Source organism: Blennius ocellaris (genome assembly GCF_963422515.1).
Source record: "Blennius ocellaris genome assembly, chromosome: 18".
NCBI classification, from domain to species: domain Eukaryota; kingdom Metazoa; phylum Chordata; class Actinopteri; order Blenniiformes; family Blenniidae; genus Blennius; species Blennius ocellaris.
In genome coordinates, this window is record NC_137667.1 from 5,175,381 (window position 1) to 5,247,059 (window position 71,679).

At 43.3% G+C, this 71,679-nt stretch overlaps 3 protein-coding genes across 4 annotated transcripts; all 3 read right to left on the reverse strand.

The window, feature by feature from the left end:
* Window positions 1–5,136: 5,136 nt before the first annotated feature.
* Window positions 5,137–10,633, reverse strand: trmt6 (tRNA methyltransferase 6 non-catalytic subunit). Its single transcript, XM_080514474.1, has 12 exons — window positions 10,365–10,633; window positions 10,092–10,222; window positions 9,827–9,936; window positions 8,790–8,881; window positions 8,602–8,685; window positions 8,376–8,500; window positions 8,069–8,239; window positions 7,721–7,863; window positions 7,511–7,596; window positions 6,771–6,873; window positions 6,476–6,562; window positions 5,137–5,720 (listed from the first exon to the last, which is right to left on the reverse strand). The coding sequence occupies exons 1-12, from the start codon at window positions 10,469–10,471 to the stop codon at window positions 5,559–5,561; spliced, it is 1,401 nt and encodes a 466-aa protein (XP_080370600.1). The 5' UTR covers window positions 10,472–10,633; the 3' UTR covers window positions 5,137–5,558.
* A 1,688-nt stretch (window positions 10,634–12,321) lies between these two features.
* fermt1 (FERM domain containing kindlin 1) lies at window positions 12,322–20,707 on the reverse strand (the record flags this gene model as incomplete). The annotated part of the gene is made up of 15 exons (XM_080513599.1): window positions 12,322–12,737; window positions 12,834–12,975; window positions 13,063–13,187; window positions 13,290–13,514; window positions 14,070–14,176; window positions 14,462–14,586; window positions 15,226–15,275; window positions 15,467–15,598; window positions 16,952–17,059; window positions 17,176–17,278; window positions 17,372–17,555; window positions 18,686–18,826; window positions 18,933–19,068; window positions 19,610–19,707; window positions 20,557–20,707. 15 exons carry the CDS (start codon window positions 20,705–20,707, stop codon window positions 12,564–12,566), a joined length of 2,001 nt encoding a protein of 666 aa, XP_080369725.1. The 3' UTR covers window positions 12,322–12,563.
* Window positions 20,708–45,366: 24,659 nt separating this feature from the next.
* On the reverse strand, window positions 45,367–51,393 carry bmp2b (bone morphogenetic protein 2b). 2 transcript variants are annotated; one of them, XM_080513805.1, is made up of 3 exons: window positions 50,982–51,393; window positions 49,660–49,969; window positions 45,367–46,612 (listed from the first exon to the last, which is right to left on the reverse strand). In XM_080513805.1, exons 2-3 carry the CDS (start codon window positions 49,841–49,843, stop codon window positions 45,711–45,713), a joined length of 1,086 nt encoding a protein of 361 aa, XP_080369931.1. In that variant the 5' UTR covers window positions 49,844–49,969; window positions 50,982–51,393; the 3' UTR covers window positions 45,367–45,710. The 2 variants fall into 2 exon arrangements, with proteins under 2 accessions (XP_080369931.1, XP_080369930.1); XM_080513804.1 differs by having other exon boundaries at window positions 49,660–50,027.
* Window positions 51,394–71,679: the final 20,286 nt, after the last annotated feature.

The following is a 71,679-nucleotide window of genomic DNA, read 5'->3' on the forward strand; positions in this document are numbered from 1 at the left end:
TGCTCCAGCTCCCTGTTAAGTTGGATGAAGCAGTGTGGATACTTGGTACATTGTGAACTACCAAAAATCGGTGTATCCTTGTCTCTTGAGTATTAAGCACTATAATTATTGACTAGGTCATTAAATATTTTTGCTCACAATGATAAAGCCTTGCCAGTTTCAATGGGTGAAAATGGATTATATTAGATGAAGTCTTAATGACTTATTAGGGAGGAATTTTGACTTCTTTCTATAGCAGCCTACATAAGCCCTTTAAGCAAATATCAGAGGTGGCGCAACACTGCAGCGAAGACTGAGGAGAAATTACATAACTCCAGACTAACTCTGTTCTTTAAAATAGAAGAAAAAAAAGAACTTCCTTCTCGTGGGAAAAAAAAAAACTTCACAACATTTCCACACCAGCGATGCAAGAAAATGTTTTGCAACCTGGAATACATCAAATTATATTAATTAATGAGTGTATATTAATTAACACCACAAAGTTGTGTGCATCACAGGTGCTGTTGCAGAGGAGCCACGACAACAACACGACGCACACCAGCTCGTTAATTGTAACCTCGCGTAAACCCCCGTTCAACCCGTCACCTGAATGCACCGTGGCACTAACGTGTCATTTACACTTTCGCCAACCTCGAAATGTCGCGCATCAAAATTTGGCCGAAGTGACTTTCTCGGCGGGTCTAATGAGTCGTGACACTGATGGAGCCTTAAGGCTTCCTCCCACGCTCCTGCAGCCCACTCCTCGCAGTATTTGAGGCGCTCCTCGGCTCCGCCACTCAGTCAGTCAGTCAGCAGCTCTCCTGCAGCGGCGGAGACGGACGGACGGACGCTGCGCTCGCGCAGCTTATTTCTTTCACCCCTACATTCGTCCTGGACATTCTGCTTTCAGCGGAGATGAGACGGGTCCTGGTGGTTGTCGTCGTCGTCGCGGCTCTCCTGACAGGTTGGTGGTGTTCGGTGTCTCTGTTAGAAGTTGGTGATGAGTTCAGCACCATGGACAGAGGCGCGTCCAAGCTGCGCGTTTTAACCAGTTTTCTTCTCTCCTGTAGAGAGTCTCGCGCTTCCAGTTTTCAAAGAAGGGCAGAGAGAAGACGTGGTAAGCTTTTTTTTCTTTCTTTCTTTCTTAATTTGTTTGTTTTTTTTCTTCCTCGTGCAATTTGATTTCTTTGTGATCAAATAAGGGAGAGCTGCAGATTAAGTTAAGTCGTATGTTGCAGGTGGCTCGATGTTTGGTTGAAGTTCTGTCCAAAGCGCTCTCCAAGCCGGACTCTCGGCTGGACCAGGAATGCAAAGACATCCTCCAAGCAGGTTTGAAGCAGGGGGAATCTCTCACATTTTCCATAAGTGACCAGTATGGAGATGGGAGATAAACAAGGCAGACTGTAGCTTCACCATGCAGCCTTCAGATCATGCAGACTTTAAACATTCTCCACAAATGCACAATCCCATGTCCACAATGATATCCTCGGGATTTTGCTGGTTCTCCAACATATAGTGCAATGTAACTTAGAGTAAATGTGGCCGGAATTCTTCAGGCGAATGTCATTTTGATTTAAAGGCTGCAATCACATGACAAACCCAGCACATCTGCCCTCAAGGGCTCCTCCAAGTAAATCTTCTGATATTCTTTTTGCTCTTTCACAGGGGTTAAACATGCCCCATTGGACAAGAAGAATGAGGAGGGAATAGCAGCTAATGAAGAGGTGGCGAAAGGTCACGTTGAGAATCCAGAGGCAAAGGTCGCAGATGTGAAAGACATTGAGGCACTCCTGAAATCTGTGGAGGAAAAAAGGGAAGTCCCCGAGGACGAGCGCAGCCAGGAGTCCTGGAGTCTGGGTGACGAGAAAGACAAGAGGCATGAGAGTGAAGTGGAAACAGAGCGGGAGAAGAGGAGCAGTTGGAGGCCGGGCAGATACCACCAGAGGAAGCACAAACGAGGAGAGGAGGAAGAGGACTACGAGCGGAGTCAGGAGAGTTGGGGACTTGAGGAAAAGAGATCCCCCGGAGAAGAAGAAGAAGAAGTAGAAGAAGATAGCGAAGAAAGGGAGAAGAGGAGCTGGAGGCCTGGAAGATACCACCAAAGGAAGCACAAGCGAGACGAGGAATCTCTGGGAGAGGAGCCAGAGGAGGAACGGAGCCAAGAGTCCTGGGACGTAGACAAAAAAAGTGACGGCGAGAGGTACAAGCGCATTTGGAAGCCAACGCATCGGTATCATCACAAGAAAGGGCTCCGCAAACGCAGCGACGAACCATCGGAGGGCGAGGAATACGAAGACCGCAGCCAGGAATCTTGGGGTCTTGACAAGAGGGACTGGAGAGCGGGACGGTACCACCAGAGGAGGCACAAACGGGACGAGGAGCTGTCGGAGGAGGCCAGGGATGACCCCGAAGAAGAACGCAGCCAGGAGTCTTGGGGTCTCGACAAGAGGGACTGGAGGGCCGGCAGGCACCACCAGAGGAGACACAAACGGGACGAGGAGCTCTCAGAGGAAGCCAGAGATTATCCAGACGAGGAACGCAGCCAGGAGTACTGGGATTTCGACACCGGGAGGGAAAAGAGGGACTGGAGGGCCGGCAGGCACCACCAGAGGAGACACAAGCGCGACGAGGAGCTGTCAGAAGAAGTCAGAGAGGACCCCGACGAAGAACGCAGCCAAGAGTATTGGGATTTTGATACCGGGAGAGACAAGAGAGACTGGCGGGCCGGCAGGTTCCACCAGAGGAGACACAAGCGCGACGAAGAGCTCTCAGAAGAATCCAGGGATGACCCCTACGAACGCAGCCAGGAATACTGGGATTTCGACACCGGCAGAGATAAGAGAGACTGGAGGGCCGGCCGGCACCACCAGAGGAGACACAAGCGTGACGAGGAGATCGCCGAGGAAGAGAGAGAGGAACCGGAAGGGGATCGCAGCCAGGAGTACTGGGGCTTCGACAAAAGGCACGAAAAGGGAGAGGGAGACATAGAAAAGCGCATATGGAAGCCGACACACCGTTACCACCATAAAAAGAAACTTCACAAGCGGGCTGGAGGATCATCAGAGGAGGAAGAACAGAGGGTCGACTCGGCGGAATCTCCGGAGGAGGCAAACAACAGAGATGAAGCTCTGAGGTACACGTGTTTTTCATCACGTCTACCAACTTTTGCCGTTTCATTCTGCAGGCGCGTCGTCTGTACCCTCAGGCAGGAAGACAATGCCAAAGGCTTTAGTGATCTCACACAACTGGGATAAAAAAGAAAAAGGAACAAAAGAAATGTGCACATTAATGTGGTACATGTGCTCGCATGAAAACATCTAAATGGGACTTTTTTTTCTTCTTCTCAGCTATCTGGCGGAAAAACGTAATCCCTGGATATTCCGAAGCTTCTATCACCCTGCGTGGTATAAGAGAGACTCCGATGAACACGCTGCAACAAACAAGGTTTTTTTTTTTTTTTTTTTGAGGGTGGGGGGGGGGGGGGGGGGATCTAATTCATTTCAGTTGCATTGATGTATAACTACCGAGTCGACTTGTAGTTTTATACTCTTTAGCATATTAGAGTTCTTTATCAGTTTTATTTATTGTGCTATTCTCTCGTTGATCAGATGGGTGATCTGGCCAAGCTGCTGAGCTACAAGATTAACCAGCTGGACAACCACTCTACTCAAGGGGAGGCAAAGAGGAATGCACAAGAGAGACCACTCACTCCACTGGAGGTAAAAAAAAAAACTAAACCGTAACAATAAATAATTCGAGGAAACATTTTCAGCCGTCTTAATCAAACCTCTGATTCAGACAATTCAATCCTTATAGACATTACAGTGAATTCTGGTCACTTTAATATTTTCAAAAGTCCCATTTTGTGCTCTCGTAGAGGGAAACAGTTGCTTTTGCAGCCACTTAATTGATCTGTATCTTTCAGTTGACCTAGTAAAGCCATGAAACACATCACACCCCTCCACCACGGTGTTTCACTGGGGGAAAAGAGCAGCCATCCTCATTATGGAAATCTCCACTATGCGAGGAGATGGCAGGATTTAGCCCTCAGAACCACAAAGCAGTCAGTGAATATATGCATCTCTGCAAATGCACATCGAGAACCGTCTCTGGGGAGCGTGTCCAAAACGCATGATGTGGAGGGGGGGAAAAAACACACAATATAGTATATTCACGAGCAGCAACACTCAAAGAATCAACCAATTCTTTGTGCTCATCAGTCCTTTAAAGCGCCTGTTTGTCTGCCATTTTGTCCATTTGTTTTCTCCAGACCAGGATTTGCAGTAATCACAGTGAAGAACCTCATGATTGTAGCCTCCCAGAGCGCTCAAAGACATAATATGCCCATTAAAAAACAGAACTGCAGCCTGCAGAGGCCTCCCGAATATGTCACATCCTTTGAAGCAGAAAAACAAATTAGGGAGGCGGAGACAAAGTGATTTATTAGTTCTACAGCGGTGCAACTCTAATGATAAGGGAATATTAAACCTAAGCGACCAATTATTGAAATTTTAAAGCAAACACGGGGGGCAAAAAAGCCTATTCATGAGGAATTAATCCTCATTTATACTTTTGAATGTGAAAAAAAAATTGTCTAAACAGTTCCTTCATAGATATTCATGTTGAGAATTTATATGCAATGTTTTGCAGGAGAAAGAGCTGGAGAGTCTCGCAGCGATGGACGTGGAGCTGCAGAAGATCGCAGCCAAATTGCATGAGAACGCCGCATAAATCCAGCCATTCAACACTTGATGTCTTTCTGTGGGTTTGCCAATCTAATGTGCTGACAAGTGTTAAAACGCGGCAACAAAAATACGATTTAAAAAAAAGAAAAACAGCAAACCTGGAGCCTTGCCAAAGCATTGTATTGACTGGTTTCTCATTGTAGTTGTGATAGCTTGGTGTCTTTATTACATTAATCCGCATGGGAATGGCTTGGATGTTTACATATAGTCAAAAATGTGAAAAATACTTATATATGGGAGATTATCCAAATGTGTTCTGAAGAGTTTGTTCTGTTTGCACTTAATAAAAAGGAATTTTTCTGGGACCAAATAATCTTTTTTGTTTGTTTGTTTGCTTCACATCCAGAAAAGTAGTCACACATCAGAGTTTGACTTGTTTTAATTCTAAACAGATTCATCCTACAATGGAGCTGCACTTCATACTGGATAAACAAATAAAATGGCACTTTAACCAGGAGTTAAAAAAAAAAAAAAAACTAAATTAGAACTCAAGAAGCTGAGAGCATTAAAAAATATTTTATATCGGGTAAATTGTCAAGCCCTCTCAGTACACAATGACTTCACCGGCTCCTTACCTGGAACATTTAGTGAGCTCAGACAGCCTCCTCCTCGGCATTACGCCTTAATCTCCACTGATGGGAGTACGGCAGAGAAAATACTCTGATGAATACAAACCAGACACACTGTCTCTCTCACTCCAGATGTGTCAAATCAGTTCAGCAGAACGAGAAGACGACGCTGAGAGAGGGGAGGGGAGAAAAGAAAAAAAAAAAAAGGTTCCCCTACAGGCTGCTGGTCATGTGCCCTTAACAGATTTGATACTTCTGCATTTGTTTATCCTTCTGTATTGTTCAACTTCAGTTTCTTTGGTGCTGGTTCCTGGGTTTGCTGGAGGGTCGTTGGCTTGGAGTCGTCTGTGGCGACTGTGATCCCTGAGAGGAGGTAGCCCCCGCCGCCGCTCATCAGTAGCACGGGATGTGTCCTGTTGGGCAAAACCTGGCGAGTCCAGCAGAAACACAGTCAGATGATATTAACTCTGTGCGTTATAGCCAGAGGAAGTAACACGTTGGAGGGGAGAGAGTACACAAACATGCCAACCCCACTGCGGCGGCTTAGTAGACAATTCTCAGGCATTAGAAAAAAACTAATTCATAAGGAATGATGCAACAATTTAAACAAATGTTCCTAATCAGTGTAAAAACACACTTTATAAATGAAAGTAGTGTTTTGCTAAGGGAAACTGCAACAGAGACTTTACCATTACCTGTACTGTTTGTGATTATTATAGTACAATTTTACACAAATATCTGCACGTGTACTCCTCACATTCCTGAAACTGGCTCGTGAAAAGCTTTGATATAAGCTGAAAGACGACCTGCGTCATGACGATTAAGTTGGCGTGTCCACGCATATAATTTAATTATGTGCATGTACATAGGACTACCACCGCTAGAAACAGCTGAAATGCTTTAAAAAACAACTGGAAGACATTCCACAAACTGTGATTTTTACTATTACCAAAGTACAGAAATCAAATCACAAGAATCTATACTTCTATAAATGTAAAGAGTATGCTACTTGATTTCAACATTTTCCAATCACACAATTTCACAGAGAAACAGATTGAAAATGATGAGGAAAAAAGTGGAATTAAAGCAGACATGACAATGTGGTTAGCTTATTAAAGTTAAAGGGGGAAAAAAAAAAAAAAAAGAAGCCAAACACAAGTGACCTGGACGCTGAACACCTACCTGGTAATGTCTCATCCAGGTGTCTGTGAGTCGGAGGTTCACTGTGCCGCCTTCTTCTCTGAGTTTTGTGTAACACTCGATAAGAGCCTGCAGAACGAGGCGACAGAGATGAATGGATGGGCGACGTGCGCCGACAGCCATCATTCCAGCAACACGAGCATGACAGAGGTAATGATTGCAGGGATGCGAACGGTCCCGTGACTCTTTGGTCGTGACAACAATGTATTTATGGAAGACAACTTATTTTCCTCACAGCAATAGGGTGACGACAGTGGCTCTCGTGAATATATCTCACCTCTTTGTACTGGGAATAAACGACAAAGGGCCTGGACGGGGAGAGGAATTTGATCAGGCCCAGCAGGACTGGAGACGGGTGGAAGCGGCTCGCGATGACCAACCTGCAACGAGACAAAGGGATGATCAAGCAGACCTGTCTGATATGATATACGCTCAACAACACAACTCTATAATTGGAAACGTGGAGGTGCGCGCCGTCGTAAACCTGCCCGTCACGGCGGCGTGCGACATGTTTACGGCCTTTCCGCGGACGACGTCCACGCCGCATTTCACAGAGCTGGACGAGAGTCGGCACATTAGGCTGATTTAGGGCAATATTGGAAACTGTGCTGTGTGGTCGTGTTTATGATATGGCCGCTATGATGTGGAGGAGAAATCAATGGGATAACAAGATCAATGGGCTCAGATGTCACCTCCACAACAACTCGCCCATCAATCAGAAAGAGGCCGTCAGGTTTTCGGTGTTATACGACGGGAAACTGCAAAGCAATCAATTTGTTCACCTTGTGAAGGCACCTACACTAATCACCACGTGAGCGCGCGGGAAGGCAAACCATTTATTAGGGACTTTTTATGGACGCAGTTAACGGCGCATTAACCGTTCGTAAATTTTTCATCCGGGTTGTAATTGCTTTTGTTTACTACGGGTGTGAAATATGGAACTGGTGAATGCCGCGAAACCGAACATCATGTCAGAGGCAGGTGTGGAGGGGGAGGAGTAGAAACGGCGACACCGACCCGTCTGCGTTCTTGCCCTCCAGCAGGGCCGCCGCGGCCGCCAGCCGCTTCCGCTTTTCTTCCAGCTTCACTTTTTTTTCTTGAGCCTATCAGACAAACACAGAGCAAACCATGAGACCGCCTGAAAGGTGTTTTACGAATAAATCTCGGCTGCAAAGAGAGTTTGTAACAAAAGGTGTCGCTTTTGTGTTTCAATACGAGTCAACGTACTTTGGCTTCTTTGCGTTTCTCCTTCTCCTGTGCCTCCTGGTCCTGGCCGGCGTCGTCACCATCGGCGTTTGTTTCCATGTTCTGCTCCTCTGTCTCCGGCTGGTTTGGCTCCTCCTCTGCAGCCACGTTCAACTGCTTCTCATCTGCGATGACAAAATCCCAATCAAATAAATGTGAATTTTTTAAATGGTAATTGTTTAATTTCCTCATTTCGTAGAATACTTGGCATTAACGTTCGTGTTGCTATAACCCAAGATGTCTTGGCGGTTTTCGTTAGGGAACCCAATCTGTAGCTGCGGCATCTCTTCGCTGTAACCATCTTCACTGCTTAGAAAAGTCGAGTCCTACCGGCAGTGGGGTCTTTGGCAGCGGCCTCCAGGGTCCCTGCCAGCAGAGCGCTGACGTGGCAGATGGGAAACTCATGCAGCGTGTCGAGAAAATGTGCGGGGAAGCCAAAGCTCTCCACACCCGCCCGAACAGGGCCGCCTCCTGGGTACATTTGGACCACGGAGCCATAGCCTGGATGGGAAGGAAAGGAGGAGTGATTAACAAAAGTGCGGGGGTGGGAAAAAAAACCCAACAAAGGCTTTGTTGAGAAAACGCAGAACGAGACCACATGCTTCGACAAAGCTTCAGTCCACCAAACGTAACTCGCCTCCCATCCTCTCCATGACGGCTCCCAGTACGAGTCCGGCGCAGGTTTCGAACACCAGAATCTTGCTGCCGGCGTGAATGTTCGCCAGGGCCAACATCTGGGCCAGCGTGTCGTACCGCATGTGGCTGCGTCGCACGGGAACATCAAACTTCATGACGTCAACCGCCGGCTTTAAATAAATAAGACAACGTTCACAACGTGGAGCCGACCCGGCCTGCTGACTCACCAGATCTTCCCCGGTTCCCGACCGTGGTACATCATCGCCAGGATGCGACACGACGGCTTTAAAACCGCCACCGTGTTTTCATACCTGCAAATGCGCGAGATTGGGAACCGCTGATGAGGCTAATTGCGGCACGCTGCATTGATTCCAGCCGAGAACAGATTGCGAGTGTATCTTTAGAAGTGACTCACTTCTTCTTCTTCTTCTTGATGTACTTATCCTGAGCATAGCCGGTCTTATCTCTGAACGTGGAGCTGTTCTCGATAAGCTGCTCGATGATTTCCTGAGGATGAAAAAACACATCCTGTATCAAGTCTCACTTATGTTATAGTCCAACAATTAATTGATTGTTTGGAGGATAGCGCTCCCTCGAAAAGACATGAAGCGGCAGGCGGATCTCTTAACTTCCGCCATCTTCTGTCTCATCACAGCTTTAACAATAGATTAGAAGTTATTGCCATAATCAAAATCAGCAGTAAAAGTGTCTATTAGATTGTTCCCTTTTTACAAGAGACGTCACAGTGAATTACTGCAACCTGCATTGTAGACAGGTTTTACACGAGAGACCCTTCACGCTGCAATTTGAACACTCAAGGTCAAGACTCAACTCAAAGCTGCAATGAGGGAATAATCAAAATCCACCATCATTTTCCTAAAAGGTATTAATGGGGAGAGTATTCCAACTGTGATTCAAATTCATTTAAATGCTGAGATAATAGCTTTGATAAACCAACTAAGCCTGCAGTAAACAAATAGTTATATCATAAGTTCAGGTTATTTTATGAATTAAGTGTTTAGCCTTTAAAAAGCCAGAAAACAATATAAGCTTGGGATACAGCTTAGATCAAGAGTGTCAAAGATACGGCTCATGGACCAATCCTGGCAAACCACTGGGAAAATAGTAAAACTTTCAAAGAAAACTATAGATTTCTTTGAAGATCGAACCTGAACAAGTTTGTAGAATAAATAGGTGCCCCAGGAATGATACAATATTTGAATTTATAAAGCAGCTATTACAAGATTTTGCCTATGAAAATCCAAAATGACTATAACAGTTGCCATATTGCTTTGGCGTAGCTGTTTATATGTGCAAAAAAAATACCCCATTTGGAAAACAAGTGTTTATGACAATAGTCAAATAATCCATGCTACAAACTTGATGTTTACACAGAGCAAACATTATGGCAAGTGGCAGTGCTGTGATATGTGTGAAAAGTTGCTGATGTACCTGACCCTTCAGACCTTGCTCTTTGAGCGTCTCTATGTCATCTCTGGTAAGTTTCTGGGATTTGCCATCATCAACAATATTCCTGTTGTCTGTACCGGCCTCCTTTGAATCTGAGGGAAACATACAGAAGACAGTGATCATCACAAATCTTTGGCCCCTCATTCATGCAGTTGCCATGTAACAGATGTTAATGACTAATTGGAATGAAGCAAGTGATTATGACAAGTATGTTTCCTATAATAGTGGTATTTATACACACACACACCAGAGGGACCCTCTGTGTTTTGGGGTTTTCGTGGTTGTAAAATGCCTCCAGAGGCAATTTCAAATGTGGTGCCATACAAGTGTCCCACTGCACCGTCCAGGAAGAACCACTGCTTCTCAAAGATGATCTTTCTGGGGTGGGGGGGACAAGCAGAAACACTAATTAATGAACAGCATCTATTTAGGGTGCAGTGATCTGTGAACATTCTGTGACCCTTACAAATGAGCAAGTAGAATTACAATAGTAGTAGTATTTACACAATTTGACACATACTTCCTTTGCACAATCTGCACAGCCTTGAAGATGTCTCCACGTTTTAACACAATATAATCGCCTTCTTTGATTCTGTACTCCTCATCGTCGTCTCCGTTGTCCGCCATAATCAAGACGATCTGTCAGCTCCCCGGTCAGGCGAAGGCTCGCAGCCTCTTTCAGCGGATCGCGCAGTGGTCGGAAAGAAGGCACGGGTCAAAAAAGGCACTGAATTACCCTGAAGTCGAAGCAAAGTGCTGTAAATTGTTATTTCCACGTGTTAGCATTCATTTCCCTAGCCAACCGGCTAGCAAGGAGCGACATGCGTCACTTGACGCGCTGTGATTGGCTGGATGAGGCAGCGGTGGTCATATCAGCCAATAGGAGCGAAGTGTGAAGATTACGACGTGAAACGTCGCCCTCGATGAAACATCGCAACTCGCTTCCATTGGCTGATACGAGCATCGATGCTTCATGACAGCCAATAGGAGCGAAATGCGGTGTTTCGTCGCCTCTTAAAGTTAGAGGTGATCTCCGTAGTAATGCCTGAACATACACGTTAAATATGTAAAGGAAAATATTTATCTATTTGCGAAATACTCAATACTGAAACTATGGATGATCAAAAGCATATTTTCGACGAATTGAAATACACGATACTTATTAAGTAGCCCAAGTCAGAAGGACAGAATGATACATTTGTGTGTGTTGTTCCATGTTATGTAGATATATATATATATAGAGAGAGAGATCAGTAATGTCATTATGTTACCCATATGATGAAAATAATCTAAATCTAAAGATTATCCCAATCTAAATAGTAAAAAAAAAAGAGAAGCTGGATGGGTCAAAATATCCAACAGTATAAAATTAATGGTCAAAGCATTGTTATAACAAATAAATATTCCACCAAGACAAATGTCCCTACATTCCCTGCATGTTTGTACATTGTGGAAAAATGTGTTCCAGTTTCTGGTGGATGCAGTGCATTGGTATACGCTCATCCAACATTTACTCACTGATTAAGATGCAATGTTGGGAACACACATTCATTTTGTTGAAATATAATAGTGGATGTAAACACTTATCATGTCACAATATAATATGTGGTGACAGCCACTGGGTCAGATTTACAATACAATAAAAGTTATGGTAAACATTTTTGCTGTTTCAGCAGTCTCCATGTGCTACACTTGAAGCACATCAAGCCTTAGGTATATGTGGATTCAGTATCGTGGAAGATATTGGAAGATGATCTGGAAAGGCACAAAATGTTGTGCCGCTTTTGAAATACAGAATATAATTGTTACATACAGATTGAACTGTCAAAACCCCCCTTTGATATTAATATTTCATACAAAATAATATGTAAATATAATCTTTTCATGGTACTGCTGCCATCCCATCAGGTAGTAAATGCGCACCAATGTTTGAACCCTCTTCTTCAAGCATTCTTCTTGCCTTTATGCAATATCATAATGTCTTTATGAACCCACTCATGAATGATGTGCCAGCTCCACCTGCCCACCATGAGAGCACAGCAGTGTAGCAGTGAGGTGGCTGAGGGAGCAACAGAGAGCGTCCTACACCACACAGGAAAAACAAAAAACAAAAACAAAAGGAATACAATTACGTAACTCAGGGAACTTCTGAGAAACTTCTAAGCTTTAACCACATTAAAGAGGATCAACCCACACGTTTGCATTTACGAGAACCCTAAGTCAAACTATGAAAATGAAAATGAAATTTGGCATTCCAGTTATCAGGGGTGGCACAGTGCTGCAGTGGTTGGCTCCGTCGTCACAAATAGTGAAACAAGTTGTAAAATATAAAAACATCCTTTAATTTTCACAATTTCTGTTCCAAAAAAAAAAAAGACTTCTTCCCCTTTAAAAAAAAAAAAAAGGCTGTGCTCCGACGACAATCATCCAAGTTTAGTGAAAAAGACAAATCTTGACTGCACATTTCTATAAACACAATTATTCTTCGAGTGCAGATTTGACCGCTTTTAGCCATTTACAGCTGGATACACAATGACAAGTAGACCGGTGACATTGTTCTGGGAGGGATTTCTATGAATGACATTTTCTCTGGCGGTGATGCTGTCAGTGTTTCTAGTGTGCACCTCTACAGCCGACGGCTGGTGCTTTCACACTGTAACATGCACGTTCAATGAACGACAGAAGCGACTTAGGGCTCAGCGTGTCTGGATGTCGTCGCTCATTCTTGGCCTCCGGTGAGTTTATGAAACAGTTCTTCGTCTAGCGTTTCATTCTGGTCTTTAGACCGCGTGGAGAGGAAGATGTAACCGCCGATGAACTCGTGGACCACCTTGCAGTCGCAGCTCACACAGCAAAAGGCTATTGTCACATTCTGGTCAAACTCTATGGTCACCTGAAATCACACGCAAGATGTTATTCATTCAAGTATCTGCAGTCAACCTGTCTGATGTCTTCGATGGTTGAAAAGAGAGCCGCAGCGTTCGTCCACCTGTCTTATCTCCCAGTTGACGTTCCACTGCTTCATGTTGGCGAACCGCCACGTGGTGACCGGCAGGCCAGAGGACATGTCGATGCGAATCAGGCGGTTGTATGAAATCCCCAGCATCTCATCCTTCTTGCTCCCTTTGAATCTAAAACACAAATTTGGAGAGCACTTCTAAACTGACCATTCATCAACAAGCCTTTAGGCATTCAGAAAATCTCACTGCATGTTGTACCTGACAATGTAGTAGTTGATTCCAAACTCTGGAAGTGACTGCCAGGCCTGGATGAAGCGCATCTTGGCCTCCATTAGTGAGAGCCTTGCTATGTTCTGATGGGCCTCCAGAATGCGGGCGGTCAGCTTGGTGCAGCAAGCAAAAGTGCAAATTCAGCAATAACATTCAGTCACAATTTCAGTGTGACGCCACAGAACAAATATCCAGCGGGCAGAAATCAAACCAACCTGCTTGGTCTTGTGCTTCTTGGCATAGCGGGGCGAAACAAAACATTCAGCGTTCATATCCATGGCATCCAGGTCAGGAGCTGCCTGACCAGGAGGGGGCGCCAGGCTCTTCATCTGCAGGAAGGACTGAATGTTCCTCACTTCTGACTTGTAGGAGCTGTAGGCCATCGTCTTGCCTTTGGAGGCGAGGATGCACGCAGCTTTCCACTTGGCGTACTGCGTTTCCTGCGACCAGAAGACGGGGTTAAAGAACAGGCGAACGTAAGATACTTGATTACAAGTACAGATACGGTCTGAGAGTACAGAATTGAAACCGCAATGAATTTTTAAGCCATCCGGAACTTTTCGAGGTGGGTGGGGTGTGGGTGTCACAATCACAAGCATGTGAATGTGTCCGTGTTGTTACTGTAATACTGTGTCAGAGACGATACACCAGCTTAATCAGAGACACAGATCATGATTCAGCTTGACTCAGTGTATTGAGCCAGAAACCAAATTATTTTGTAAACGAAAAACAGGAAATAACCTGACTTTGATAACTATTGCCTTCAACTCCTTTGTTCTTTCACGGTAAAGACTTAATCACCATCAAAGTGGTTAAAACAAGTAATGAGCCAGTTTTTAAGAACATAAGGAGGAGAAAGCCAAGATAATGTTTGGATATTAAAGAACCACATCCTCTAAAATGTTGCTCTGATACAATGATGAATTACAAAATGCTTCATTACTTGCCAAGCTGAGTAAAATGTAGAGGTTATGACAGAAAAGTGCACATCTTACGTTGTCACATCGAATGTACACCTCATTCATCCCGTCGGCCACGGGAAGCAGGAGCTTGATGCCGAACTTCTTGTCTGTGACATTGACATCAGGGACGACCTCACAACCTGTTGAATCAGGAAGGGAGAGTCATTTATTTACCAACATAGGAGCCACATGGCCAATATTTTATCTTTGCTATTTGCTATGTTCTTTTCTGTGTGGAGCTATGCGACAAGATTTTCCCTCTGCGATTTATAAAAGATTTCTATTGTATTCTAGTCGAGTTACTTAGTAATTTTCACATTTCTTCCTGCTTCTCTGAAACCAAAACCACGCTGAATGAAAAAAAACTGAAACAAGGTTTAAATAGTAGCACAAAAAGAACATTTCTTTTTGTATTTTACACTGACCTCGGAGGTGAAACTGTTCTATCGGTTCTGCAACGGAGGCCTCTTTGTTCTTGTAGTAAGAAATGGTGGTGTCCTTAAATACAAACCAGTACTCTTTGTACGGCCGCAGCGTCAATCTCTTGGGCCTGGTTCGAGACAGAGACGACTGTGAGCTCAAACAACAACAGATGTGACACGTTCAAAAAAGCTCTCCAGAAATGTTTTGATGGTTTATCAGACGGCCAACAGACCTATTCTAGGACAATAGTTAAAGTCAGACACGCACTCAATAATATTCATCTCCCAGTGTTATGCAGTGTTTAAATAAAAGTCGAAGTATTTTCCAGCATGTAACTAATCCCATTCATTAAGTGCACTATTGCTAGGAGCAGTGCGGCTGCAGGCAGTGAGCTTTTCAACCTGGGATATAGTGATGACACTAAGGGGACTGTGAAACACACAGCAGCAGGATCTTCTTCTTTGCGAGTTAAAATCCGGAATATTAACTGCTCTGGGTGGCGGCAACAATAAAGCACTTATGAGGCGCAGGGAGCATTGAGAGCAACAATTGCTGGTATCAAACCACCTAGATAGGAGAGAGAAATACACAGGAAACTGTACATGCAGCTGTATGTAACCAGGAAACACCTAAGAAATTTGGGAAAGCTGCATTGTTGAGTATGCATGTATTGTATGCCCGTGCATCAATGAACGGTAAATGGCAAAAGACGAAGACACTTTTTTCTCTTTCTGATACAGTAGAATATGTGTGAATGTGGGTTTACCTAAACAGCCGGAGGGAATCAGCCAGTTCTGGAATGTCTGTAATGTCTTCCTGGAGGCAAGACAAACAACGGTCAATTATCCTGCGTCTCTCTCTGTGACATCACCGTGTTAAGACATGCAATCAGCGAAGGCCTAGTTATCAACTACGGTCTAAAAACAGGTGTTTGTCCATAACGGCGCTGAGATCCGGAGGATTTGGGTTGACATTCATTCCAGAGTGGCTTGAACAATTGCGATTACCAGAATTCTGTCTGTGTGTCCGCCTTCCAGAGTCACCTCCAGGTTGGACAGAGCGGCCTCCACTTCATCGATTTCTGGTTCATTGGAGTTGTCCAGCGGTTCACTCGACAGTGTCAGTTTACAAATGTGATACTGAAAGGGTGAAAAAAAAAAGAAGTTTTTTTTAATTTTCTCTCCATTAGAAGACCCCACCAGCAATGACTGAACTGTTTATTTTTCAAGTTTAAAAAAAATAAATAAATAGTACAAACAGTTATGAAGCTCTCCGACATGACTTAAGAGGTTATGCAAGGCTGGCATGAGTCAGAGGCAGACATGAGGGCAGTCCTGTGTGCCAGCCGTTGCAGCATCGTGTCAGTGAGCGAAACACTCCTTCTGAATCACTCCGTTTTCTGAATCACAGTGCAAACAGTTGCAAAGTAACAGCCGAGGACCCAGCCAATGGGATGAAATGTAGAAAAAGGAAAGACTGTGCCTAATACGTTTGGCAATGTGGGCTTTGTCAGAGCGAACGTGTTTGCCGATGGCGCCATTATTCATACCGTTTTGTGACTTTTGTGACTCCTTCTCTCTTTTATGAGTGCTCCTGCACCTCTCCCTTCGATCCTCCTCCTCCTCCTGTGGGGTTTTCCCATGCCCTGACATGTCCTCATGTGGACTTATACACTAAAACCCTTCTTCCCTATTCTGAGATTCAAGACACAGGCAAACTCATTTGAAATCCGCCGACATCGCATTACGGTACGCTGGAAAAATTGTTGTTTATGTTCAAAAAACCGCAGGAGCTGGTATTTACCTCAACTGAAACAATGCGTGTAAGTGTAACACTTAATAGAGTCAAAATTATAATTTTGGAACTTACTTAAGTGCTTAATTAGATATTTTTTAGAGTGTCTGTATCTTTGTATCTCCTGTGTGTTTATTTTTCAAAGGCTTTTTAATTTGACTCTCTATATTTGAGCATATTTATATATTATTTTGTCTACTTTACATTCTTAAAACTGGCTTCTCATTTCCCTCAACATTGATGGAGTATTAATCACCGTTAAAGGCAAATACCGGTGCAGCTGACAGTCACAGTTATTCATACGGAAGCAGCAGAAAGTAATACATTGAGGAGTGATTGCTAATGATTAAACTGACGTATCCATGCTGACAAATGTAGAATTTCAATGAAAAAGTATAAACTGTACTTTTAGCGTCGTCTGCTTTACACAAGTAAATACAAGTATCTGTATTTTTCAGGAGTTTACAGGTTGTGTTCATGGGTCCATAATCACTTTCTCACCTTAATGACGAGCTGGTCAAAGGATTTGAACCAGCAACCTAAAAAGCTTGCCACTCTCTGCACGAGGCCATCAAGTGGAAGTGACAATGAAATAAGACACTAATCTAGCTAATTATAATTCACTGATTGCATTGTTGGATATATCGCCCCCCCCAAAAAAACAACAACAAAGAAACAGAAAAAGTATTTGCTTTCACCTGTAAAGAAGCAAACATTAGCATTTCTTCCTCAGTGCAGTCTATCTCTTCTAACAGGATGGACCAGCGAGCTTGTTCATATAGCTGAGTTATCCTGACGGCGTCGTACTGAAACACAAAGACACAAAGACATATACATATTAGCGTTCTGTTCATTGGCTATATATGGGGGCTTTCCGGCAAACAGCGTGGATATTTTTGGGATGCACTCTCAGCTTTCTTACTTTCGGATTGAGGTCGAAGAAGACGTTGTATTTAAAACGGAGCAGAAGCTTTTCCTCGTCTTGGATATCCTGCTCCATAAGGGAACGAGAAGAGTCCAGCCACCTGTCAGTCATGACAACAATCGATTTACATGAGCTGCACGTGCAATTAGCAGTCCAATTATGTAATGTAACCCTGACAGATTTAAGTTTCTACCCGGAACTGTTGGCTGCTTTGTCCGTCAGTGACAGTGGCTGGTACATCTTCGCGAGCTCAGCTGGGGGCAAGTTTGGCTGAGATTCTGCGAGGGGGTTTTCTCCGAACCAAAGGCTGGTGGCAGATAATGGCATCCCATTCTCCGGGTCATAGGTGGCTGTCATGGTCTTGCTGTACATGGGGCCTATGAATAAGAATAGACAACAGTTATTATCATCGCATTGCAGAGACTTCTAATTGAAGTCGACATGAGTGAGTTGAAAAAGAAAAAAATAGCAGCCAGAAACTGCAAACAAAGAAGGAACAATTTGACCAAATGCTTGCAAAAAAACACCAAGAAGAGGAAACTCAAAAGGGAACATATTTGAATCGACTTTAAAGGAGGGAGAAATGAGAGGATTTAATTATAGTGATTTCGTGTTGGTGTGGGATCTGAGCTCGGAAACGGAGGAATGGGAGAGTGGGTGCTCCCGAATAACACGGCAGCGTGCTGAACTCTTCTTGCAGATCCCGCAGTTTAAAACTGTAGCCTCTTGCCTCTCATATGTACAGTAGGTTGAGGCATTCAAAGTTATTCGCTCACATATAATATCATGAAAAGTACAGTAAAATACCAACCAAAGCATGAAGACTCATTATGGAAAGTTAACCGAGCTTCAGTATGTATTCTGGTTGAGAAGCTACTGCAGAATTTATAGAATCATAATAGGATTAAGTTTCCGTGGAAGAGATAGCGTCTGTTGCAAGGAAACGACTACAACCGTTGCATAGTAATGTGTACATGCCTTCTTCTTCACTGCACGGCCTGCTTTAAAGACACATACTGCGAAGTAACACCAGCAACTCTCAAAAGCTCCAATTTTGATTTCTCAGACTTTTGAGTGTTTTGTCCACATGTCTGCCATAAACACACGATATCTTGATTCGTTGAAAAAGAAAACAATTTTGGAATGAATTCACTAAAATTGTCCATCATCTGACAGTAAAATCACATACATCCATTTCAATAAATACAATATTCCTTTCCATCCTCTTGAGTAGATTTAAATCATACCATCCATCAAACTTCAATCATGTTTTATCCACCTCACGGTCAAAGGAGGCTGGAGTTTTAGAATCACTAATAACTAGCTAACTAACCTTAAATGTATCATGTTATAGGAGACCAGAGTGTCCCACCCCCCAAAACACACACACACACACACACACACACACACACACAGACACACAGAGAAACACAAGTAGAATAAGCACAATACAAGCAGAAAGTCCCAGGCCAAAGCGAAGACAATACATGAGTATTAAATAAAGTACCTGTTCCTCCTGCTCCCCCCCCACTAAGTAAGTCAATCTCCCACAAGTCATCTTGTGGCGAGTTTTTATCTTTCTTCTTCTTCTTCTTGGAGGGATCATCCGGAGGCTTCAGCAGGGACAGCTCCTCTGATCGCCGGATGTCTGAGGAGGACCAAAGAGAAAGAGAGAGAGAAAAAAAACTGAGCCATCAAGCATATTGGGAGAGATTAAGTTTGTCTTTTTCAGTTTTCAGAACAGAGCCACTCACTGAGGATTCTGCAGATTTCTGCCACTGCTTTGAAGACCACACTGGAGAAGCTGACTGTTAGTTTGATGGTTTTCATATTAGGGAGCTGCAGCAGCAGCGGTTTGTGCTGAGGTGTGTAACGCAGGTCAGCATCAGCCTGTGGAGCAAAACGTATCAATTATATGACCTTCAGATCAGAAATAGATACTGATGGGCTCCATGTTTATTTTTTCTGTCTTTTGGTTGGATTCAAGGACAATTCCCCCCCCTTTTCCACACTTCCTAGTAATAAATAGAGCCAACTGTGAAAAGGTGTTTTAGACTATGTTGATAATGTAGATCGCTTTCATTTTAACTGTATGTCTTCTGGGGCTTGATCAGTGTAACATGTGTTATAATATTGGATGGATTCAACTGCTCAACACAAGTTAATAAAAATGACATATCGGTCTGTGAGTGTTGGGATATACATGCGTATGCAGTTTCCAGGGGAGCCTGTATTATATTTCTCCATACGCCAAAGAGCTTGAAGCCCACTATACCAAATCTTTTTTTTTTCTTTTTTAATCATGCATTGACTGAAGGAAACCTTCTCATGGGAATTCAAGTCGTTTTCTAATTTCTCTGCGATATTTTTCTTGGGCAAGCGTTGAATTGTTTTGGGGGTTAAGTGATCAATCATCATGAACCCGCATTACCTGAATCCCATACTTGTCCAAGGTCCAGTGAGTCTTCAGCAGCCAGCACTTCCTTTGCTCCCACCACAGAGCGTGGTCTGACCAATCCTGAGGAGCCTCTGCGGTCAAACGGAGGAATTCAAACCATCATTACCACCATATAACAATCACAATTCCAGTCTCATTGAAAAGGGTGCTCTGCATTTAACCCATCGCGAAGAAGCAGTGGGCAGCCACGGTGCAGCTCTCGGGGAGCATTCAGGAGTTATGGGGCCCTACAGTGATGATCCATTGGCTGAGCAAGACGCTTGATTCCAGAAAGCTCCCAGGGTGTTGCACAACGGCATCATGCTAAATGCAGAAGACACATTTTCATAGCACTACATTTTATATGCCGCCAATGAGGAAATGTAAATGCAGGTCAATTTTAAAGGGTGTTGGTCGTTGGTCGTTGGTCCTGGCTGTGAAGCTGCAGCTAAACCCTCGAGCAACACAAATACTACCAGTACCCTCTGTTGTATAGGCGGTGTGGTTTAATGAAACTACCTGACATCATATTATGGTGCTGGGCTGAAATCAGTCTGTTGATGACAAGTCTGTTAGTCATCTATTATGTCTCATGCTCTTTAAACCACCTTCACATCGGTTACGTTAGCTCCTCCGTATTTAATGGTGATTGTAAAGAGATGTAACTTGGGATTACGGCTGAACTTTGGCCCCCGGGGCTACACAAGCCGACGCAGTGTGACGAAACAATGGCAGAGTGGTGTAGAGAAATGCAGGGCAAACAAGGGTGTGGTGGCTTCACTTAACAGAGCCGCTGTGGGAGCCGGAGAAGTCGGCTCTAAAACAAAGTCCAGCAAAGGTACACTTTGACCACATTAGCCAAGGACAGTGCCAGCAGTGTGGTGAAGGCCATTCCTTCAGGCAACAATGCATCCGTCTTTTAACTCATCCCGGACACTCACTGATTTTCTCCACTAGTTTGAGCATAAGTCCTCCGATGTGCAAGTCTCCTTTCACCCTCAGTTTAAACTTCATGGACTCGTCTCCTTCTTTTTGATCGATCTGCACGGACAGCTCCCATGATGTCTCCCCGTACTCGGCGGCCGTGATCATGTCTCTGCCCTGAGAAGACAGAGGGGAGATAGTGCAGTTTATAAGCAGAAGGAACAGTGTTTTGGATAACACCACCACAGAGACACCACAAGGCTTAAAAAAAAAGAAAAAAAAAAGAAGAAAGAAAGAAAGCACGTCTGGCAAAGGGAATTTGCGAAAATAATGTTACGCTTCTGTGTTTGAAACATCTGCGATGAAAACATGAGAGTGGATGAAGTGTGTCTCAACATTCTGATTGACTTGGCCGTGAGTTAACAAACACAGACCTCTTCGCAATTCTGTTATAAGTGGCCACATATGGAACATATTTGAATCCTGCTCCTGCTGCAGTGTCTCCGCACTGATGCCGCAGCCCCCGAAGGACTTCTTTCAGCCAATACATTCATATCAAGAAATGCACAGACAGGACGATGTAGTGGCTACTGCCGGCAAGAAAAAGAGATGAGACTGCAGATCATCCCGACTACACACAATGGACACAAACACAATGGTGCAGTCCTGCACATAACGCCGGGCTCGATGATTGGTTGATTTCAAATGATACAGAGTGAACGGATGAGAGACTTGGAGCAGGTAGGAAAGGGGAGACGAGCGGAGGAGGAGCAGGGAGGGGGCAGCTGAGGAATGTATGACGAGCAGGGACACGAATCCCGCACAGGAAGGACCATGCAAAAACAGCAATCTACACACACTGCACCAATCTCCCTTCATTTCAGACCCAAACTTTTGCAAACGCAGAGTCACACAATGTCTGACACACACTGGTCCAGACCAGAGGGATTATCTGAAGTACTTGTTTGATTTGTCCCGGGCCGCCCAGTGGATGTGTGTTTTGTGTGAAACCGAGTGGCCAGGAGGCTTGGTTTAATGAACACACTCTGCTTTTCTTTGTGCTGCTCCCTCCCTGCACTGCATGCAGCTGTAGGGTATGCTTAAAAGTTTCAGCATGCATGCCTGCTGAGGGAAGACCTGTTGAGATGCGTTGGAGCGTGATAAATTTACTCCTACAATTTTACTGTAGGGGCAAAAAAAAAAAATAATACCAATACGTGATAGTGGGCGTAATGGTATGATCTAGTGCTTGTCAACATTGTGAAAACAAGCTATAAACTAAAGTTTTTCCAGACAAAATATGTCATAAATTTAAAAAGGCCCTGCCCACACAAGCTAAAAATCACTACTCATTTCCTCTGATGCAAATACACACTGTTTAAAACGAGCATTTATCATACGTTATAGGTGAACTCGTTCATATTGAGGCAAATTGCAGTACAAAGAAAAAAAATTCTCAGAATTCTTTTTTTTTTTTAACCATAAATGTTAAGTTTTGGTTTTTCCACAACACAAATGTAAAATACAAGTTCTTACATTTACCCTCTTACAACACAAATGGATAAAGTAGTTACAATGAACATATTGGTAAAATTATTCATACTGAGGAAAATTGTCTCCAGTAAAGGAAATAAAAATAATGATTATCTTTTAGAGACACAACACAGAGGTGGAATAAAGTTCCAGCTTAACCATTAACTTGATCTAAAATAGGCCAAGTGCGATAATCCAAATCATGACATAACGTTTCATCTCATTAATGGTTCAGTAATCAAATTCAGCTTTAAGTTTAAAAAATGATGTGAAGTCATTCTTACCTAAATTCCAAGTTTTGTTCCGGTGGGATATTCCTAGAACATCAGAGTGAAGTGGAGTGAACCAGGTCGAGGCTCCTCTGGGAATAAACCCCGCCCAGCTGACAGGTAGACGGGAGGTGGAGACCACTGGAGGAACAACACTCAGCATGTGAGTGTGTCCACAGGCCTTATTACTGTCGAGTTATCGACACTTATTGGGTCTTTTCGGGTCAGATGATCCGTGAAAATCTACTGATTACACTCGATGGCGATACAAAGTAGCCTAAGGCCTCTTTTACAAGACAACGTTTCAGGTGAAAACACCAAATCCGTTAACAAAAAAAAAAAGGAGCGCGTTTAACACTGCAGGATGTAGATGGTATGCTCGGACACCGGAGGGCGCTGTTGTTAGATTTCGCAATGAAACTACACAGACGTTTGTGCGTGGAGAAGATTGAGAGAACCCGACATCCATAAGGACTGATGACGCTTGGGATGCTATCAGGGGTGAGTCTCAACTATATAACTACTGATATGGAGGATAAAACTGGAATACCGACCGTGAGTCATGCCACTACCGGTCCGCCTTTTTTGTTTACATTGGATGAGTTAGGAAGGGTAGAAATATGCGCATGCGCAGCAAGAGCGCTCCAGCGCGTCCTCTCCTGCAGGTTTTAGCGCTCTCCCAGTTGCAACACACCTGATTGCAATGAGGGGCTCATTAGTGGGCTTTTTCACAACCTTGGTGATGACGTCATCATTAGACCCAGGTATGCTACAGCAGGGAGGGAACTAAAACATTCAGCGGGGGGGCTCGAGGACCGGAGTTGGAGACTCCTGGCTCAGAAGGGCTTTCCCTCACCATCCCAAATCTCAAAACAAAACTGAAAGCTTCATATTTAGATTAGTGGAATTTGTAAATTAGTGAAAGGTTTTGAAAGTTTAGTTTCATTTGCAAGTCTATATGTCTACAAAGTGTCTGAAACCCCAAACTTAACTTTTTTTCTTTTTAAACGTTGCGTGAAATACTGTTATTGTGACAAATATTGCAGTATACGGCACTTAAAATTGTACTTGTTAACAGGTGCAATGATTGAACATAATTACCAATTCTATAACCACTGTGATGTTTGGAAATCAAAATCTTGTATAAACCACCAGCTCACTGCATTTGCATGATATAGCTGCACCTTCACCGCTGTATTTTCACTGATTTTTCTCTAGTTAAACTGTTTATTACAGAGAGCAGCTCAACGTTAAACTGCACCCAGCTGGAAAAAATAACTGCATCAACCAGCATACGGTGGTCAGCAGAGTGGACCCTCTAAAAATTCAAAATCCTAAGACACTAAATGTATATGTGGGTTTGAGCTTGACCGATTATGCATATTTCAAATGTTGCTTTGAATGTCAGAATATATATTTATCTCTATCTGATGTCAACCTATGTAAACACACAAATATAATCAAACACCAAGTGATCGTTAGCTGTTTTCACGTCAATAAAGGAGAAAAGGTCTGCGTGACAATGCCACTTGTGGCTTGTATGCCCCTGTTTTAACGGACTTAAAGCGACAGACTCAAAACATGATGGATACTGAATCACCTCAGAAGAACCAGCCCACATTTCTCAATGCCCACATCCTCCTCACTGAGTAACTCGAGATGAATCACCAGAGTTTATCTTCTCCACATAATTATGTTGCCAGCTTATGAAAGTACAACAACACATCAGTAACACTCACGGGTTGCATTTTCTGCCATTTTTTTGGTTTTTTTTTTTTTTTTTGAACGGATGGTGTTACAGTGACAAACCAGGCTGCCAGGCTGTGTTATGGTCAGTTTTGCTGCTTGACAAATGTAGTGTGTGTGTGTGTGTGTGTGTGTGTGTGTGTGTGTGTGTGTGTGTGTGTGTGTGTGTGTGTGACATTGGCTGTTTCTGTCCTGTGTTTTCAGCATGAAGTGAACTCATGTGCGAAGCCTGCCACCCGCTGGTTTCTACTGGCAAGATCACAAGCTGTGTTTTTTTTTTTTCTCTTGGCTGTTACATGGTAACAACGTAGAACCGGCACTTAGTGGAGAGCATACCTTCGCCAACGCCACTGACCCTCAAAGCAACGAGATCAACGACTAAAAACTCAATCGATCAAAAATGGAAGCACTAAATTGGTTGAAATAATTATTTAATGGGTAAACCATTGAGCATAAAGTGACCAAATCCAACCTTGACACAGTAGATTTACTTAATGTGATGCACCATATTTGTCACACAAAGGTTGGAGACAAACTAAGATATATGACATCACAATAGAAGTTTGATGTTTGCAAATTTTGTTTTGAAACATTTTTGCAAATAAACCAAAATACAGAACAAAGCACTATATAAACAAGTTCACACAAACATATGAAGTCTGGTAGTGGTTTACACTTTTACCTCCTATGTCTCTGGTTCAAGCCCAGTTTGGCTTTGGTGACTTTTGTGTCTAATTTGCACGTTTTCTCTGTGTATGGGTGTTAATAGAGAAGTGAATGAATGATAAGAAAACTCTGTCACGATCACGAGAAACAGCTCGGCAATATATTTCCTTACTGTGGCAGTTTTACACTTCTGTAGTTCCGAGTCTGCTTTTCAATTATGCATTTATTTATTTTTAAGTAAAGTGATTGGATATACAAGACAGTGCGGAGTGCATGGAAAATATTACACTGAAATAAATTCTATTCGACATCAAGACATTAATCTCTTCATCAGTGTTGAGGTGATGCTTTCAAACATTCAAGTCAGTCCAGTTTTGCTTTGTTTTTTTGTGAGTAATTTTGTAACTGCATTCAAAAACTATTAAATAAGTCCAAATGTATTAATGGGAGTAACTTGAGAATGAGACTGCAGCAAATGATTGGACAGCAGTGTTGCTGCCACATAGTGGCGCTCTCAGACCACAGCAGACTTGTAAGTCAGAGCTCTCCAAAGCTTGAGGAGACAGTTTGGTGAAGAAGGTGCTTCGTTTGGAAACCGGGGTGTGGTTGGCGGTCAGCCTGCAGTTATTTACATCTGTATTTTATGGCATGAACCAAGTAATAAATGTCTTGGAAAGCACAGAGTCAACTTTGTATTAATATTAAAATGGATTTAAATCACATCCTTCCTCTTTTTTTAATTTTGCTGCGGAAAAATAGGAACCAAATGTCAGTTGTTGAGGTTGTCACAGTGTAAATCAGTTTGACTGACCACAATAGTTCAAGTCAAGTTGTTTTTAGTCGATCTGAATAGAAGCTGTATTAAACGCAGCCTTCGCTTTCCCGGACTGTGATTAATTACAACGTCATGGCAAGTGTGGGCTGTTATCTCCTGTTTTGATAAAATTATATATTTCTTGGATCAAATTGACCCGATATTTTTTCTTTTTCTCTCCTTCTATCCAGGGAGGACTGGCGTACAAATCAGCTTCAGAGTGGGTGAGCAGTCAAGAATACCTCAGAATAGCACATCCCTGCCAAGACACAGGCCTAATTGGTAACACCGGTTGAAGGCCACTTTCTCTCACCATTTGATCATTCCGACCACACCCTGCGGATTCGGTTGAACAAACTTGCCTGTGAGTCCATCTAAGCTATCTGTTCCAGCTGAGTGTTTAGAGCTGGCGCACGAGGCCGTCTTGTGTAAGAGGGGGGGAAATGTAAATTCCATGACAAAAAACAAACAAATAAACCCGAAGCCTCATAAACTGTGTCACTGGTGTTAGGACACATGGAAAATAACATAATTTGGAGCTGTCAGGGTTGGACACCGTGTCCATGTCATCATGACACCTGTGGCTCTTGTGGCGACTGGGTACACAGAGTCCAGGCCGAAGGAGAGGACAAACCTCGGCGTTACTGCAGCGCCTGGGAGAATGATAAAACGCAGCCTATCGAGCGATGAAGAGAAAGAGGAGGAAAAGTTTTGGAGTGTGGTTTTAGACACAATAAATTACATCTACTGCCTGAAGCTGGTCTGAACCTACTTGGAAGCTGGTGGGAAACAACATCTGTAGAAACCTTCGTCGGCTTTCTGTATTTATGGAAAGAGAAACCTCCCGGTGACCTGGGAACACACTTACCCAATTAGCAGCCTTGCCGACGGATCAAATGGAAGTGAAAACATTCACTGCCGTGACGGAGACGCATCACAATGCTCCATTCATGCCGCCGAGCCCTGCGCTTTGGGGGCGAGGTGGGGGTGCTCTTTAGGCATGTAGTGGGGAGGTGGGATAGGTGAGAGGCGGCATTGAAATGCAACGAGAAACTCGACTTACCTCACCGCCCGCTCTGACATTTTCAGCGGCGGCCCCCGTCGTGATTTAAGACAAATGCGGGGGTAAACACCGTTCAGATGTGTTGTTTCCATGAGGTTACAGACCACCGCATCCCGTTCACTGCAGCCTGTCTGATCCGGTACAACCGCAGGTTTCATCCTGTGGGACCAGGGCCGAGGGGTTCAGGAGCCCTGAGAAACACCATGAGACGGTGAGCCCCTTGAAAGCCCCGGGTCTGGGTGAAAAAAGGTCATGCAACTTTATGGCCTGCGAAGTGTTACGGGGCTGATTTGTTTTCTTTATCCAAAGCCGTTATGAACATGTCATGCCCGCTTCTTACTTAATTTTAGTGTAACGTGATTTATTTTCAGCCGGCAGAGCCCCATAGCCATCATAAAATTCCACGCCAGCTCCAATGCAAGCCCCCCCCCCCCAAAAAAAAAGAAAATTTCAAGAAACTCACCTGGCAGTTTGTCTGTTTTGCAAATGTCAGAAGAATTTCACTAACAGTTATGATGAGCCTGAAGACAACCGAGGCGTGCTTGACTAAATATGTGTTATATAAGCAGCCCTTGACTAAATATAAACTCTATGTATGTATAAAAAAGTGTCTGTATTTACCTAAATATCACCAACCTCACCTCAGTTGGACTGTTTAATCCTTGCATGGCACTGAGAGCGCCATATAAAAACTCTTTTAATCCACAAAATTAATTGTTTATTTATTCGAATGGAGCCAAACATGTTTCAGTAAATGATGTCCCACGTCCTGGATTTTTGACCACTGAACCTTTACATATTCTAGAGTAAGAAAAAGGTGTTTTTTTAGAAGCCAATTAAAGATAAAATGAACAGGGTTGTGCCTGTTGAGTTACATTTGAATTCCCTTGGGAAACAGCCAAGACTGATATTCTTTCTCTCCCTGCATGGAAACATCTGATAGAAATAAAACCTCTCATGGTGTCAGGTCAGATAGCCATAAATACAGGTTGTCAGTGCAGTGTGACCCTCGCATCCAGAAGAAAGATTGCTCTGAACTGTGGTTTGGAACAGGATATCGTATGTTTAAATACTGCACTTCTTTCTGAAAAGTTGCTACTGTAAAACAACTTCAATCACAGGGTATCGCTTTGCCTGTCACACGCAGTATTTCATCCTTTTGCTGCCGTGACATATAAAATGAGCACATACGTATGGATCATTGATGATCACAGGCAGATGCTATTACGGGCAGACAGATGACATTTTGTTTTCGGATATTAAACCTGATGAGTCTGCTGTCCTTTCCTTTGCTGCTGAATACTGTCTTTACTTCTTTGTCAGTTTCAACAGGTGTTCATGAAGGGTTTTTTTTTCTCGCAGTTGACATTTATACAGGGTTTGAGTCACTGAGTGGGAGTGAAGGTGAATTGATGAACATTTCTTAAATGATCTCCTTCTCAATGTCATTACAGCGACTTTACTATTAAATTGCACAAAAGAAGTCAAATAATTATATTTAACATCAAAGAAATGCATCATTGCAAATTGCCACGCTTTTGGCAGTGAATATTATTCTATTAAAGACTGATGCAGATGACAACGTAGCTCGGAGCCACTGAAAACCTTTTGAAAACAACACCCAAGGTGAAAATTTCCAAATGAAACTAGTTCCATGCTAAGCTTTCGACATTGTTCTTGTCATTATTGAATATTGCAGAATCATTTTGAGTGTGGAGCACACAATGATGATTGTTTCTAGCATTTGCTGAAGATTAAAAACCTTTTTTTTTTTTTTGTTTTCTTTCTATGCTGAGGACTTTGGGTGATCTCTGGTCCCATGTGCACCGAAGCACTCGGATGTCGTCCAGCCGGTCGTCTGCTGCAGCGCCGCATGGAAGAACCAACCGTTGACACTGGCCTTGAATCTGACTGATCTCACAGGTACGGCGTAAGAGGAAGCGGGGCGTTGTGTTCCTTTCCTCACCGCATCAATTTGCCAACTGGTTGTGAATGGGTGCCATTTTGAAACATGCAAATATAGGTAGCCTCTGCCTGTATCAGCTGATGCAGGTCAGTGTTGATTTTGGCCGGGCCTTAAAGAACCAAGGGGAGAAAGACGTACTGAGAGTTAGAAAAGGTCGCATAAACTCTAGCGGGATTACTTTACCAACACTTTCCATGGCTGAGATCCCTTGAATGGATCCATTGTGGGGTGGGTCTTTGCTTGCGGAAAGCAAACCCTGTCAGGATCCAGTTCATTAGCACCTAGTTTACTGTTTGAAGTTAGTTATTTATCCGGTGTCTAAAGGGGAACCCCGTTCAGACATTTGCAAGTGTGTGCGTGGGTCGCGTGTTGGTGTGTGCGTTCATGCGCAGACTTGTAGTATACACTTGTACAAACGTAGAAAACGCATAGGATCTACAGGGGGTTTCCAGAGCAAATGGCTCAAGAGCAAATAAAACTTTCCATGGCGCAGTAAAATGTATAGGGACCGAACGGGAGGCACACTGGTGCCGCTCTGAAGGTGGGAAACAACCCTGAGAATTTGTTAAAAAAATACATACATAAGCTCTTGATGTATTTATGTTCCGACAGTCACTGACCTTTACTCTGTAAATACGAGCATGAGAAGTCACAAATCTCAAACGAAGCACATGTGTATGACATTGTTAAGATTTCTTTAGGCATATTTGTCCAAAAAAAAAGAAGAATCACTATCTGAGTTATGAAAAGTAATTTTTGTTTGTAAACCCTTGCTAAAACCATGTTTACTTGAGGAATATCATTTTAGCAGCAGTAGTCAATCTTGGTTTTTATTTATTTTTTTACTGTGTTTCTTGCTGTCATGTGAGAGTGGCCGTGTGTGTTTTCGCTGCTTGTTTCTTTTGTGATCTGTTTGTTCTTTGGAAGGCATCCCTGAGCGTCTGGTCAGACAAAAGTGCCGCGTTGAGCAAAACCTCCACTCCACTTTTATGGTCTGTGTGGGCCGTCCTATTTGTACATGCTTAGAGCAAATTAGACCAGCAGCTGCGCATGGCTGTGCTATTCCATGTTGGCTTTTTCTAAGATAAAAATACGCGACGGTAAACCTCGCAACTTGGTTCCAGAAATATTCAGACCGTTCCTTCTGGAACTAACACCTCGCCTTGTTTACTATCAGCGCTTCCCTCTTTCTGCCTCAAACAGAGGCAGACAAGCGTTCGAGAAGATTGTGATGAATTGTGGGGAGTGCAGAAGAGGAGACATGAAGGGTGGGAGGCAGAAAGAGGGAGAGGGACCACCTATGCAGATGTTTTCCACATGTAAAGGAAAACAAGCTGCAGCAAGATGAGTACGAAAAGACGAAAGAGAGCAAGCTGCACCTGTTGTGGGATGACGATCTGGCCACAGGTGACATCAATTGTTTGCGTGTCATGCTGTTTTCATCGTTGGGAACTTTATGCGCAGATTTGAAGAAAATATATTTTGTAAATTTAAGGAAAAATATCTTGCGTGGATTTTAATTCATTCTGATGAAAATGTTAGTTATTTAGAAACAATAGTGCAAAAGGTGCAAATAATTGTCAGTTTCTGTAAATGATGAACTGCGATAATAATTTGCTTCTATATAGTTATTAATAAAAAATAAATAAATTTCTCAGAATATAAAAGAGTTATGCACAAGTTTATTGAAACATGCAACCAACCCTGAATGGATTGTCCTCGTATTAAAGCCTTGCAACAACTTTGGGCTTCATTGTAGTGTCGGTTGTTTTTGTTTGCCCTCTGCGTTCCAAATTGTTAGCGTGAGTATCTGTCATGAAAAGTAAGAAGGCCAACACAGCTTTCATTAAAACTAACATTATACATGTTGAAATGAATCAAACCCATTGTGAGGTCCCTTGTGTCTCCCGATATGTGGCGCATCGTGAAATCACCTGGTCTTCTCTAATATTCTGTATAAATATTGCACACCTGCCGATCAGTCACGTCTCTGTTCGTGTCATGGGACAGTCAGGAAAAGTTGTAGGTAAATATAATTTCTGACAGTGTGACAGGAATAAGGAATAGTCCTCGCGTCGGAATTGAGTTCTTAAGCTAATCATCCATGATTATAGCCTTGGAAGCCAAAATACACTCCAGCTGAAAGAGGTTGTTTTCATCAGCATGCTGCAGCAGAACGACTGGCTGACAGTGTTACCTATTCTCCCGAGGGCTCTCACTCTCCTTCTGCCTCTATTTGACTGGCCTGCAACGGGTCTTGAAGCCCCCTGGGACGGTCCTGGAAGACCTGGACAACATTGGCAGCAGGCAGCTTAGCGGTGTCATTTCGCCGCGGTGAGCTGGACAAAAGCATCTCTTGTTGTCGCAGGCTGTTTGTGGTACTGCTTTCCCAGCCCTGTGGAAAGGAAAGGACAGCCAATGACCAATGCCAAACAAACCTGCTCCAGCTCACCTGTGCAGTGAATGTGGAACCGAGTGACCCAGATCTGGATGGAAACCATTGCAAATATTTCCCAGCAAGGTCTGTGGAAGAAACATTTAACAGGGCCTCTCAGCAGGGACTTTAACTAACTGTAAATGACTTTGACTCCCTCAAGTTTGTGTCATCTGTTCCTAAGAAGTAGTAAACAGTCATTTTACCATCAAACCATCCAACTTGGAGCTCAGTGTGGTGAAAGATGTGAACTTGAGTTAAAAAAAAAAAAAAAAAAAAAAAACTTCAGAAGATTGTGTTTTTGTTTTTTATTGCCCTTTTGCTTGCTGAGGGAGTTTGTTAAACACCAGAGCGAAAAATGAGTTTGATTAGAAGCAGAACTATTGTTGATGAGCAGCGGATCTGTTTATTGCCGTGTCTGTGCAGAGCCGGTGGCAGGGCAAACCTCTATGCCCAAACTACAGCTCAGTTTAGAAGCATAAGCCATGCTGCAAATATTTGGCTTGGCTGCAGAAATTGAATTATATTGGCACAGAAAGCTTAGGAATAAAAAACAGCAACCTTGGGAACAATTATGCAAAGTGAAACGCGGTTAAACCAAGTGCTACTGGTTTTCCATTCCATCCAAAAAGAAAAAAAATACAGCTGCTTGAGCAGAGTTTATCCACCTTGATAAACAAGTTAAAGCATTTGTATTTGTCATACCAGATGCATCTATAGATTTGTTGTTTTTATAGTAGTGAACAGTTTCTCAGCTATACAAGTTAATGCACCGAGTGGTCCATTGCAACCATGGGTGACATTCCAGACCGGGGGTGTCGAACATGAGGCTCGTGGACCAAAACCGGCCTGCAAGGGGCTCCAGTATGGCCCACCAAACCACCAAGGAAATTGTATGAATTTTAACGAAAATATAGATTTTTTTTAAACAACTTTCTTACATAATTTCAAAGATGCCCCAGTCAACTTACAACTAGATTATGCATGCATGGCCAAAGGTTGACTCTCAAACGTATTGGAAAAATTATTAAGTAGATTGCCACTCTCTATCGTTGAGTTAGTTATTTTTCCAAATGTGCTGTGTTGAATTCTATATTGGCAGTGACATTGTTGACTCCTTTTATCAAGCTGGAAAGCTCCTTTCTGCACCCACTTGACAGTATGCACACATAAAAAATAGCTATCTAAATCACAATAAAGTTGAAATGTACTTGTTCTTATGATAGCGCATCCCCCTATAAAAATCACTCCATGTCTGTAATAGCCTAATAAGCTCTTTCGGAATTGCTGTGAACTTCAGTCCCTTAGTACATTGGATTGTTCCAGTTACAAATTGCGTTAATGGCGTTCACTCAGCAGCCATTGAAGTCACACCTGCAGAACACAGGAAACACACGCACGCACGCACGTGCGTGCGCGCACACACACACACACACACACACTGAAGTGGCTAGCCAGCCACCTAGCTCACCATCATGCAAACCTTTAAGCCAGCTTTGTTTGCTCACAGCTGAGGCTCAAAAGAAAGGCAGGACCAGTGTAGAAAAAGGGCCAGCTTTGACAATTTTCACACAAAGAGAGCACTGTTGGCTAACAGTGAGCAGCCTGTTTCTGGGAGGTTTGCACTGTTCCTGGGGCCCATTTCATGGAACAGTTAGCAAGGCCAAAGGCAACCCCGTGGACTGGAGTGATAGTTACGGCCTTTGGGGCCAAACCTGGCGTTGGCCCTGAAGCTCTCCCCTCTATCCCCCACCCAGCTCTGAGGCCTTCATACAAAGCTGACTGGGAACGCCGGTTGCTGCAGGTGTCCTCTCATAAAGGCAAACATCACATGGGCTGGTGGACTGACTGTTGGCACGTTTGTTGTTGTTTATTTTTCCTCACCACGACTGTTAGAAAATTGGGTACCTTGTAGCGAGTAAAGGATTATTAATAGTAAGTGTGATTTTCGTATTTTCATATTGTCACATATGATATACGGCCTGTGAATAAGCTGTGTGTTTTCACCCCGGTTTAATGATGTTGATGGATATTGGTGTATGGATTTAATAAGAATGTGGTTTGCCTCAGTGGTCACAAGTGTCAAGGCAAGTGCGGTTACCTTATTTCAGTTGAAGGAAAACAGTCCAAGTAATTATTAATGGACAGATTAACATTAGAATATAACCCAAACCTCAGCTTGAATGGCTGCTACTATCCATCACTCTCAACTGGGCTGAAGCCAGATTGTTAATTTCTGTCTACCTCCTAACCACAGTATCAGTGCTTCCTCCAGCTGTTACTATAACTGCACTAGCTATTAAAAAAAAACAAAAAAAACCCAACCTCTTCCCTTATTTGATTCAGCTGTAATGGGATGGAAAGCCTAGATATACAGCTTTTGTGGTGGAAAGAGGAAGAAAACATGCAAGTAAAGACGAGAGAGAAAGAGATTAATTTCCAAGCTTCTCTCCTCTCGACCACAGAGTGGGCATAAAGAGCCCAGCACCTTATTGATGTCAACCCGAGCTGTGCCTATCCTCTAGTTTTCAGTTTGGTTTGGACAGAACAGGCGGCCTGGCCTACAGGAGTTGGGAGGACAGAGCCCAGGCTTTCCCACATCACTCAAGGGCCGCTGATAGGCGGTCGCACGGGCCGATAATGACAGGGGGAGAGATTTAGTATTAAAGTCTCCTCTGCTGCCTCCTCTGCTCCTGTCTGACGTCAGACTGTTAAATACGGGGATGAGAGCATGGCATGGCCTATGGGGAAGGGAGTTAGACCTGTCTTAAGTATAGAGCTTTGTGTGAGAGAAGCCTGGCTGGGTTCCCCTGGACTGTTTCTAAGGACTCAAACTGTATACAGCACGGGGGAATTGCAGATCACAGTCAATCATTAAAGGGATTTCCATTTGCCATAAATATGAATTCAGGCAAGGTAAATGGTGATAAGATTTAAGGCGGATAAACTTTCGTTTAATGTAATGACTCATTCAAGCGTGGCTTGAATTCACTGGGTGGATTTTGGGTTACACACGCAATGATAGAGGCCAAAACAACCAGTAAAATATTCTCAGTCGTTTCTTTAGTTGTTGGGAAGCCCTGGATTGCCTTTTTTTCCTGTGTTTTAACCACTATCCCACATACAATATAGAGGGTTTTTCCCTTGTTATTTGTAGAGCATTATAGTATTTGAGTTCATGACTAATGAAGTTAGAAAGCCAGGGAAAGGAAAACTAGATGACTGGAGGCTGGTTTTCAAAAATGTCATATACTCACAACTAAAAGACCTCGTTGTCTGTGCCAGTTTGCAACTGAACCATACAACCAATACCCAAAGCAGCGCGGCAACATAAAAGCAGCCGGACGCTGCACCTGCATCCACAGATCATAACACCATTGTGGCATTTAAAGGAAAGGCCTCAGTCGAACACACCCCCTGACCTTCTCTAGCTAACATAAACTAATTAGGGTGGCTCTGAAAGGAATGGCCTGCCATTGGATTAATCAGCCTATACAGATCTGGACCATGCAGCTCTGCTCCAGCCTGCTCTCCCCACTAGAACCTCATTATCTCACGTTTTCAAAGGAGTGCCGTGGCAAATAGAAGGGGCTGAAGGGATGGAGCAACTGAGGAGGTGGTGCTGCAGGAAGGGGCTTCCACAGTTCCTCTCTTCTCACATTGGACTCAGAAAGGAAATGTCAAGCGTGAAGCTCCGAGAGTGGTCAGTACTGCTCAGTCCAGCAGGCAGCACAGAGGGGGCCTTTGTCCACCATCACTTAGCGCCAATTACAGCCCGTCAAAATAGTTTTTCTGCTGTGGGGCGACGTGTTAATGGGCCCGGCGTTGGGTGTGAGGAGCGACCTTGTCCACACACACCAACCAGGGGTCAAGGGTTAATAGGGCCCCTCTGATGTGGCGGATGAGATTTTGGCAACCTTTAGCTGGCAGGGGAAAGCCAGGACAAAGCCTGTAGAATGTGATACAATTAGGCGGACAGCTCGCCATCCTGAATGGAGTTAGAAGCGAGTTGGCTTAGTTAGCTCAGAGCAGATGGGCTGCCATATGCTAGCCAAACAGGTGCCTTGGAAGGTCAAATTCACTCACAAATGTGAAAGAGGACCCAGGTGAGGAGACAAACAACTGCCAAATCCAATGCCTTAACTTGTAGTGAGCAGCAATTAAAAATCCCGTTGAACAAATGACAGCTCTTCTGGATACAAAGAAGATCCCTTTGTACTTGTCAAAAGGTCAGAGACCATCTCATCTTCTGCCACATTTCCCATCCCTGTCCTGAGCCCATGAAGCTGGAGCTTGTCTGAAACGGCGAACCTGGCCAGCAAGTCTGTAGATCACCTTCAGCCAAACCTGAAAACAGTCTCCTCTTTAACATGAGAAAGTGACCCTGGCACAATTGGTGTCTGACCGATACAGTACTTCCTGAGTTATAATCAGCAATTATCTGATGCAAAATGAGTGGAAAAGAGACCTGGCAAAATTAAATGTTCGTAGCACTAAATTGTGCTACGTGTTTGGTCTGGGCTTGAGAGCACAAAGCCAGACCTCCCTTTACACCATAAGTGTGGGAACCACACAAATGCCGAACAACCCATGGGCCCTTAGAGGGCTCATAACATCCTGCCAGGGAGAGTTGGAGATTTTTGAAAAAATACCCTGCACCACAGTGAGCAAATCCAACCACATGCAAGCCTGTGGGAACCGGCGGACGACATCTATCCACATATAAATACTCTGAAAATACTTTCTGGACTTCTGGGTGTACAGTACGTCCCCCCTTACCCAATCCTCTTGGAAATAGAAGTGATCTGGCCCCCAGCTTCATCATGTTAATGTTGAAATAAAGGAGGTGATTGAACTCAGCCTCCAAATTGGATTTGTTTAATCGGCATCAAGTTTGAACATCCTGAGTAAACACAAGCGTGTGCAGATGCCGGAAACGCCACGGCTGGAAACGTAAATGCCCATGGTTGACTTTGGCTGCAAATCAGAAGAGCTGAAGGGGGAACGAGGCTTGAAACACAGCCTGGAGAACTCCCATTGTTGCTCGAGGGTCAACTGCTACTTCTTCAGTGTAGAAATGTGAACAGGGAAATTCTGTGGACCTTTTATGGGTGACATGGTAAAGAATAGTTTTTGCATAACAGCAACATCCCCACAAAGGACAGTCACTCCTCCTTATCCCTGATATCACATGAAATCTATCGAAACTGCAAAGACATTTCCATCTTGTTCAGACTCAAAGTCTCTGGGAACAGAATTTTCAACCTCTTTCACAGCAAATTGTACTTGGCCACATGATGTGGAAGTAAAATTGAATAAACACAAACATCATTAAAAGTTAATGTGTTCCAGTTAAACAACCCCATTGGTTAGACTCATTTCCTTAATGGCTCTGTGGCCATATTTCACTCTTGTATTAAGTCACAAATCATTAGCAAACAATGTGGTTTCTTTTTTCCCCTTGTTTGCCTCAGAGATAAGTGAGAATATAGCTTAGCCTTGATAGGATTTATTTGCCTTACAGCAAAGGCTGCACCCCTTTGAGCCCAACTCATTAGAGAGTGTGTTTTGGGGAAGGGGGGGGAGAAGTGAAGGTCACTAAAGGTTAATTCCAATTGCAGTGCCTCCTTGAAGCAGCATGACAACATGTCTCCTCCGCTCACAGATTGGATGAGTTCTTGGTTATCATGCTGGCTTGATGACTATGTGTGCAAGAGCCCCATACATGTGTGCATATATACGTATATATATATATACTGTATATATATATAATTTTATTTTTTTTATTGGGATTATAATGGTTTCAATTGGTATTCTGGTTCTGGCTATCACAACAAAGGCAATTTCAATAAAACTAATTTTAAATCTAATTTGGACGTTTTGACAGTTTTATGTGATTTATCACATCAAGTGTCTGGGATGGGATGATATGTGATTGCGCTGTCCTTGTTCTTACTGTTGACTTTTATTGTTTTCATCAGCCCAGGCTGGGGCTTTATGACTTATCAAAGTGTGCACCTTGATCTTGAGGAAAGAAAAATACGGCAAAAGGCTCGAATGAAAGAAAGGAGATGAAGGGGACAAAAGGGGGACCACAGAGTGGTGAAGTCATAACAGCAAAAAAAGGCAGAAAGTATTTGAAAGAAGAGAAAGAATGTGAGACGGAATGAAAAATAAGAATGAAAGGGAGAAAAAAGAAAACAAAGACAGGCGAGAAAGAGCAAGATGTGGGCCATTCATAAGCAGACTTCTACAAGGGATCTCGGGCCAGCACACCTGCTACTATTCACTTCAGAGGAAATAGACACTCTGTGGAAGAGAGGCTTTTGGCCTCGGGACAAAACCGCTGCAGCGCCAAATTAGAAACAGGAAGGACTGTGGGTAAGGCTCAGATTAAAAACGCACTCCCCACATGGACTCAATATACTGCAGCCCTGATCCCGCTCTGGAAACCCAAAACCCAACAGCACTATTTTATGTCCCAGTCAACAGAACGCCTGCTGTTTGCACAGTGACAGTATGGAGATTTAGTCCAATGTCCACCCTTGAATGTTAGTAAACTGCGGCCTTCTAAATGCTGCCCATTCGAATGAGGAAAAGACATTTCTAGGTATACTATAGAAGTATACATGGCATACTAAGATAGTATTGATTATTGCAGATGAAGACTACATAATTCTGCAATGGTGATGGTATGGTTTTCTTATTACTCCAGTCATGAGGAATTCGTGTGGGTGCCAGAGAAAACGAAAAAAGTCGACTTCCATCCTCCTTTTTTCTCATACTGACGTTTTTACCATCAGGATCAGCGCTGGATGATACGATGCGCACTAACACACACAAAAAGGAAGTACAGAGCACTTAGGTTCCTACCAACAACTATTATAATAGGTAATGTTGTCAACAGATAGTTTATGACAATTAATGACCCATAACAAATTCTCGAAAGTAGAGAAACTTGCGAGAGGTCTGGGAATGTACCAGGAAGGGAAATGAATATTGATATATGCCTGCTGCCTTCCTCTTGCAACCCTTGACCTCAAATGGGTTTCTCCTCTGCTTACGGGAGCTGTAAGGCATTTCCTGCTCATTCATGTACATACACATTCAAACTGAAGGACGAAAAAAAAAAAAAAAAAAAACCCCAAAGGTTGGTTTTGAAAAAAAGAGAAAAAAAATATTTCTTTTAGCCCAGGATAAGGGAAAAAACTATTCACTCATTCTTGTACAATATTTCCATTTACTCATATGTCCAAGTAGTGCATTCCCCTCCATCTATCATTTTCACTGTGGTCATTGATGGTAGAAGGGCCTACTGTAATTATTCCTACAGATATTGAGGACATCTAGAGGTTGTTTCTGCGCACTGGAAAACAGAACTACTCATTTCTCATAAAGGTCAAGTGTTCATGACTTGAACATTCTTGCAAACACTTACAATACACACACACACACACACACACACACGCGCACGCATGCACACAAACACACAAACACACATACGTGGTCAAACAAAACAAAGTCTGTCTTACAAAAAAAAATGACATTAATCCAGTTTCAATTCAACAGTCTGTTGCTCTATTATTATCTCGCCTGTCTGATAGATGTGCTTCTTTCTGAAAAGCTTTTGCCTCGGAGAAGAGGTCATCGCTAAAAACCTATGAAGGGCGACATTCACTACGGGTCCTCCGACCGATGTCTGAGCCAGGCACGCCGATGGACGTACACACAAAAACACACACATGCATGCATGCGCACGTTTCATGCCAGATGGGGAGTCTGCTAGGTTGTATGTCTCCAAAAAGGAAAACCTGCCATGACATCAGCCAGGGGAGCGCAGGTGCAGGGCCGGGACAGGAAGTGAGTCAGAGGAAGCTTGGTGAGGCAGACTTTGCCGTGCCAGTGACAGGCTGTGGGAGAGCGGGGCGCAGGACTGTGAATTACACCTCGTAGCTGAGCTGGCCCACGTCCCGAGCTCATTACATGAGCAGGCATCTCTTGTATTCTTGTACAGTGGATGTTTGATGCTTTCAAAATAACTGACTGTCATTGACGTCTCCCCCCCCCCCCAATTTTAAATCGGACAAGAGGTACCAAACGTATCCAGTTATTCATATTTATTGATTATCAAGCAATTCCCTAAAAAGCATAGCAAAGGCTTCTCCTTGAGAAAAAGCTGTGTTGCAACAGCAATGGAAGTAATAAAGCTTTGAAAGTTGGTGGAAAAAAAAAAATCCCACAGGTGTCTTAGCTTAAGATAATTACTTACCAACCATGTGCGTGTTACATCCTGAGTTCATACATCATCTGAAATCTGAGGAATACTGGATAGCTATCATAATATTGAGGGAAAAAGTCCCTAAACAAAGTAAGAAGTTCTGATAAAAGACTTTGAAGTGTTTTCCCTTCAGAGATACAGCAGTGAAAACACGCCGGTGCGTACAGTTTGTTTTCTGCTCGAGAAAGAATTCAACACAACCAAAAGCCTCAACAAAACCAGATGAGAAGTTCCTGTGAGTCAACAAGCCTGCATGGCAAGTGATTTACAGAACTTTGGTCAATGTTTTACGCTGGTTGTTGTTTTTTTTCTCTCGGGGCGGTTTCATTTTCATCATCAGCACAAGTGGCACAGAGTCGGGGGAGTGTGGGACGGAGGTCACTTCACCACTGGTGCCGGTCACAGGCAAAATGTTGACTTTATACCTGGTATGAGCGAGCGCTGCAGGACTAGTGAGTCACACATAGCACCTTGATCATATGTGTTTTGCAGGAAGCCGAGTTGTGTGAAATCACCTCAAATCACAGTATGCTGCCGTCTGTTTGATCCTGTGTGAATGATTCCCGAGACCGTGAAAAGAGGGAGCTTTGTTCCAGCATTTTGCAGGAACCTTATTTTCAACGATGCAGACGAGAACCGAGACGGCATCATGAGGAAGCAATCTCATCATGTTTATAATCTGAAAGTATGAATTAAATTGTATAGTCTTGTATTATACAGTCAGACATGAAACCATTTTGATTTTATTCGCCCTCAACTCATTTTAGTTAACCGGACACATGCAGCCAAGTTTGACTTTGAGTGGGACAAAACTTTAATTCTGGTGAAAAGTAGTAAAAGTATGTTGAATTATTATAATTTTTTTATTATTACACCTGAAAAAGATTTACATTTTCAAAGGAAAATAAGTATTATTATATGCCATATATTATATACCATGTTTAACTAAGAGCTTTATTGTGAAATAGAATGAAATCATAAAAAAAGGTGTCATTGTGGCACTTATTTTCTTTTAGATCTAGTCTTTTTTTTCTCTTTCCTAATCTGATGTGAATTTTTCCTCTTTAATTTTTCAAAAATCCACTTCTCAACAATCATGATATCAGCCGCCTTCAGCATTACAGTATCCAAAAGTTTTGTTTGCAATTTTAAAACTTTGACAGGTCATTCTGCTGGCCAGATGGACTCATCAAGTGTGTTGGTTTTGGCCCACAGGCTGAATATTCGACATCTCTGCTTTATATGCAATACTTAAAAGTTTTGTCTGAGCATTTAAAAATCTGCGTTGCTCCTGCGGTGAAACGTGCAACAGTTGTCCTGCATGGACAGATGGACTGATAGATGTATGGTTAGATGGAGGAGATGGTGCGTGCGCCCCTGACAATGGCAGTCCAGTGGTTTATACAAAGCTTATTACTCTAATGAGAAAAGTGTGGGGGAATGGGTTTGTCCCATACCACCCAGGGAAGGAGAGTCTGTTTCCCCACTGGTGCACTGCATCTGGAAGCAGCCTCCTGGTAATCTGCACTAAGTACAAAAGGTTCAGCACCAGCTTGTTCTCATAGACCACCAAGTGAGGCCCTGAACTCCATAACAGGTCTCTTTTCATAGCTGGGGATCAACTGATGCTGGGTGGACTGGATTCCAGGCCTGGAGCTCCTCAAGGTGCCTCAATGGAACCCTGAATCTTGTGACTGTTGCTTTAGCGTTACTGTCATTTTCAACTATTTTCAACTGTCTATTTTAAGCTTTTGAGTTTTCAGCTTTCTCTTCATTGCGAGACCCCGATGTGAACATCTCAATTTTCAAGTCATGTGCATAGCCATGCACGAGATTTACTACATCTGAGATTGACATTTATTTAACGGGCATGCTGGAGATGTCATGTCGCTCCTGTTGATTGATCCCTTCACTTCCTGTTACAAAGATGGAGGCTGCTTGTGTAACCGCACAGCCCCTTTCAAGCTCCGTGTGTAGGAAGACGCCCTTAAGGCAGGGTCCCAGGATCAGTCAGGTTTACCCGTTACCCCAAACCCTAAATGTAACCATCAGAGGAGAAAACACAATACTGACCTCAGATCAGTGTCTGGAGGCAAATTCATCCTTGAGCCTGTTCAGCCATATGTGGCCCATATGGAAGTCCTTCCTGTATCCTCTGGAAATGTGTTAGCCCACAAAGTGCAAGGTACACTTCTTGAACTCCATTCTTTCTTAATCATAGAGTTAAAAAGAGTTATCAATGTTTTTCTCTCGCTGCATTGAATTGCATTTCCTTAAATATCAGCAGAGGGAGAACGAGAAAGCAGGATAAAGTGAAGGCGGCATAGTTTATCTGCATAGATTGTGTGAGTTTAATGAGTCATTTTTCTTTCTACTGCCCCCTATCCTTATTTGTAAGCCCTTCTCCATTCTGTAGGATTTCATTGCCTTGTTCTCGGGAGTATCCTACTGGCAGACAGGCTTTTAACTCTGAACTATACGCAGCTTAACTGCAAGATTATTCTGCTGTGAGTATAAGGCTATATAATGGTCTATTCCACAGAGTCCCAGCCAGAGGTAATGATTTCAGCATGTCACTCCAGGCCAACTCCACTGTAATTGCATGCATGATTAGCTCTTACAGTAATGGCAGTAGCAGAACATAGTTCAGGAGCAAGGTAGCAATAGTCTTTAGTAATGCTGTAGTAATTTCTTACATGCCTTTTATATTCAGAGTGTACCAACATTTAAGAAGTCAAAAGCAGTTCATCTGTGGAACATGCTCACAGATGAGCTTGACTCCGTGTGTGCTTGTTCCTGCAGACATGTGCAGAATGAAAAGCAAAAGATTGTATATATGTGAAAGTACGATCATCTGTGTAGTCGTTCTGGAAAAGTAATTTCCATATTTGTGCTGCTCCTGAATCTGTGGACGCCCGTCTGTTTGATGTGTTCAGAGCTGCAGCACAGATGCCACAGTCTTCGCTATGCTGGACGTCATCTCGTTGGCTGTTCTCGGAATACAGAAAAAAAACACCATGTGCACCATCTCTAAAATTAGTGTGCGCAGCACATGAAGAAGAAAAGATCCAAACTTAGAAAAAAAAGACTCTAAAGTGGCCGCTGTCTCTCTTCACTTCTCTAAATTTTCATGTCCCACTTTGGCACCGGGCCAGTCGAGATCTCATGAGCCCTCTGTTTCATCAAAGGTACACGGCACACCACATACTTTCCAATTCTGGGCCAGCCAGAAATCTGGAAATCTGATTTTTATAACCCTTACGATTTGGTTTGTTTGGAGCTGCAGATAGTTTTGGTGTGGTTTGCTGTGCACCAAACAAAATGAATGAGCCCTGCCACGCTAGTAGGTCCCAGCTTCCAGTGTTATGCTCATCAGTTTTGCGGCTGCTCTGTTGTGTGTTTGTGTGTAAACAAATACAGCAAAGGACACCTTAAACTGATTCGCCAGATGTTCGCGGAGAAGGAAGAAGAAAATCTGTTTTGCGAGCGCTACTTTGGAGAAGTCTGTGCAGCAGGTGAAGAGAACCTCGCCAAGAGTGCATATCTCGCAATTGTGCTTTTATAACTTAATCGTGAAATTCGTAGTTACACTGAGACAGTTTTTGAGATCTTCATCGGCTACTTCTTGCTTTGAAAGTGACCGCTTTGTGTCTGAGTCGGAGAGAAAGACTGGATTCTCAAACAGAAACAGGTTCTTCGTTCCAACCAGTGGCTGACCACACTTGAAGCGGCTCGTCTGTGATGACGTGATGAGCCTGGAAGTCAGTCAGCGAGGGCAGAGATAATAGGCCCTTATTACTTTGACCCCTGACCCCTCTTCTTAGTGAGAAGTTTAGAATTGGTCCCTCAGGAGCTGTCTGATACTAACATGGCTCTAAAATGGGAACCCCCCAGAAGCCGGAGGAACAGTGGCCAACTCACAGCACAGCCAGAGCCCAATTCAGCAGGGACGGGGCGCAGAAGGGGAGTTTCAGGAGTGCCGCCCATGTGTCACCCACCCCGGGAGCAGTATTTCCACCCAACCCAATGAAAGGTTTATGGACTTGGACTATAAAGGCATTAAATCTAACACTCTTTTTTTTTTTTTTTTTCAACACAGAATTCTCCACAAGTTGCACTCCTAACTATTACTTCTGGAACTTGTAGCTAAAGTCTTTTTTTTTGTGGGGGGGGGGGGTGATTCAGGTTTTCGGTGTTGATTTTTATCAAGTGTTCATTAAGTGTGCCAGCAAAGTGACTTCCTCCCCAAGTCCATTAAAATGGTGCCACTACTGGCAGAGTTCTGCATAGCTCATGTGTAGGGTTGTGGTGCACTGGGATCCACAGAGGAAAAATTGACACCAGATGGGACTGAGGGGAATTGGGGGGGGGGGGGGGGGGGGGGTGTATAATAACATATACAGGAGATTGAAAATGAAGTCTGGTGTGTGTGTGTGTGTGTGTGTGTGTGTGTGTGTGTGTGTGTGTGTGTGTGTGCGTGATTATCAGAAGGTGTAATTAAATTAAATAGTTGCATCCTCCATACTCCTAAATGAACTTCCATAAAGAATAGAATGGAGATAATAGATGTGATCTGTGGCTTTTTTTTTTTTTTTTTTTTTAAGTGACATTTGAGTGTTTTTACAGCCCCCGAATAAAGTCTCATGGCTTCTTCTAAATGTTTTGATTTACACTTCCTATATAAGTAACAAGTGTATCTTTGTTCAACGCACATTTGTTTTTGAAGTGAAAAAGCCCACCAGGAAACCCTTGAATAGATGATTGAAAAAACAACCACGTCGGTTTTCCATGCAAGCAAATGCATGTGTCTGAGATTGAAAACCAACATTCCACGGTCCCAATGTGCGCTCACATAAAAACATTCTATTTAGAGCATTTTGAGCTGCCTTGTGATCCCTCCAAACCCTTTTCTAATGCAAACATGGCAGAAAACGCAGTCGCTCAAACTCCGCAAAACTCTCCTTCTCCGTCTCCCTCCCTCCCTCTCTCTCTCATTATCTGATCTGTTATTGTGGCGACACTATAAATTCTCATCTATGCATTCATAGCTTTCAGTTTTAGTCAGTTCGCTTTCATCTCGATGCCGCATTGTTCTCCTTTATACTGTTATGTTCGCAGTATAAAGGCGTCGACTCAAGTTTCTCATACGTCAAACTCTTCCCGCAGCATGCGTTTATGTTTCACCTCCGATGGCCTTTTGAGGATGAACCACTGTTCTCAAGATGTTTTGGGAGTTAGTTAGAGCATTGTTTCTCTTGAGAGGTTTCTTTTGCTGAGATTTCTGTGAAGGTGTATTTTTTTTTTTTTAAGTGTTGATACACATTAGAGATTCATGACTCAGAGATGACAAAGGAAGGCGGCCAAACTCCGAAGTAGGAAGAATCTGTCTGAGCCTGTGCTGTATGTGGACAGGTGCAGCTCTGTGTATGTTTGTCTTTATTAATTAAAGTGCCAGTTGGCTCTTTTCTTGCTGAGGGCCTCTTGGTTTGTCAATCTGCCACAGTTTGCAATCTTTTAGTCTCAAATCTCCTTGTAAATAAACCTTGTGCCCTGTCAGACCTTTCCACAGAAGCTCTGCAGTTTAGCTTTTTTTTTTTTTTTTTTTTCTCATCCAATATTATTGGTAGGGAACTAAATAAACACCAGGGCCTTTGGAAGAGTCTTCCCAGGGATCTCTTGCAGTGACATGTAATGCCTAAAAACATGCTCTGCTGCTTTTCTAATCCTCCCGTGGGAGTCTATCACATTGGTGAGCTTGTAAATTGTCCGGTGACCCCACGCCGACCTACAGTTCATTACACCCAGTCTTGTCACTTTGCTCTCTAAACTTGTATTGTTGTTGGTTTCCAATTACATTTTACACAAATAGTCCAGTGCTTGGTTTGCAATCAGTGTAGTGCAGCCGTCTTGTCGTGTTGTTTTCTGTCAGAGTTTAGAAAATCGTATTCACGTCACCGCCACCGCCACCGCCAAACCTCCCTTTTAACCGAGACATACATCAGCAGCGGCTGGTTTTGGAAAACTAGAGTCACCACGGGGTTGTTTTTTTTTCACGATAAATACCCATTATTTATTTACAAATAAAGTGGTTATAATAGAAATAAATACAAAATAAAAATCTGAGCATTATACTTCATGTGGTATTGCACCCATTTCAAAATGTACATCAGAAATACATTTTCAAAACCAGTAAAGGAATATTCCTTTGATTAAAATATTTATTTTTCCCAACTTTTACGTAGACATAAATATATTCATATATAGTTTTTTTTTTCTTCTTCCACAATAGCTCTATTTTGTGTTTCTTTTGTATAAATAAATGTCTTCATTGGGAAACCGGTGTGTCCATTATTAACCTCTGATCTCTTTCAGTCTCTTCAGTTGCTTTCTGTTGCAGAGGTCTCATCGGCAGCCGCATCCCTCCACCACCATGTCTTGGTAGTTTTTCAGAATGACTTTTTCGTATTCATCCAGGTAGAGCAAAGAAATGGGGCTGAGGTCAGTGGGCACACAACAGGCTCTGGGGATGTTCGAGTTGACAGAGTTGACAAGCGTCTGCACAATAGCATGGTTGGTGGAATTGAGGTGGTCTGCCAGAGGGAAAGGACATTCCCCTTGGCAGTAAAAGGCATGGTAGCCCGGGGGCGCCACTATCCACTCGTTCCACCCCACGTCACTGAAGTCCACGTACAAGGCGTGCCTCTTGCAGCTTGCCTTGTGCGGTTGCTTCCTGCGCTGTTTGCGGGGCGCCGCCTGCCTTTTTTCCCGCGTGTGGAGCACCGAGTCCCCACGGCCATCGTGGCCGTAAGTCACTAGCAGGGGTCGCGCCTGAGGCCACGAGTCCTGGTCCTGGTGCAGGGACCGGCTCACCCTGACATGCCTACTACGTCTTTGGGCATGTCCGCCATCCTTCTCCCGTTCCCCTGGGTGATGCACCTCCACCATGAAGCCACGATTGTGGCCTTTCCCAGATGTCCACTGAGATACAGCAGGACTGACGTCGAAGCTTTCCCAGCGACTCAAAGAGTCCTGCACCAACCGAGTGTCCAGCAAGCGCACCAGAGGCTCTGCGCCATGAGTCCCAGGAACTCTGAAAATCTCATAAATGTTGATACGATGGAAGCCCCCGGCCGCAGCACTGTCACGAGTGCTGCTGTTGTTGGGGATTGCGGCTCCCATGACCTGATTCCTGTAAATGCGCAGCTCTGCAGAGGAGATGAGCTCCTCATTTGGGATGGAAGTGAGGTTGAAGTAGAACTGCTGGGTGGTTTTTCCTTTCAGGCTGGCCAGGGCCTCCATAGACTCTAAGGGGGAGAGAAGAGACACAATCATTAGGTGCGAAGATGCAAAAAGCATCAAACAGAAAACCTTCACAAGATAAATGAATAAAAAAGAAGATTCATGGCTTGTGCCTTAATAGCCCGAATTATCGCTTTGCCTACTGAATATAAAGAATCTGCTGTCTTGCTCATGTTATCTGATGAGCAGCCAGTCAAGCTTATAATGTGTGGTTGTGCCCCATTCCCATACAAACTGTATCGTATCGTCACACACACACACACACACACACACACACACACACACACACACACACACACGCCGTCTATTTCGTGTAATCGCAAGGACCAATGATCATTATGGTGCAATGATGATATCAGTGTCATGTTAATACATTTTCCTGGGCAAACGTAGTATGGTGAAAACAGTTTGGTTGTATTTATTTACATAAGGTTTCTTCATTATTAATGACATGACAAAAGTTTTATCATGAGTTGAAAATTCAGCAACGTACGGTGCAGTAATATTGAAATAGAAAATATCACAAAAGTCTAAGCATTCATGCCGAGTATTAAAGTGTATAACATAACTTGCCAGCTGGAAATTTTGCAATGTAAATTTTTATACTTTGTTTTGGTATATAAACAGAAGATACTGAGGATATTTATTATAGTTAGAAAGCTGAGCATTGTGCTATTGATGTTTTATTATTAACTGGCAGCTTGAAAGAGCTTTCCTGTGTTTCCATGTATATACACTTAAGTTCATTGGTATCCCCCTCTATAATGTACAGTAAATGACAGAAGTCTCAGTAAAAGCAGCAATTTTCTTTGAGGCGGCCCCACTTTGAACTCTTACTTATGAAGATCATAGATGATGTATAGACACACGTTTTTAATCTGTTTGGTGCAGCAAAGTAAACACAAACTTTGAAGTCCTTGCTTTTTCAAAGGAGGCGTTTAGGAAATTCCACCATCTCATCCTAAACCTCCCTACAGAGGCACAAAGACCTCAATTAGGCCCATCACTCCTCATTTGATGTGGGAAAACCCCGTATCTCTCGTTCGCTCTCCTCTGTCCCCAATCTCTCTTTCTTTCCCTCCTCAGCCCCCTAAATCCCATTCTCCCTCTGTTCTCTTAGCCCAAAAGCCTCTTTTCTTTCTGACTCCTTCTCTTGTCACTCTTTCCCAGTTTCTTCCCTCTCTCTCTCTCTGTCTCTGTCTCTCTCAGTCCTTTAAGTAAAGACTATGTGAACAAGTCGAGGCTTGTCAAAAACGTGTGAACCACAGATATGAGTGTATCAACATTCCTAATTTCTTTTTGTGCTGCATGCCAAAACAAAAGATAAAGGCTAATGTTAGGTCATTCATCAGGGATCCGTCTCTGGCAGCCACTTCCTGTGTAATAGTGGAAATGTTCTATTTGGCATGGAAAATGGTTATTTTTGAAAACTGATAGCAGTGAAACTAATTATCTGAGTGAAATGAATATCAGCCGGCAGATGTGATGAATGACGGAGCCGTTTGCTTTGATGTGCTGCACTTACATCTGTAGATACACGCTTATTATACAGAGTGGCCATCAATTGTGTGTCTCTTGACATAGGAGGACTCGCAGCCGCTGCCGCTCGGCCAGGACGGGACGAAAGAGCCAAGGTGGACGTATGTAAACACAGTCTGAACACATTGGTAATGGCTAGTGGTGTCAAGGTGTGTTGGCCTGGTGCGGAGGTTTCCAGCAGTGAGCTGGGAGCAGTCACTCAGCCCAGCTGCCCCGGCCGGGCTTGTTTGTAGTGTGTCAGTGTAGCCACTTGGTGTCATTGCACGAGGCCTCTGGAGAGCACCCAAGCAACCACTCAACCACCCCTCTGACTCACCCCTGATGGAAACTTCCCCCAGTCAAACACTTAGGACTCTGTATGAGGACTCTGTGTAGAGCCCCTATGGACTCAGTCACTTGTATGCTGTAAAAACTGGCACATGGAATATAGGAAGTTGAATGATAAATACAGAGCCGCTATATGTTTGAGAGTAAATCACTTTTTAAATATATCAATTATTCAAAAGCTATAATCAGGTGCACCTGGCTGCTGCTTAGTTGTTAAACTTGGCATATAAATAAACCATCCTAAAGTTTATATTTAATTTCTTCTTTTCTTTTGAGGGGGGGGGTCATTTTTTAAATGGTTTAACGTCATCATCAAAGTTGTATAAACAACGCCTATACATTTCTATCCGCTGCAGTTTATCCAGTCTACCACCCTTTATTGTATTAAAAGTATTCATCTTTGTGGCATATGTTGTTATGGAAATAAAATATAGTTGAACTGAAACACTATAAATACGACAATCAGCGCGTGTCCACCATATAAACTAAGTGAGCAATTACGGTGTTATTGGAACGTGCGTAATGACGCGCAGCGTGGAGATAGGGGCGATTTGGAAAGAATAAGTCACACGACTCCTCCTCTCACCCCCGTTACCAAGGAATAATTTCAGCCTCGTAAAAAGAAAGAAAAAAAAAGACTCCGAATTCAGTCTGACACGATGACTTTGTCATAATGCGTGCTAGTATAATGTCATGTCGTGTGTTACTGAAGTAACATGGTGATGACTATCACCTGCGCAAAAGGCACACCGCCCTTTTTTCTCCTCCTGTGGTGCGTGTCTGGAAAAACTGTTTTCAGTGGCCACGCAAACACCATCAATTATTAAGAAACAAATTACCCCAGGGATACCACCGCCCCTTCATGTTTTTGAAACCCGTGACAGCTGCGCCGGGGGCATGTTTGGTTAACGGTTGCATCACGGCGCAGATGAGAATCCATCTAATTGTACCGGGAGACGCTTGTTTGTAAACCGTGTCACTGAGTTTGAAGCAATTGCAAACTTATTAAAGAGTTACAAATAGCTGAGACGCGTGTCACCTGTAAGTGACTAAAGCTCCATAAAACGGCGAGGACTCTGAAGTTCAGTCTTGACGCACTGAGTCATGTTTAAATATAGGTTTGGGTTGTCTGAGAGGGCCGAGGCGCTCTCCGGCTGACAGGTAAAGGTATGTCACTAATACATACCTTCATGGTGAAAGCTTCTAATCGTGTTGGCCTTGCTGGCGGCTCTCTCTGCGTGTTTCCCCATGCTCTTGGGTCTTTTAGTGCTGTGGTCTCCGTTCGCTGAGTGCATGCGGTAAAGGTCCACCATGTACTGCGGCACCACAGCCTGCTTGCTCGGGGTCGGCCTGCGGCCCAGTCCAAACATATTGAGAAGCCGAAGCTCAAACTCGTTGAGGAAGCTGTCCGAGTGCTCCGGGGTCTGCTTCCCGGACTCGCTGTACTTCCTCCGGCCGACCTCGGGGATAAGTCCCGTAGCACCTTCCAGCAACACCTGAGCGAGCAGCAGTACCATGAGAGAGCGGACCACGGCGACCATGATCAGTCAGTCCCTGCGGAGAAAGTTTGGGTTCTGTCAATACACTGACTCCAAGGTATTGACATGAGGTGGACGCAGCAGGGGCTTCACTGCAGCATCACCCAACTTGTGTGAGGGTGTGTGTGAGTCTGTGTGTGTGAAAGAGAGAGACCCCCCCCCCACCCCCATGTAGTCCGGATGACTGAGGGACAGCAGGTTAAAAAGGGAAGACACCTTGCCTCTTTGAAGAAAAAACAAAAACCCCACAGGCAATAACTGATGTTAAATATCAAGGCGAAGGAAATTATGAAAGGGCTGAATGAAGAAGAGGAAGAAGAAGAAGAAAAAAAGTGTCAAGGAAAAGATCAATTAAAGGATTTTGGGTGGGATGCAGACCTATAGTCTCCAATTAAAAAGAGATAAGACATTTTGTTGGTAGTGATGTAAAAAACGCAGAGAAAGAAATATGAAACCCGAAAGATCACAAGAAGGATTAAGGAACGTTGCGAGGGGGAGAAAAAAAAAAGAGTTAAATGCAGAGCAGCAGCAAAAGGCAGTCAGACGGTGCTGCGAGCGTCTGTTTGCAGAGGCTTTGACCGTCATGTATAATCATAAGGGATAGAGTTACTTCAAGAGGCTCGCAGGTGTTAGATCTGACGTGCGTACCAGGGCCAGATGTAGCCCGGGACAGTACATCATGAACATCAAAAACACTAAATATCATCTGAGTAACACAGCCTTCAAGTTAAACCACTTTAAATGTCATTTCTTTTCGGTGCGTTTCAGCGTAACTCTTAACTTTTACGCACACACCCTATAATCAAAGTGGTTACAAAAAAAAAAAAGAAAGAAGAAGACGGAATTCAATTCGTTAAGTTAAAATGTTCCTTTTGGAGCAAGTTGTTTTACAGATACAGGTATCAGTTAGTGTTTAATTTATTTGAATCCTTAAATATTTTAATAAAGAATCCATCCTTTTTCGTTTTACCTGACGAGGAAGCGCTGTGTCCGGTCGTCGTTCCACCTTTGGGCTCCGATAAATTCCACATTAATTCGTGTTTAATCCACGCTGCTTCTCCTTGGGGGACCAAAGACAGCCCATACCCTTCTCCGATCGCCTCTCGCACATATTCTCACCAGCTGCAAATCGGGTTAGGTCTTGGTCAGCACGGAAAAAAAAAGGAAAAAAAAGTATGTTAAGTCTATGAGGAAGCGGGTTCGCGTAGGCATAACCGGTCAAACTTTAAAAAGTCTTGACTGGACATCTTAAAGAGGGGGGAGAAAAAAAAAAGGCTTCCTGACGCAAACGTTGACTGCCGCTGGCTTTTTTTTTTGGAGAAATGAGCGCACTTGGAAGAGTCGCTCCTTCCTGAGGACGCTGTTGCTGCGAGTGTGGAGCGCGTCGCCTCTCCTCCGTGCGCCACGCTGTAGTGCTTCAATTGATTGGTGCCTTCTCTTCCCCCCGCGACTCTTTTTGTCGTACGGTGATGTCACCGAGGGGCTGTCAATCAAATGTCTTGCGAGAAAGCGCCTCCCGCGGACCTCGACTCCTGAAGACGCCAAACTTTTTTTCTTTCTTTTTTTTTCTATGACAAACAATGTCAAATAAACACACTTTTCAGGCACCTTCCCCCCCACGGTGTTGATTAGATTTGACCAAAGACCCCAGGAGACCCCCGGAACAAGATTTGTTATTATGGCTTGTACCTTTGTGATTTACAATGTAGAAGATTTCGACCATTCAACTGTTTACTACGGAACCCCTCCATCCAGCTATATAAAGTCAACCATAAAAGCCTTATTCTTGTTTTTCACGTGATAACATTTTTTATTTATATCATCAAAAGAGTGTTATTGTTATTTTTGTATTTGTTTTAAAATTTTTGCATTCCCCGAGGCAAAAATCATATCGGCTCATCGGGTTTTATGCGCAGGTGATTGAAGGGTGTTAATATCTGCAGATTATGGTTACTAGATAATGTAATGTGTTTCTTTGCAAAGGAATTGGCTTATTCCCCCGTGCGTACACTGTCGTGTGCGCGCATACGTGCATGACATTGATGATACTTCTCTGCATGAGTGTCTCACACCATTGCTGACTTATGCATGTTTTATTCCAACCTGGATTTCACTTTACAGTTTTGTTCTACCTCACAGCAGTTTATTAGTGTGTCTATGGCAAATTTGGCTGCAGAAATTTTGTTTTATATCTGCAATGCAGATAAACCTCCTTTACTTCCCTATTTTTACATTTAACACACTATTTCTTATTTACCTTGATTAAGCATGCACAACACTTCGTGTCACTAGTGACTTTTCAGCATTTTTCTTGTAGTCCAGAGTGCTGTTGTTGGTGTCGACGAGATAAAAAGAGAGCCCCCTTCCCCACTTCTTCCCTCTTGTGTACTCCATTAGGTGTTTGGCCCGGGGCTGTGTTTTCAGCCAAATCATTAAGCCTGTTCGCAAGAAAGCAATGCAGTGAATCCCACAGAGATCACAAGATATCTTTGTCTCCTTCCAGGACAAAAACATTTTATGAGGGATAATCCCAGATCATCCACTTAGCAATTAAAATACATAGAGGCCCGTGGGTGCATACCGCTGGCTGAGTGGCAGTGTGCATTGTTCTCGGTGTTCCTCGAGCTGCATCCAAGCTCTTTTGAAGTTATACTTTACTGAGGCGAACATTAACACACTTTTGTTATAACTTTTATTCACTTTTTTGCCAAAAGTAAGGGAGACTAAGAGTAATACTCTACTCAAGTCTTTTTAATTTGACTTAATCTATAGGTCAGTCATTCATTAGAAGTAATTCAGCGGTGAGTATCTTTAATTCTCCAAAAAAAAATTATCTGGAGCTTTGCCATTCTATAATAACTTTTATTTGTGTTTGTGGGTCAACAATTAACATTTGAATGTGGGTGTTGTATTTTGAGTTCACAATCAGCCATTTATTGTGTTTGTTTTTTATCTCGCAATGTTTGTTTAAGGTCAGATCCAAGGGATTAGTCGAGCCAAGGTAGTCAAGCACGTCTGATAACAGATACATAATTTCTCAAGTAATACGTCATGCTTATCAAATTGCTGCTGCTGATCCAATTACATGCTGATTAGAAGGTTAACATTGCAGCGTGAAATCCCTGTGACCAGACAGGCTAAGGTCAAGGCATACCTTGTGAAATGCAAATGATCAACCATTTTAGGGGAAGGGATCCGTGGTGGAGCCAGTTTAAATAGAACTTTACCATCAAGTTTCTTAAAAAGATGTTGTTTTTTCCCGTGGCTACGAATCTATTTCAATCAAAAGCTCAAGATAAAGGTATGATTTTTTCTCTGCTCTCCTCTCATTGCCTCCAGTGACCCACATGTGGGTGAGAAACAATACTGTGAAGCATCTGTACAACCTCATAACAATCATTTAGCTATAGACTTTTATATATAGTTGTTATCAGCTTAAAGTGGTGTTCTTGGAAATCCCTTTGTCCTGCAGTGAGGGCTAATACAGCCAGCCTCTGATCCGACCTCTGAGGCCTTCAGGCTCTGCTCAGGAACAGTATAACCGGCATTTCTTGGGCCTGTGTCCGCTGCCATGACTCACACGGCATACCTCCAATGGGCCACCTTGTGACAAGTTAAAGACTCACATTTGAGGCTTTATTTATTTATTTTTTTCATTACGAAACACAGACCCTCACCTGAAAATGATAAAAATGTCATCACATTTGGGGGAATCCTCCGCAGCAACCAAAAGAGTAATATACAGTAAACCACCATCATGTATCTTTTTCTTGTGTGGAAACCCCCGCTAGCGGAGAACAATGTGTAATACATAACACAACAATGGTATAATGAAGCGAGCGAGGAGAAAATGTGTGAGGTTTTCTGACAGACACGAGGACAGATACATCGGGTTGTTATATACATGGATGCTGACAGGAGAAGAGAAGACATGGTTTATTGTCCTCGTTGGAGCCCAAGTGCATGCGCCGCTTCTTTTGGATGTGTCCGTCTGCACATGTTGTGGTGGACGTGGATGGTGCAGTCTCCTCTTGTCATCAGGTACATTCCACGAGTCACTGGGCAGACAAAGCCCCGAGATGACACTGCAGATCCAACTATTAGCCTTTCACCTGCTGTTAACAGTAGCTTGGCTACACATAGGGCCCAGATTCCTCTGCCCTGAGCCAGTTGTAGTCTTAACGCCCGGTAACCTGCCTACCAGGAGATCATCTTTAGAGATGCTGTTTGGAAATCAGGAAGAATGTTGTTGTTGCAACTCTCCTGTTTGTCAAGTTTGAGTTTTTTTTTTTGGTTTTAGTTTTAAATGTGAAAGCCAATATAATCTTCATCGATCCACATGTGTTTGACAGCTGAAAGCACGACTGCTGGGCTGCCCTGAGCACGTGCGCGTGGTGAATGAAAGAGATTGTGGCGAAACGGGACACATTTCATATAGGTTGGTCCCAAAATGGAAACCCACCAAGGTCAGAGACGGCCAGCTAGAAAGCCAGAGTCAATATTTATGGATACTGAACATGTGGCACACTTCTCTACCCACTAATTTGAGCAACAAGTCCACCTCCAGATTATATGGCCTCTCACAGATCACAAGAGAGGGTCCAAACCTTGCCTGCATGGTTCAAATATTGAGAAGTACGCTGAGGTTGGTCGCCAACAAGAGGCTGTGCGTAATTTGGCAAATTGGCTCACTGTTTATTTGTTTGTGTTTTAATTTCCTGTGTAAATAAGGGGCAGGGAGGCTTTGATCAGGCTGTTTGGGTTGCTCTTTTATCCGGAGCGGCAATTATCACTGTCACTGCTATAGATATTATGACCTTCACTTGACTTTTATTAGAAAATAAAATATTTGAGGTTTCTGTATGAGCAATTGGGCCAATGTCGTTTTAACTCGGACCAGAAAATCAAAACGCCTTGCTGTTGGTTTTTTTCAGACACGAAACGGCGCTTGCTCTGGTTTATTATAGTGATAACCAAACACAACTGTCATATCAGAAAACATTTAACTCCACAAGGACCTCACACTCCACAAGAATCCTATAGACACATGCTCTATTTAGCAGATGAGTTAGAGTGAGATGCATCCACTTTGATTTTAAAGAGAGCGAGAAAGACATAAATACAGGGATCTGCCCTTTGAATGCAGCTCTACTCATAAAGATACCACGCGTCACTCAATTATATGTCTGCATGATTAGAAGCCTGGGCTACATAAACAGCCCGCGTCAAGATTTACATTTTACCGCTTAAGCACAAGCAGCTGTTTACAGGCTGTGGAAGGAAGGAAAACACTTAGTAAGTATCCATACATGAGAGGGGAGCAGGAGCTGACATTTCCAGCAAAGATGGTTTCAATTAATGTTTATAGAGGTGTAATGCAATACCCAGGCAGGACTAGTACGCTCCCCTACCCGAGCCATGGTTTGAATCCCTCTCCACAATCTATCTGTCCAATCTTTTTCTCTCCTTCTATCCCCAAAATGTGGAACAACATAAAGTCTCCACCACTGAGCATGGTTCTGCAGGTTTCTTCCTGTTAAAAGTGAGTTTTTGCCTTTCGACCATTGTTTATCCTTGCTCATGTGGAATTGTCGGGTTTTTCTCTGTGAAAGTGCCTTGAAATGACTGTGTTGCATTTGGCGCTATGCAAATAAAATTGAATTGAATTGAAATTCTTTCTAAACCGTCAGTGCCGCTGCTTTAGTGTTTCAAGCTCATTAGCTTGTGTATGTACCTGAATTAAACTGTCGAGTGAACTAAAATGCACTTCTGCGCAAACACATGCCATTTTAAAGGTCCAGGAAACCAAAAAGACAAATAGAAACATCCTGATAGAAGTGTTCTGACCTTCAGTGGTAAACACAAACTGACAGCATTTCCAATCACAGGCTGGATAAGATGGAAGCGCAACGAACTTCATATATTTCATCCGTTGTGTCAGGCCGTAAGCAATGACACGCTATGTGGCTTCAGATGTTCTTCACAGTGACAAAAATGATTTCAAGTGGACAAGATGAGATTAGACCACGTGGATGACGTGGATTATCTCTTGAATATGTGGGTTTGTATCAAATGTAGGGTACAGTGAAGGTTAGACAAAGCAAAACATCTCCTATCAAACACAGCAAGGTCAGCATATAAGCCGTTAAATATACAAATATTCACACATTAGAAACCAAAAACATTGCAAATTTTAGTATGAATGTATTAGATAAAGACCAAATGTTGTAACACTCTAAGTCTTTGCAGACATTTAGTTCTCATTTGAATAACAAATTCCTCCAGCTAATTAACATGACAACATTTCTCCACTCAAGCACTATTTGTACCCAAAGAGATCCAACCAAGCATGTTTGCAGATATTTGTGAAGGGTCTCTGGTTTGCACATTGATTATGTGGCTCTTGCTTTAAAAAAAAAAAAAAAAAAGACTAACCTTTTGGAATAAAACCGATGATAATACAGCAAACCATGGGTGGGCTGAACCTTCAGAAAACATGTGATATCAACATTTCTAGGTCACGAGCAACCACCACATTAGTCCTTCATCATCGTAGTAACAATAAGATATACTCTATTACTATCGCCACAAGGTCATAGTTTGGTTTGATCCAGGCACCACAACTGGTTGGTTATGTTCTGAACAAAAAAACCCAGTTTGGATTTTTAAAAGTACATAACTTATACCATTTTCCATGTGGTATAGTTGACTATGAAATGAAAAATTTACTGTTCTGGAGGCAGAAAAGTCTGTATGTGGTGCTATTATTGGTATTAGTTATTGTAACTTACCTATAACTTAATTTGTTGCATTGTTGACCGTTTAGAAATTTTTTGTGACATGAAATGTGCCATAGGAAAATACTTATTTAATAGAGCATGTTGCCTTCCACTCCCAAGGTTGGGTTATCAGTGCCCAAATTTGCTAATACACAATGGCAGCCACCCAACATCCATTAATTCGTCTTTGATACCGCTCTGTCCAGCTAAAGGTTTGCCAATCCTATCAATTGTTGAAAGACAGGGTACATCCTGGGCAGGTCGCTAGTTCTTCACGGGGCAAACACACAGACAGACACCCACACACTGTCATCCGACCTATGGCCAATGAAGAGACACCAATTCACTTAATAAGCATGTCTTAAGACTGTGGGAGGTAGCCAAACCACCTTGGAAAAAAAACCCACAAACACCACTGAGGGAAGAAGCACGTCCCATACTGAAAGGCACCAAAGCCTGAAATCAAATGGGGAATTTTTCCTGTGTGTTTTCTAATTCTTGAAAAAACAAAAGAAACCCCCCCCCCCCCCCAGTGTCAAAACATGATTCCCATCCTCTATACACTGTGGCCAACATCTCACATATCCCAAGGTGGAACTTCATGATAATGCGCCAAGCCTGTCATCGTCTAAATGAGGAAAACACACGTTTTGAGGACTTTGTGAGATGATTGTAAAAGCTGTATTTGGTTGTGGAATCTAATGTTTCAGGCCACACAAGTGATAACACTAATGATACTATCAGCTAAAAAAAAAAAAAAAAAAAAACCTGTTACAAATAGCTAATGAAACATGTTCAGTTTTTATTGTTAATTATCAAAAATATTAATCAAACAAACCAAAACATTAAAAAGAAGTTGATTTAGATCTGGTAAGTTTTTAATACAAAGTCAAGTGGGTGCTAATGTTACTCTGGAACAGCTGAGTCTGCAAATTCCCAAAGTTTAAAAGGTTTGCCTTGTCAACTTAAAGTTAAAGAATTTAAGCCATCTGACTGGAAAATTACATGTTGTGCTTTTTTTTTCCTTTCAGCCCATCCCGTAGTGAGTGCTGCATTCAAGCTTTTTCAAATCAGGCTCAATGTTGTGTTTCCTCTTAAAGGTAAATAGGTCTCCTTTGTAAACTATTTCCCTTCCTTTTTTCCCCCCTTTTTTTTAAATTTACCACACATGCAACAGCTGTTGAGTTTTGTTGTGTGTCAATGGAAAAAAAAAAATGCATACAGCTGCAGGAAAATGCAAACACGGGCTTTCACATGGTTGAAGTTACTCCGGAACAAGCCCATTTCATTGTCACATTTCATTATCGTGGTGTCGTGCTGTGTCTGATCCCAGCCGTACAGCCTTGAGGGAGCAGAACAGCAGGGTTGTCTGACAGAGGAAGGGAGAGAAGGCCAGTAGGCTATAGGGAGGACCTGATTGTACTCTGGCATCCACAGAATGACATTATAGCAGTGTGGTTTCATGATAATAATAATCTTCAGAGCAGCTGTATAAACATTTAACTGACATCCACTCCCTGGGCATGCAGTATGTATCTTTAACTTCTACGAGGGCCAGTCTGATGCAACTATTTGTATCTCCGCCCCTCTCTCTCTCTCTCTCTCTCTCTCTCTCTCTCTGTCTGTCTCTCTCTCTCTCTCCCTCTTCCTCTGTGTAGTCTTGAGATACATGATCCATGTTAGAATCTGCTGTAAATGTCAATGGAAAATGAATGTTCCTATCGCATTAAACTTTCAGCATGTAGAAGAAAAGCACATCATGTTACCACAACAAGCCTAAAACAATGATTTACTGCTTGGAGCTATGACAGTCGTCTTGTTTCATTCAGTTTGAAAAAAAAGTTATATAAAAAAAAAATCGGGACTTTAACGCAGGCCAATAAATTTAGACAAACTCCTGCTCCGGCCTCTCACAATGTCGACTATTTCCTGGTAACATTTGTCTTAATTCGTGGCAGTTTGTGTAAATATTTATGCCACTAAACTAACTGCTCTGTATACAGTAAGCCCCCCAATCTTCGCTGGAATGTGATTTAATTGGCGGTTTCCTCTGTTTATCCTGTTTCATACGGTTATGGGCGAGCTTACTGTAATGAATAATCAGGTAGATAAAATGCAGCCTTAAATTAAACCTGCTCCTTAACGAAAATCAAATGAAGGTTAATACCTGTTTCATGCTCCTGTCTGTAATTCACATTCTCTCATCACATGCCAGATTACCATTATGTGTCATTTGTAATACAATAAACAGACTCCAGATGGCTTGGATTCTCTTGAATATACACAGAGTAGCAGAAGCTATGAGGAGAGCTGCTGTATTTTCGCATGCAGTCACTTTGCCTCATACAGCCGGGCCAGTTCTCTTTCAGTTGCTGACATGTTGGATCCTGAGCTGCTTACACAGCCTTAATATTATAATGGGGGGACAATCATTTTAAAGAAGTTCACAGTTTGGGGATTATATGTGTGTGCTAGTGTTTGCGTGCGTGTGTGTGTGTGTGTTTGTAAAGTACAGTAAGAGCAGCTCCTTAAGCTTGCTATAAGTGATTACCAGTGTTTACATTTGACAAGCTGCCAGTGTTGTAAGCTGTACAATTCAACTCAATTCAATTCAATTCAACTTTCAATTCAGCTATACAAAGTTCTTGTTGCACACATCCATTAATGTTCTGCAGCAGAGCAGGCTATGCAAGATAAAACGTGAGAATGTCTGATCTCCCACTTCTTCTCGTTTCCAGCCTCGTCATTCCCCGCTGTGCTTTTTATATCGTGGAGTTTTTGCCACAGTACCACAAACATTCACGTGTGAAGGCTGGTTCTCTTCCAGAACACACCAAAGCATGTGCTTGACATGTGAGATTCTGGCTGCAGCCTTACCTAAACACCTCTGCCTACGATGGCTATCTAACATCCGACAGTGATTCATCTGTGATTATTTGCCCTCTGCGTTTGGTGCAGGGGACAAGGAAAAGAGCACTGGCTTGGTTTATGCATGGATCACTGAGGAACAGTGGGCCTCTTGTCAGTATGTCAAATTTTAGTCCGGAATGAAACATTGTATTTTCCTAACCTGGTTAAGTAATCACATTACCTAAGACTCCATAAAGTGGAACAAACAGTAGCATATAACCCCCGACTTCTTTTTATGTGCCTTGAGTGACAGATTGGCTTTCATCAAAGAGCCATGCAAAAAAAAAAAAAAAAAAAAAATGTTATATAGCTTTTTTGCTTTGCTAAAAACACTAAATTGATCCTCATATGTACAACATCTGGTGAAAAGCAATTTCCAGCCAAGTGTTTTAGTATTTCCTCCTAATTAATTTCACATGTACATGACAAGAGTGAGTAGTCCCCCATAACCAAGGCACAAAAGCCAGCTTTGTTTCACCATTAGAAAAGTCATCTGTGGTTCCCGGTTGAAAATGTTTGAAATCAGTGCTGAAAGCGGTATTTCAGGGAGAAATGTCACATCTTGCTCCCCAGTGACACAGCGGGCTGAGGGTTAACGTTTACATCCAGGGGTGTCGGCGGCTCGTGGACCGAGCGGGGCCATGTCCGACAGCGAGTTGCATGAAGCAGACGAAGGCGAGGGAGAACAGGCACATCGGCCGCAACGGGAACAAGTGAAAAAAGGTGCTAAGCTGTCAATCCAAGCCAATAATGAAGGAGTGTGCGTTCAAATGCAGACTATTAGAGGCCTTCTTATCCGAGCATGAAATGCTTGAAATTAATGTCTGCCTTGATACGGAGCCCGTAAAGGTTACAATTATGTCAAGGCACTGGAAGGAGGAATCCCCATTAAACTGAAAAGCGAACTGTTCAAAGACTCTACCTGATTTACAACAGCTTTGCATGCAGCGTTGACAAATTCAACGCCATTTCTTGCTGATGATTTTTTTTAAGGAGATAAACCATCAGTGTCATGTTGGCAGCTAAACTGTGTGAAGAAGAGGCGCCTCAGCTTGTGAAGGTGATTGTGAGGCTGCTGTCAGACACAACACGTCTTGTCATTACTTGTCCAGATGACAAGTCAAAAGAGCGGCGAGAACATTGGCGTCGACAGATAAAAAGTTGGCTCGATCAGATTAATCATTAAAGTGGGAGATATGAGCATACTGCGCCATTGTTTTTAACGCGATCTCAATGCCTTCTCGATCTGAGACCTCTGTTTTGGATCAGGCGCCTGGGACCACCTGGATGAATGTAACGTTTGTTTGCCAAAACCACACATTTCTCACCTGAAGGTCTCTTCTTTACAACGGGTTTCCCCCCCCCGGAGAGTCAGCACTCTGCTTTTCATCTCCCCGAGCTCTTCATCTCGAGGGGAGATGTGACGCATGGCCACAGAAGAGGTTCACAGGTAGCCACTGGAGGTCTAGTCTGTACACAGACGAACAAGAATGGGTGGTATTTACACACAGATGCAGCAGTGAGATACAAGCAGGTGTTTACAGGAGTGTTTGAAGTCGAGGGGAGATGGTGTGTTCAGATTAGAGCCCTGAGGTAGGCGGACACTGTAGGTGTTTCTGCTGATAGAGACTAAAAAGTCCTCATTCCTCCTTATCTTTTCTTTTTTTCTTTTTCACACGTATGACTACAACTCAATGTGGCACTGTTGAAGCGTGACATATTGTCATTCCAAGTCTTTGCCGACTACATCAACAACAGCAACTGAACAGCACTAAGCTTCAGGTTCATAGTCGTGTTCCTTTGTCCAGAGCACCGCTCCGACCTCCTCAATACTCAGCCGATCAGTGCTGCAACGGCTGCAGCTCCTTGCAGTGAAGAAGACCTCCTTTCTGCTGCGGCTTCAAAGCATTTTTCCCTGGGCGGCAGAGTTTCAGGCTCTTTGTGGCACGGGTTATTTGTCAGAGGGTTTGGAGAGTGACTTGTTTCACTCTGTTCTCTCAAAAAGGCCTTTGCGTGAGTGCTTGAGCGGTCTAAAGTTACAGCCATGAGCCCCAGTATTACAACCTGATGACTGACAGGAAAAATGGGGTGAGCTCTTCTTGCTGGGCTCTAACAAAAACACCAATAAGAAAGCGAGGGAAACAACAGATTAGACTACTGATCACAATCTGCTCTCCTTTGGTTATTGGGAAATAATAGCTCTGAAAAGGAAGTCATTTAAAAGGGCCTTTAATCAATTCTCCTTTGACGAGCAAGCGGCATGAAAGGCTGCAGCGAGAGCGTGCTCCTATAGCTCTGAACATTTCGGTGTGTGTGTGTGTGGGGGGGGGGGGGTGTACGGGAGAGATGGGCTCTAATTTGTGTTCTCATGGTGTCCAGGCATCTCTCGCGCACTTGATCACCACCACAGCAGGCCTTGATGCCATGTGTGAGTGTAAATGGTTCCAAGGCTCCCTGGTGGTAAAATCACATTGCCAAAATGACCACCAACTCTAAATGAAACACTACCCTCTTTTTAAAAGGTCCTATTCAAAACCCTGCGGTTTTTTTAAAAGGCACATAAGGTAGCAATTTCCCTCAAATATGGCGTAGCCCAATAACTGTTGAAGTAACTGACACCATGTCAGAGTGAATGAAAGAATTTTCCCCCCTTAAATGTAAGTTTGAAAAAGAAATTCTGCTAGGTTGTAATTTTACGTAAAGATGTGCACCCTTACTGTACTACATTCTTGCCGCCATCGCTTGTAATTGGTCGCTTCTTTTTTACTCTCTCGGAGAAGAAAGGCCTGCGCACTGAGCGAGCACTTTCTTCATTCCAAAGCATGCACAAATCTGTTTTAAGTTCAAGAGAGGAGGAACCCTTTAATTTAAACCCTGAAATGAAGTCATTCATTCCCTGCTAAACTGCGCTGTGACCCATAAGGTTAGGTAAACAAGTGTCCCTTGCATTACTGTCAAAAAGACCCAGCCCCTCGCTCTTGCTGTGATGTAAACTCCCACTATCCTGTTACAGCTGCATGAGGGGGAAAAAATGGGCTGGATGGATGGCAGAAAGGAAGAGAAGAAATGTATTCATGTGTGCTTTTTTTTTTTTTTTTTTAGTGACATAGGGAGGGGAAGTCGGTACCTGAGGCTGTTCTCAGGAAGGTGCCCTACAAGGAGAAAGCGTTGTCTTGTTCCAGAGTAGAAAACTGAGGAAGAGAGGACAGACCACAATGCGCTGAGCCCAGCAGGGCTGCTCAGATCTATTACCGGCTCCAGCTCCAGCACGGCCTGGAATGTGAAGAATCCTACTGGGCTGGGGTTCTAGTGCAGGGGTCCAAACCTCACATCGCTGCTCATACTCATTTTTCCCTCTCTTTTAGTGTCGTATTTGGATAGGTGATTGTAATGTAGCAGGAATGTAGAGTCACACATTTGAGGAGAGCCGTGGACAAAGTTGAGCTTTTTGGTTATGAAATAGACACATTATCTGTTTTGATAGAGCCAGAAATCACATCTGGATCTAAAAAAGAATAAATTAAAGAAATAAATCTAACAAAGAAGCTGATTATTGAAAAGAAAGAAGAAAAAAAAGACAGTGAGCTCCCGTAGAGGCAGCCTTGGCATGAATGCGAATTATACTCTGGATATCACTAATGTGACACTAATTGCTTCTTAGTCTGTCAGAGGACAAGAGAGAGAAGAGACAGAAAGACAGAGGATGAGAAAAGAAGCGAGCGAGCGAGTACCAGGTGCTGACTGAGGGCAGTAATGACTGCCAATGGAATGCCTACACCCATAATCCTCTCTGTCACCGCTGACAGATCCTCTTGACCTCTGAACCTCTGATGTAAGGAAGGGAAAGAAAGGAAGTCACAACTTAATCAAAATTACCTGCTGGTGAACAGTGGTTTAGGAGTGGCAGTTGTGTCTGGCTGTCGGACTGTTTGGTGACATCATCTCCAGGATTTCACTTGAGCACCATCGAGATGGGAGTTTCGGCTCCCGATGTTTTGGATGTGCACTTTGATTCTTGCATACGTCCGAGGATTTTCTGATCATAGCTGTGATGCAGCAGCAAATGGTTCCACCTTGTATAGTAGAGACAGTTCAGATGCTCATTTCTTCTCAGAGACGTGCCACTGCACAGCTTTCCTGTGGTTCACTCATTTAATCAGTCACGCATTACACAAGTACCTGCAGAGGCCACAGTGGAGGCGATCTATTTTTCAGCAGGCGGGCGAGGTCTGCAGACACGGGCCAAGGCTGTCAAAAGTTTGTCATCGATTCCCTCTGCCTTGTCATCAGCCTTATCTGATCACACTGTGTTGCTCACTCCGTGTTCTCCTCCCTCACGGCTAATGGAAACACAGACTTCAACAGTCTGGTCAGTGCAGTGGCTGTTTTTAGAGATATCATTTTCCATTCTATTCAGACTTGAAGGTGTGGGAAAACAAGAAATTACCACATTATGTAGATGGGGGTGACAAAAGTGCAAACTCTGCAAGGTGTCCACTGTTGAAAATGACATATTAAGTACTTTAATAACATTAATACTGGGAATTCACAGAATAGAAAAACATAAAAGCAGGTATACACTACTAGTCCCAGTCTATACCACTTTAACTATCAATGAAGAACAAGAAAAAAATTGAGATGAAACTCTAAAAGGAACAGAGGACACATTTGGCCTAAAGGGTTTCAACAGTGCCACCCAATATATAATAAGGGGAATTACTTAAATTCACGCAGTGCAGGGGCTCAAAGGGAAATTAAATCTACAGAAGTCTGAAAATTCAACTACGGTACAACAACAAGTAAACATTTGTACTGTATTCATCCCCACCTCTGGTTTTTAAATATTTGTACTTTTAATTCAGTTTTTTAATTACATTTTAAATGTTCGAAAGTGTCTTTCATCTCATTTGCTTAAATATTAAATATATAATTTTTCTGATGATCTTTCAGCAATAGAAGATAGACAGCTGTAATTTCTTTGTATTTAATGCTTAGAATTCTACCGTAGTAAAACCTGGAACTGAAAAAAGCATTGAACTCCTTAGTGTTCTGTAAACTTTCACCCACCCAGAAGCAACTCCCCTTTTTGTAGAGTCTGTGTATTTATTTGAGCAGTGTTGCTTTTTTCAAACAGTTTATTCATTGTTCAAGCTGCTGCTCATACAGGACAAGAAGACTACGTTCTTGTGTGTGTTCCTTGGTATGAGAGTGTCATCATCACATTTCTGGCCATTCTCTCTTCCTCCTCCTGAGTCTGCTGCTCTGACAATTCGTTTGACAAACATGCAATCACCATAGTCACAGACAGCCCCTTTAGTTAGGGTAGAGCACAGTGTGAATTATGGCTGAGATGGAAACCTTTGAATTATGGGTAAGCTCTGAAGTGCTGCACGTCCAGGTATAGAAGAAGGAGAGGAGGAGGAGGAGGAGGAGGAGGAGGGGGAGGAAGTGAAGGAATGGAGAGGAGGGATCTTCATAGACTTGTGCCACAGCACAGTGTTGACAGACCAGCTGCAGCAGAACCAAAAAGGTTCTTCTAACCCAAACATGGACCAGCAGGATCGTAGAAACCAAGCCTGGGCCGGGTCAGACAGTCCATCTTACCACAAAAAAAAAAAAAAAAAAAAAAAATGGAGGAGGAGGTTGACAGCTTTTAACCTCTTTCCATTCGGTCCACCGTTTGCCCAGGCTGCGAACACACGGTTGAAAAACGGCATCGCGGGCATTCCTGCCTAATTGTACATTTGTCCTCTTTCAAAGGAAAGAAGTGTTAGGCCAGATACAAAGAATCTTGGGATAGGGTGATAGCGCCAGCATCCGTCCCTAGCCTCCTGAGGGCTATTTAAAGGTACAGTAGGCTGTATTTTCCGCCGCACAGTGAGGCACCCACCCTTCCGCCTGGCTCCATATTGGAACCAGATGCTGCTGGATGCGAGGCCCCACTAATTTAAGTGGACAGGGCAGATGGAAGCGACTCGCCCTGTATGCATACCACCCCCTGTTGGCTTTCATGTGATGAAAAATCTCTGCAATCTGGTGGGGGAGGTCCACTCAGTGATGCACACATGCGCTGTATGTGTACACTTTAATAGAGCATGAACACACGTTGATATACGAACATGCTCTTGTACTTTCAGTAACTCTAGTAACACAGCTCGGGAGAAAGAGTGAGAATTTACTTTTTCACTATGGAATAGCAGTGTAGTCCTTTTCTGGACTAGGATAAATATTTGAATGTCTTAATTTCATTTTAGAAAATACTAGACTACTTCTTTGGTATTTTGTTTTAGTCTCGGTTACATTTATTTCATATTCCAGACCTTCAGCAAGTGCTACATCCCTAGATGTTAGCAGTGAAAATTTTCACCAGTTAGAAGATACGTTTCTTTTACAAAATGCTCATCGCCTGGTAGGGAGACACTGCTGCGGCGCTAAGCCTGCAACTCTATCCCACCATAAATTACAGCAGCGCCTAGCAACCAAAACAACTATTGTATCGTCCCCCTGCATCGTTCCTGCATGCATGTAGTGTAGTGTGTGTACGTATATACGTACATGTATGTCTGCATAAAATATTGCCCTCCGTAGTGTGTCCTTTGTCTGGTGGCAGGTCAAAGAGGATAGAAGAATTACGGCTGGGAAGCAATTTGAACCAAACCCTCGCTGGTGGTTAATTGCTGTGTGACACGGTGGCATCCAGTCCTGTTTGCTTGGATCACGGATGTCAAACATAAAATCCGTGATCCAAAAACGGCTCATAAGAGGCTCCAATCCATCCCATCAAACCACCAAACAAATTATATTAAATTTTTTTGTATAAACATGCTGAATGCAACAGCATTAGGAAAAGCTTTTTTTGGGGGGGGGGATTCACTGTATTTTACAGCAGTTTTCATTAAAATTTGCTTTATATTGAGACTGTAGTAATTTTCTTTAGTAATTGTTTTTGTTTTATTTTTGCAAAAATATAGACATTTTTGTCATGTATACTCTGCGCGATAACAAAGAAAAACCTTAACATTTAAATTTAAGGTTCCTATAGCACTTTTTCAGATGAAATTGGGCTGTAGGTGGCCCCTGACCAAAATTATGTTTGACACCTTTTGCTATAGATCCAAAAGGCAATACTTGTGTATTTGGATGCTGTTTCTTTTTACAATAAGCACATTCTGACAATAAATGCCCTATTTGGGATTTAAGGATTTGAAAACTCATCGTACTTATGTTTACTATATCTCTCAGCTTTTTATTACATTTTTAATTGTCCTTGAAATCTCATTCCATTGAAGTGACCAGTAAACAAAGGCTCCTTATAATGCATGAACCAATTGTCTGGTCCCTTGGGCTCATCTGATGAAATGTACACTAACTGTGAAGTGAAAACTTGCAGCGTGGACAGGAAATTTCCTCTTTGATAGTGCGTGTTTGTTTAGCTGGACTTGCTTGACCTGTGTTGACCTGTCTTCTCAAGTTCAGCGGTCCGCAGCCAGAGCTCTGCCTCGCACCAGCAGCCATCCACCAACAAGATTTGCAATGCTTTGCGAGACACAAATAAACGTATTATCCCAACAGTTACATATTTATTGAAGAGGAGTTTACTTCAGTTCAGTTTCTCATTCTTTTTGGACGTGTTATGAAGGAATAAAAGTCTCCAATGGCCAGACTTCTGAGCACCTTAAATACAATTATTATCCATGTTCAAACTGTTCTACCTGCATGCCCTCAAGGTGTGCCTGAGTGCTGCTATCAGAAATTTCCCGCTGCCCACAAAACTCCCAGGGTGTTTTAGCATTTGACCACCTATTTCAGAGCCCGTTGGATAATCTTCTTGAGAATTCCCCTCCAGGTGTACAGTAAATATGGCGGATCCGTGTTGAATTACATGTGATTATCTGAGCAGGAATCCTGCCCAAGACCGACACTGATTCTGAGAATATTAAGTAGGTGGCTCATTCAGAATTAATGGCTCTTGAATCTCCTGGTTATAGGAATTAGGGCGCTTTTCGACCAGGAAATCCGACCATAGTGACAACAGCATGTGTACACACACACACACACACATACACATGCACGCACAGGCACACACATTAAGTACTACACACAAACACAGAGAGGTGAAGGGGTTACATTGTTATCACGGGGGTGCCCTGTGGCTGTGATTAAACGCAGTTTTCAGTATCCCTCTGGTGTCCTAAAGCTTAGCTAGATGTCACAGCTATGGCAGGAATGCTCGAGTGAAGAGGCCAAGAAGGGGTCACATCTCGGATGTAAACATCAACATTTTCTTTCTTAAAAGGATTTAGGCCCACTTCAAGGGGAAAAAACTCTACCACAGCACAAAGCCTGATCCCGAGCACCTGGCCTAAGGCACACACCTATGACCAGCTTACCCCCACCTAATCCTCATTTAAAACCATTTGCGGGCCACAAAACTGACCTTCGATCAGTTCCTTGGTGTGGCCCAGGCTTAGTCAGCGCTGGGTTGTTGCTGCGTGTAGGGATTGAGAGAAAGGCTTTAGCTACAGATTGCTATCAGATTAGACAGGAGTTTGACGCCCTCTCTGGAACTGTGCCATAGGGGGCCGTGGACAATAGACCCTTTGTGCATTGCTGATCTACTCATAACAAACACATTAAATGTTAAAGTCACAGTGGGAGGTGTGAAGTTTTGATAAATCCTGGTTTTCATTTTGGCACAACTCTTGACACGACAGTCGGACATTGTGTGGCTTTAAGACGACAAGGGGAATACCGTGCAGGCAAGCGAAGACTGAGAGAGCAGTTAATGCCTGAAGAGACATAAAACATGCTTCTTTACATTTTATTTCCCCCCAGAAGAGAGCAAACGTATCTCCCTGCCAGCTCCGTGGAGATGGGTTGAATTAACCTCAGCATCTCCCCAGAGGATGAGCGGTAATAATGCTAATTTAGGGCCTTTCTGACAAGACCTTGACACTTGATATGTTGGTCAGCTCCTTGTTCCAGGCGGGGTTTTACCAATCCATAAATATTGAGTCCACCTACACTTGTGGCAAGAAGTAGAAAAGAAAAAGAAAAAAAGAGAGAGAAAGACTTGTGTCTGTAGTGGTGCAGACCTGCAGCCCCATCTACTGTTGCGCCACACAATGGGAGCGAAAGATGCCCAGAGGCACAGATGTCTGGGGTGAGCCTGTCTCTTAACCAAAGCAATAGCCAGCTGAGAAGGGAAGCGGTCTGAGTGAATAACAATCCATTTTGTCCAGACGTCTCTTACTTGTTTGTGATGTGTGGTTATTGTTAAGAAGTGTTCCGTGAAAACTGCCTTTCAGTGGCTTTGTCTCCTTCTGCCCGTTCTCCCTCGCTCGCTCAGGCTGCCTCAGACATGTGACCGTAGTTCTGCTAACACAGCATGGGATGTGGACCATTTTTAGGCTGCGGCCACAACCGTGGCATCTGCAGCCCTTCAGCTGGCCTCAACAGGAAGTTTGTCAAACCAGGATTCATATGGCAGATAGATGCATTTAAGTAAATATTAATGCACAAACAGACACACTGAGAGATTTGTTTGTAATTCGTGAATGCAGGGGCATCTATTTCGAGGCTGGGAATATAGTCGTTTCTGTTTTGTATATAAAATAACATGGCAACTGCTGCCATGCAGACACCCTCATGCATAAAAGTGCAGCTAACTCACCATCAAAGCTCAAAACTCTGTATGACGCAAATACATGCAAAACTCATTTCCCTCTTTCCCTCCATTACTTTGGTGTTTGATGTTTGAAACTTTCCGCATTCGGTTCACTGCATCTACTGCAGGTGTTTTGCGCGCAACTTGTATAATTCTTCCATATCTGCGTAGGTGCAAACCGGACAATTACTCACATTTGTCGGCTGTTTAAAGCGGCTGTGTTTTTCTTCTCTGATCATTTTGACGTGTGGGTAATGAGTTTTTTTCTGACAGCATGAAACTGGCCCAGCTGCAGCTCCACAGGTGAATGATGTCTCCTACTTCCTGGCTGTGAAAGGGCTCTGTGTGGTCCCAGTTTCTTTACATCACACCAAAATGTGCGCAGATTGGAAACCTGTCAGCCATGTTGCCATTTGATATTCAAGAATACTCCGTTGATTGTTGACATTACCAACTGACCTTTTTTTTTTGTTTTGTTTTTAGTACCGTGTGTGTGTGTGTGTGCGTGTGCCTTTGTGCATGTGTGTGTGTGTGTGTGTGTGTGGCTTCTGTCGAGGTGTATAGTATCCACAGCTGTGAGGAAACTGTGCCTATAATCTGTCTCACCAGAACGGCGTAACCTGAGTTAGAGTGAGGTTAAGGGTCAGTTATTGAACTTGAATTACACTGGGAGAGGCCTCCCTCAGCCCCCTCGCCACCCCTCTCAGCCACCCGGTGGGGTTTGTTTGTTTTCTCTCCCAGTCTCTCCCAGAGCTTACCCAGTCCTCTGTAATGAGTATTTAATACACACCCTCAGACATGTTTACACTGCATGTAACAGCAGTGGCTGTGTGATCTTGCAACACACTCAGACGTACGTGTGTGTGTGTGTGTGTGTGTGTGTGTGTGTGTGTGTGTGTGTGTGTGTGTGTGTGTGTGTGTGTGTGTGTGTGTGTGTGTGTGTGTGTGTGTGTGTGTGTGTGTGTGTGTGTGTGTGTGTGTGTGTGTGTGTGTGTGTGTGTGTGTGTGTGTGTGTGTGTGCGTGCGTACACATTCATGCATGCATGCTCCCCTTTCATTCCAGCTCCCACTCTCTATTTTCCTCATTTCTGAAGTCTGTAGCTCGGGGCGAGCAACACCTGCCAGTTTTTCTTCCCTCTTCAATCTCAGATAAGACAATAGGAGTAGTCGAGGTGTTTAGTTACACCCAGAAACAAGGAATGGGACGTATTAAAACTTCCCCCCCGTCTCGCACACAGTCCCTGCAATTCTCCAGGTGTGAGAATTGTCAAAACACACATGCACACATATTTTTTTGCGAGTGGAGTCGGGGTAGGGAGCGAAAGAGCTTGGACATTTTTCCTTTAAACTCATAATTTGACCTGAGCCACAGGTCCCGGGCCCCCTCTGCAAGCTGTTAAGTTTTTAACGTATCGTTTTTCACTGCACATGTTCCGTGTTATGTTAGTTACCAGGAATTTGGATTGAATGGACAATGAAGTTCCTGAACCTTGAGAGAGGGATTATTCTTAATGGTAAGCAGAAGAGAGACACTGGGTTTTTTTGGGGGGGAGAAAGTTATGCCACAGCACTCCCTGTTGGTGAACTTGCAATACTGTCTCATTAAAGGAAAAAAAAAAAAAAAAAAGAAAAGAATAAAGAGGGTGGGTAGAAAACCCTCGAAAGTCCCTGAATGGCTTTGGTCTTTTTATAGGCAAGAAACCACATCCCTAGTGTCTTTGAAGAGCTTGTATTCGCTAAGTAGTAGTTAGAGCTGCCAGTACTTACTCACTATTTTATAAGTATGAGTGGTGGAGCAACCCTTTGAACTGAACCCATTTAGGATCCCAAAGCTGATGGCTTTATAATACAGAAGTAAATAGACTATCGTCACATAATTAGCAGGGATGCCTATGAATTACTGTTAAGTGTTTTCCCTTGCACAGGTGGATAAGACTTCAAAGTGCTCGCTCCATGTTTCTCAGGCTGACACCCGGCGTACACGCTCTCTGCACCGACATGTATGAGTATCAGCACACATCCACCCTTCTCAGTATCATTGTGCAGCAGAGGCCCAAGTGGTCATCCGAAGAGAAATCTCATTGGCTGCGCTCGTGTCGGGTCCCTCAAACCACACCAGAAACGCCACAGGAAACAATTAACTTTGAACCTATAAAACTTTTCAATTATAGTGAAATTATAAGCACTTAAGTCTGAATTTGGCAATGCCCATGAGTAAAGAACATATGTCCAGCCCGAGAGGCATTTTCCAGAGTTTGCGTCGCTCACATGCTTTATGGAGTGACTCATAGCAGCACTGTGACTCATTAGGA

Excerpts from the sequence above, each read along its gene's own strand:
- trmt6 (XM_080514474.1), bottom strand. The coding sequence starts at position 10,471 with ATGGCGGACAACGGAGACGACGATGAGGAGTACAGAATCAAAGAAGGC. Across the intron at positions 10,223-10,364 it reads GTGCAGATTGTGCAAAGGAA|AAAGATCATCTTTGAGAAGC; the intron begins GTATGTGTCAAA and ends CCCCCACCCCAG. Across the intron at positions 5,721-6,475 it reads CCTGGATGAGACATTACCAG|GTTTTGCCCAACAGGACACA; the intron begins GTAGGTGTTCAG and ends TGGACTCGCCAG.
- bmp2b (XM_080513804.1), bottom strand. The coding sequence starts at position 50,014 with ATGGTCGCCGTGGTCCGCTCTCTCATGGTACTGCTGCTCGCTCAGGTG. Across the intron at positions 46,613-49,659 it reads TAGAAGCTTTCACCATGAAG|AGTCTATGGAGGCCCTGGCC; the intron begins GTATGTATTAGT and ends TCTCCCCCTTAG.